General features: G+C 52.2%; 3 protein-coding genes and 1 pseudogene across 3 annotated transcripts; 1 reads left to right on the plus strand and 3 right to left on the minus strand.

Annotated features, from left to right (window-relative positions):
* Positions 1 to 29,811: 29,811 nt before the first annotated feature.
* Positions 29,812 to 31,812, plus strand: LOC135404988 (zinc finger protein 239-like; annotated as a pseudogene).
* A 10,080-nt stretch (positions 31,813 to 41,892) lies between these two features.
* On the minus strand, positions 41,893 to 46,297 carry LOC135405263 (maestro heat-like repeat family member 5). The gene is made up of 14 exons (XM_064639927.1): positions 46,168 to 46,297; positions 45,884 to 46,021; positions 45,394 to 45,542; positions 44,969 to 45,116; positions 44,560 to 44,747; positions 44,334 to 44,471; positions 44,093 to 44,207; positions 43,784 to 43,921; positions 43,351 to 43,527; positions 43,081 to 43,236; positions 42,822 to 42,923; positions 42,593 to 42,695; positions 42,297 to 42,341; positions 41,893 to 41,985 (listed from the first exon to the last, which is right to left on the minus strand). The coding sequence occupies exons 1-14, from the start codon at positions 46,270 to 46,272 to the stop codon at positions 41,894 to 41,896; spliced, it is 1,794 nt and encodes a 597-aa protein (XP_064495997.1). The 5' UTR covers positions 46,273 to 46,297; the 3' UTR covers position 41,893.
* Positions 46,272 to 49,812, minus strand: LOC135404989 (uncharacterized). Its single transcript, XM_064639711.1, has 10 exons — positions 49,710 to 49,812; positions 49,436 to 49,500; positions 48,674 to 49,321; positions 48,376 to 48,512; positions 47,951 to 48,098; positions 47,523 to 47,710; positions 47,297 to 47,434; positions 46,909 to 47,023; positions 46,535 to 46,737; positions 46,272 to 46,344 (listed from the first exon to the last, which is right to left on the minus strand). Exons 1-10 carry the CDS (start codon positions 49,810 to 49,812, stop codon positions 46,272 to 46,274), a joined length of 1,818 nt encoding a protein of 605 aa, XP_064495781.1.
* Positions 49,813 to 52,716: 2,904 nt separating this feature from the next.
* On the minus strand, positions 52,717 to 57,399 carry LOC135405558 (solute carrier family 35 member F4-like). The gene is given in 4 exon segments (XM_064640266.1): positions 52,717 to 53,121; positions 54,689 to 54,782; positions 56,389 to 56,577; positions 57,289 to 57,399. Coding segments are annotated over 4 exon segments (636 nt in total). The 3' UTR covers positions 52,717 to 52,879.
* Positions 57,400 to 68,895: the final 11,496 nt, after the last annotated feature.

Here is a 68,895-nt window from a genome sequence, read left to right on the forward strand (position 1 = left end):
GGGCAGCAAGAACTTTCTGTGGTGGCACCTTTTGTCTGGCAGGAATCTTCAGTTGGATTGAATTTTTCAGGAGGTGGGACCGGCCATTGCAGCGCAGGGCAGAAAAAAGGGAACAGCAGCTCTTTTTTGCTAAGGAAAAAAAGTCTGGAAGCTTTGGCTTTGATGTGCAGTTGTTGGGGCAGCCTGAGCACTTCTTGGGTAGGAAGAGTTTTCTGTGTTAGCACCTTTTGTCCAGCAGGAATCTTCAGTTGGATTCAATTTTTCAGGAGGTGGGACCGGTCATTGCAACGCAGGGCTGAAAAAAGGGAACAGCAGCTCTTTCCACCAGGGAAAAAAGTCTGGATCCTTTGGCTTTGAAGTGCAGTTGTTGGGGCAGCCTGGGCACTTCTTGGGCAGCAAAGAGCTTTCTGTGGTAAGACATTTGTCTGTCAGGAATCTTCATCTGGAGTCTATTTTTGATGTTACTTTGACCTATTCATGAGTGGGCTAAAAAAAAAAAAAATTAGCAGCCCTTTCCCTCAGGAAAAATAGTCTGGAAGGTTTGACTTTGAGGTTCAGTTGTTGGGGCAGCCTGGGCACTTCTTGGGAGGAAGAGCTTTCTGTGGTGGCACCTGTTGTTTGGAAGGAATCTTCATTTGGACTGAAGTTTTCAGGAGTTGGGACCGGCCATTACAGCGCAGGGCAGAAAAAAGGGAACAGCATCTCCTTCCACCAGGAAAAAATAGATGGAAGCTTTGGCTTAAGGTGTAGTTCGTGCAGGCTGGGAACTTCTTGGGCAGGAAGAGCTTCCTGTGGTGGCACCTTTTGTCTGGCAGGAATCTTCATTTGGAGTAAATTTTTCCAGGAGGTGGGACCGGCCATTGCAACGCAGGGCTGAAAAAAGGGAACAGCAGCTCTTTCCACCAGGGAAAAAAGTCTGGATCCTTTGGCTTTGAAGTGCAGTTGTTGGGGCAGCCTGGGCACTTCTTGGGCAGCAAAGAGCTTTCTGTGGTAAGACATTTGTCTGTCAGGAATCTTCATCTGGAGTCTATTTTGGATGTTACTTTGACGTATTCATGAGTGGGCTAAAAAAAAAAAAAATTAGCAGCCCTTTCCCTCAGGAAAAATAGTCTGGAAGGTTTGACTTCGAGGTGCAGTTTTTGCGCAGCCTGGGCACTTCTTGGGCAGGAAGACCTTTCTGTGGTGGCACATTTTCTCTGGCAAGGATCTTCATTTAGATTCAGTTTTTCAGGAGGTGGGACCGGCCATTGGAGCACAGGGCAAAAAAAAAGGGAACAGCAGCTCCTTCAATCAGGAAAAAAACTCTGGAAGCTTTGGCTTTGAGGTGCAGTTGGGGCAGCCTGGGCACTTCTTGGGCAGCAAGAGCTTCCTGTGGTGGCAACGTTTGTCTGGCAGGAATCTTCAGTTGGATTCAATTTTCCAGAAGGTGGGACAGGCCGTTGCAGTACAGGGCTGAAAAAAGGGAACAGCACTTTTTTCCACCAGGAAAAAAAGGCTGGATCCTTTGGCTTCAGGTGCAGTTGTTGAGGCAGCCTGGGCACTTCTTTGGCAGCAAGAGTTTTCTGTGGTGGCACCTTTTGTCTGGCAGGAGTCTTCAGTTGGATTCAATTTTTCAGGAGTTTGGACTGGCCATTGCAGCGCAGGACAGAAAAAAAGGAACAGCAGCTCTTTCCACCAGGAAAAAAGTCTGGAAGCTTTGGCTTTGAGGTGCAGTTGTTGGGGCAGCCTGGGCACTTCTTGGGCAGCAAGAGCTTCCTGTGCTGGCACCTTTTGTCTGGCAGGAATCTTTATCTGGAGTCTATTTTGGGTGTTACTTTGACCTATTCAGGAGTGGGCCAAAAAAAGGGAATTAGCAGCTCTTTCCATCAGGAAAAAAAAGTCTGGAAGGTTTGACTTTGAGGTTCATTTGGTGGGGCAGCCTGGGCACTTCTTGGGCAGCAAGACTTTCTGTGGTGGCACCTTTTGTCTGGCAGGAATCTTCATTTGGATTGAAGTTTTCAGGAGGTGGGACCGGCCATTGCAGCGCAGGGCAGAAAAAAGGGAACAGCAGCTCTTTCCACCAGGAAAAAAAGTCTGGAAGCTTTGGCTTCAGGTGTAGTTGGTGGGGCAGCCTAGGCACATCTTGGGCAGCAAGAATTTTCTGTGGTGGCACCTTTTGTCTGGCAGGAATCTTTATTTGGATTCAATTTTCCAGAAGGTGGGACCGGCCATTGCAGCACAGGGCTGAAAAAAGGGAACAGCAGCTCTTTCCACCAGGAAAAAAAGGCTGGAAGCTTTGGCTTTGAGGTGCAGTTGTTGGGGTAGCCTGGGCACTTCTTGGGCAGCAAGAACTTTCTGTGGTGGCACCTTTTGTCTGGCAGGAATCTTCAGTTGGATTGAATTTTTCAGGAGGTGGGACCGGCCATTGCAGCGCAGGGCAGAAAAAAGGGAACAGCAGCTCTTTTTTGCTAAGGAAAAAAAGTCTGGAAGCTTTGGCTTTGATGTGCAGTTGTTGGGGCAGCCTGAGCACTTCTTGGGTAGGAAGAGTTTTCTGTGTTAGCACCTTTTGTCCAGCAGGAATCTTCAGTTGGATTCAATTTTTCAGGAGGTGGGACCGGTCATTGCAACGCAGGGCTGAAAAAAGGGAACAGCAGCTCTTTCCACCAGGGAAAAAAGTCTGGATCCTTTGGCTTTGAAGTGCAGTTGTTGGGGCAGCCTGGGCACTTCTTGGGCAGCAAAGAGCTTTCTGTGGTAAGACATTTGTCTGTCAGGAATCTTCATCTGGAGTCTATTTTTGATGTTACTTTGACCTATTCATGAGTGGGCTAAAAAAAAAAAAAATTAGCAGCCCTTTCCCTCAGGAAAAATAGTCTGGAAGGTTTGACTTTGAGGTTCAGTTGTTGGGGCAGCCTGGGCACTTCTTGGGAGGAAGAGCTTTCTGTGGTGGCACCTGTTGTTTGGAAGGAATCTTCATTTGGACTGAAGTTTTCAGGAGTTGGGACCGGCCATTACAGCGCAGGGCAGAAAAAAGGGAACAGCATCTCCTTCCACCAGGAAAAAATAGATGGAAGCTTTGGCTTAAGGTGTAGTTCGTGCAGGCTGGGAACTTCTTGGGCAGGAAGAGCTTCCTGTGGTGGCACCTTTTGTCTGGCAGGAATCTTCATTTGGAGTAAATTTTTCCAGGAGGTGGGACCGGCCATTGCAGAGCAGGGCTGAAAAAAGGGAACAGCAGCTCTTTCCACCAGGAAAAAAAGTCTGGATCCTTTGGCTTTGAGGTGCAGTTCTTGGGGCAGCCTGGGCACTTCTTGGGCAGTAAAGAGCTTCCTGTGGTGGCAACTTTTGTCTGGTAGGAATCTTTATCTGGAGTCTATTTTGGATGTTACTTTGACCTATTCATGAGTGGGCTAAAAAAAAGGGAATTAGCAGCCCTTTCCCTCAGGAAAAATAGTCTGGAAGGTTTGACTTTGAGGTTCAGTTGCTGGGGCAGCCTGGGCACCTCTTGGGCAGGAAGAGTTTTCTGTGGTGGCAACTTTTGTCTGGTAGGAATCTTTATTTGGATTCAATCTTCCAGAAGGTGGGACAGGCCATTGCAGCGCAGGGCTGAAAAAAGGGAACAGCAGCTCTTTCCACCAGGAAAAAATGTCTGGAAGCTTTGGCTTTGAGGTGCAGTTGTTGGGGCAGCCTGGGCACTTCTTGGGCAGGAAGACCTTTCTGTGGTGGTACATTTTCTCTGGCAAGGATCTTCATTTAGATTCAGTTTTTCAGGAGGTGGGACCGGCCATTGGAGCACAGGGCAAAAAAAAAGGGAACAGCAGCTCCTTCAATCAGGAAAAAAACTCTGGAAGCTTTGGCTTTGAGGTGCAGTTGTTGGGGCAGCCTGGGCACTTCTTGGGCAGCAAGAGCTTCCTGTGGTGGCAACGTTTGTCTGGCAGGAATCTTCAGTTGGATTCAATTTTCCAGAAGGTGGGACAGGCCGTTGCAGTACAGGGCTGAAAAAAGGGAACAGCACTTTTTTCCACCAGGAAAAAAAGGCTGGATCCTTTGGCTTCAGGTGCAGTTGTTGAGGCAGCCTGGGCACTTCTTTGGCAGCAAGAGTTTTCTGTGGTGGCACCTTTTGTCTGGCAGGAGTCTTCAGTTGGATTCAATTTTTCAGGAGTTTGGACTGGCCATTGCAGCACAGGGTAGAAAAAAGGGAACAGCAGCTCTTTCCACCAGGAAAAAAAGTCTGGAAGCTTTGGCTTCAGGTGCAGTTTTTGGGGCAGCCTGGGAACTTCTTGGGTAACAAAGATCTTTCTGTGGTGGCACATTTTGTCTGACAGGAATCTTCATTTGGAATGAAGTTTTCAGGAGGTGGGACCGGCCATTGCAGCGCAGGACAGAAAAAAAGGAACAGCAGCTCTTTCCACCAGGAAAAAAGTCTGGAAGCTTTGGCTTTGAGGTGCAGTTGTTGGGGCAGCCTGGGCACTTCTTGGGCAGCAAGAGCTTCCTGTGCTGGCACCTTTTGTCTGGCAGGAATCTTTATCTGGAGTCTATTTTGGGTGTTACTTTGACCTAATCAGGAGTGGGCCAAAAAAAAGGGAATTAGCAGCTCTTTCCATCAGGAAAAAAAAGTCTGGAAGGTTTGACTTTGAGGTTCATTTGGTGGGGCAGCCTGGGCACTTCTTGGGCAGCAAGACTTTCTGTGGTGGCACCTTTTGTCTGGCAGGAATCTTCATTTGGATTGAAGTTTTCAGGAGGTGGGACCGGCCATTGCAGCGCAGGGCAGAAAAAAAGGAACAGCAGCTCTTTCCACCAGGAAAAAAAGGCTGGAAGCTTTGGCTTCAGGTGTAGTTGTTGGGGCAGCCTGGGCACTTCTTGGGCAGGAAGACCTTTCTGTGGTGGCACCTTTTGTCTGGCAGGAATCTTCATTTGGATTGAAGTTTTCAGGAGGTGGGACAGGCCATTACAGCGCAGGGCAGAAAAAAGGGAACAGCAGCTCTTTTCCTAAGGAAAAAATGTCTGGAAGCTTTGGCTTCAGGTGTAGTTGGTGGGGCAGCCTAGGCACATCTTGGGCAGCAAGAATTTTCTGTGGTGGCACATTTTGTCTGGCAGGAATCTTTATTTGGATTCAATTTTCCAGAAAGTGGGACAGGCCATTGCAGCACAGGGCTGAAAAAAGGGAACAGCAGCTCTTTCCACCAGGAAAAAAAGGCTGGAAGCTTTGGCTTTGAGGTGCAGTTGTTGGGGTAGCCTGGGCACTTCTTGGGCAGCAAGAACTTTCTGTGGTGGCACCTATTGTCTGGCAGGAATCTTCAGTTGGATTGAATTTTTCAGGAGGTGGGACCGGCCATTGCAGCGCAGGGCAGAAAAAAGGGAACAGCAGCTCTTTTTTGCTAAGGAAAAAAAGTCTGGAAGCTTTGGCTTTGATGTGCAGTTGTTGGGGCAGCCTGAGCACTTCTTGGGTAGGAAGAGTTTTCTGTGTTAGCACCTTTTGTCCGGCAGGAATCTTCAGTTGGATTCAATTTTTCAGGAGGTGGGACCGGTCATTGCAACGCAGGGCTGAAAAAAGGGAACAGCAGCTCTTTCCACCAGGGAAAAAAGTCTGGATCCTTTGGCTTTGAAGTGCAGTTGTTGGGGCAGCCTGGGCACTTCTTGGGCAGCAAAGAGCTTTCTGTGGTAAGACATTTGTCTGTCAGGAATCTTCATCTGGAGTCTATTTTGGATGTTACTTTGACCTATTCATGAGTGGGCTAAAAAAAAGGGAATTAGCAGCCCTTTCCCTCAGGAAAAATAGTCTGGAAGGTTTGACTTTGAGGTTCAGTTGCTGGGGCAGCCTGGGCACCTCTTGGGCAGGAAGAGTTTTCTGTGGTGGCAACTTTTGTCTGGTAGGAATCTTTATTTGGATTCAATCTTCCAGAAGGTGGGACAGGCCATTGCTGCGCAGGGCATCCAAAAGGGAACAGCAGCTCTTTCCACCAGGAAAAAATGTCTGGAAGCTTTGGCTTTGAGGTGCAGTTGTTGGGGCAGCCTGGGCACTTCTTGGGCAGGAAGACCTTTCTGTGGTGGCACATTTTCTCTGGCAAGGATCTTCATTTAGATTCAGTTTTTCAGGAGGTGGGACCGGCCATTGGAGCACAGGGCAAAAAAAAAGGGAACAGCAGCTCCTTCAATCAGGAAAAAAACTCTGGAAGCTTTGGCTTTGAGGTGCAGTTGTTGGGGCAGCCTGGGCACTTCTTGGGCAGCAAGACTTTCTGTGGTGGCACCTTTTGTCTGGCAGGAATCTTCAGTTGGATTCAATTTTTGAGGAGGTGGGACCGGCCATTGCAGCGCAGGGCAGAAAAAAGGGAACAGCAGCTCTTTTCCTAAGGAAAAAATGTCAGGAAGCTTTGGCTTCAGGTGTAGTTGGTGGGGCAGCCTGGGCACTTCTTGGGCAGCAAAGAGCTTTCTGTGGTAAGACATTTGTCTGTCAGGAATCTTTATCTGGAGTCTATTTTGGATGTTACTTTGACCTATTCAGGAGTGGGCTAAAAAAAAAAAAAATTAGCAGCCCTTTCCCTCAGGAAAAATAGTCTGGAAGGTTTGACTTTGAGGTTCAGTTGTTGGGGCAGTCTGGGCACTTCTTGGGAGGAAGAGCTTTCTGTGGTGGCAACTTTTGTCTGGCAGGAATCTTCATTTGGACTGAAGTTTTCAGGAGTTGGGACCGGCCATTGCAGCGCAGGGCATCCAAAAGGGAACAGCAGCTCTTTCCACCAGGTAAAGAAGTCTGGAAGCTTTGGCTTCAGGTGTAGATGTTGGGGCAGCCTGGGCACTTCTTGGGCAGGAATTGTTTTCTTTGGTGGCACCTTTTGTCTGGCAGGAATCTTCATTTGGAGTAAATTTTTCCAGGAGGTGGGACCGGCCATTGCAGCGCAGGGCAGAAAAAAGGGAACAGCAGCTCTTTCCACCAGGAAAAAATGACTGGAAGCTTTGGCTTCAGGTGTAGTTGGTGCAGCCTGGGAACTTCTTGGGCAGGAAGAGTTTTCTGTGGTGGCACCTTTTGTCTGGCAGGAATCTTCATTTGGATTGAATTTTTCAGGAGGTGGGACAGGCCATTGCAGCGCAGGCCTGAAAAAAGGGAACAGCAGCTCTTTCCACCAGGAAATAAAGTCTGGATTCTTTGGCTTCAGGTGCAGTTGTTGGGGCAGCCTGGGCACTTTTGGGGCAGCAAAGAGACTTCTGTGGTGGCACGTTTTGTCTGGCACGAATCTTCACTTATATCCAATTTTCCAGGAGGTGGGACCAGCCATTACAGAGCAGGGCTGAAAAAAGGGAACAGCAGCTCTTTCTGCCAGAAAAAAAAGTCTGGAACTTTTGGCTTTGAGGTGCAGTTGTTGGGGCAGCCTGGGCACTTCTGGGGCAGCAAGAGTTTTTTCTGGTGGCACCTTTTGTCTAGGAGGGATCTTCATTTGAATTCAAAATTCCAGGAGGTGGGACCGGCCATTGCAGCGCAGGGCAGAAAAAAGGGAACAGCAGCTCTTTCCACCAGGAAAAAATGTCTGGAAGCTTTGGCTTTGAGGTGCAGTTGTTGGGGCAGTCTGGGCACTTCTTGGACATCAAAGAGTTTTCTGTGGTGGCACCTTTTGTCTGGCAGGAATCTTCAGCTGGATTCAATTTTCCAGGAGGTGGGACCGGCCATTGCAGAGTAGGGCATAAAAATGGGAACAGCAGCTCTTTCCACCAGGAAAAAAAGTCTGGAACCTTTGGCTTCACGTGTAGTTGGTGAGGCAGCCTGGGCAATTCTTGGGCAGCAAGAAATTTCTGTGGTGGCACCTTTTGTCTGGCACCAATCTTCATTTAGAGTAAATTTTCCAGGAGGTGGGACAGGCCATTGCAGTGCAGGGCAGAAAAAAGGGAACAGCAGCTCTTTCCACCAGGAAAAAAAGTCTGGAGGCTTTGGCTTTGAGGTGCAGTTGTTCGGGTAGTCTGGACACTTTTTGGGCAGGAAGAACTTTCTGTGGTGGCACCTTTTGTCTGGCAGGAATCTTCATTTACATTCTATTTTCCAGGAGGTGGGACCGGCCATTGCAGCACAGGGCAGAAAAAAGGGAACAGCAGCTCTTTCCACCAGGAAAAAAAGTCTGGAGGCTTTGGCTTTGAGGTGCAGTTGTTCGGGTAGTCTGGGCACTTCTTGGGCAGCAGGAGTTTTCTGTTGTGGCACCTTTTGTCTAGGAGAAATCTTCATTTGGATTCAAATTTCCAGGAGGTGGGACAGGCCATTGCAGCGCAGGGCTGAAAAAAGGGAACAGCAGCTCTTTCCCTAAGGAAAAAAAGTCTGGAACCTTTGGCTTCAGGTGTAGTTGTTGGGGCAGCCTGGGCACTTCTGGGGCAGCAAGAGTTTTTTCTGGTGGCACCTCTAATCTAGGAGAAATCTTCATTTGGATTCAAAATTCTAGGAGGTGGGACCGGCCATTGCAGCGCAGGGCAGAAAAAAGGGAACAGCAGCTCTTTCCACCAGGAAAAAAAGTCTGGAGGCTTTGGTGTTGAGGTGCAGTGTTTCGGGTAGTCTGGGCACTTTTTGGGCAGGAAGAACTTTCTGTGGTGGCACCTTTTGTCTGGCAGGAATCTTTATTTACATTCTATTTTCCAGGAGGTGGGACAGGCCATTGCAGTGCAGGGCAGAAAAAAGGGAACAGCAGCTCTTTCCACCAGGAAAAAAAGTCTGGATTCTTTGGCTTCAGGTGTAGTTGTTGGGGCAGCCTGGGCACTTCTTGGGCAGCAAAGAGCCTTCTGTGGTGGCACGTTTTGTCTGGCAGCAATCTTCATTTATATCCAATTTTCCAGGAGGTGGGACCGGCCATTACAGAGCAGGGCTGAAAAAAGGGAACAGAAGCTCTTTCTGCCAGAAAAAAAAGTCTGGAACTTTTGGCATTGAGGTGCAGTAGTTGGGGCAGCCTGGGCACTTCTGGGGCAGGAAGAGTTCTTTCTGGTGGCACCTTTTGTCTGGCAGGAATCTTCAGTTGGATTCAAAATTCCAGGAGGTGGGACCGGCCATTGCAGAGCAGGGCAGAAAAAAGGGAACAGCAGCTCTTTCCACCAGGAATAAAAGTCTAGAAGCTTTGGCTTCAGGTGTAGTTGTTGGGGCAGCCTGGGCACTTCTTGGGCAGCAAGAACTTTCTGTGGTGGCACCTTTTATCTGCAGGAATCTTTATTTACATTCTATTTTCCAGGAGGTGGGACCGGCCATTGCAGTGCAGGCTTGAAAAAAGGGAACAGCAGCTCTTTCCACCAGGAAAAAAAGTCTGGAAGCTTTGGCTTTGAGGTGCAGTTGTTGGGGTAGTCTGGGCACTTCTTGGTCAGGAAGAACTTTCCGTGGTGGCACCTTTTTTCTGGCAGGAATCTCCATTTACATTCTATTTTCCAGGTGATGCGACAGGCCATTGCATAGTAAGGCATAAAAATGGGAACAGCAGCTCTTTCCACCAGGAAAAAAATTCTGGAACCTTTGGCTTCATGTGTAGTTGGTGAAGCAGCCTTGGCACTTCTTGGGCAGCAAGAAATTTCTGTGGTGGCACCTTTTGTCTGGCAGGAATCTTCAGTTGGATTCAATTTTCCAGGAGGTGGGACCGGTCATTGCAGCGCAGGGCAGAAAAAAGGGAACAGCAGCTCTTTCCACCAGGAAAAAAAGTCTGGAGGCTTTGGCTTTGAGGTGCAGTTGTTCGGGTAGTCTGGACACTTTTTGGGCAGGAAGAACTTTCTGTGGTGGCAACTTTTGTCTGGCAGGAATCTTTATTTACATTCTATTTCCCAGGAGGTGGGACAGGCCATTGAAGCGCAGGGCAGAAAAAAGGGAAGAGCAGCTCTTTCCCTAATGAAAAAAAAGTCTGGAACCTTTGGCTTCAGGTGCAGTTGGTGCAGCCTGGGCACTTCTTGGGCAGGAAGAACTTTCTGTGGTGGCAACCTTTGTCTGGGAGCAATCTTCATTTAGAGTAAATTTTCCAGGAGGTGGGACAGGCCATTGCAGAGCAGGGCTGAAAAAAGGGAACAGCAGCTCTTTCCACCAGGAAAAAAAGTCTGGAGGCTTTGGCTTCAGGTGCAGTTGTTGGGGCAGCCTGGGCACTTCTGGGGCAGCAAGAGTTTTCTGTGGTGGCACCTTTTGTCTAGGAGGAATCTTCATTTGGATTCAAAATTCCAGGAGGTGGGACCGGCCATTGCAGCGCAGGGCAGAAAAAAGGGAACAGCAGCTCTTTCCACCAGGAAAATAAGTCTGGATTCTTTGGCTTCAGGTGCAGTTGTTGGGGCAGCCTGGGCACTTCTTTGACATCAAAGAGTTTTCTGTGGTGGCACCTTTTGTCTGGCAGGAATCTTCAGTTGGATTCAATTTTCCAGGAGGTGGGACCGGCCATTGCAGCGCAGGGCAGAAAAAAGGGAACAGCAGCTCTTTCCACCAGGAAAAAAAAGTCTGGAACTTTTGGCTTTGAGGTGCAGTTGTTGGGGCAGCCTGGGCACTTCTGGGGCAGCAAAGAGTTTTCAGTGGTGGCACTTTTTGTCTGGCAGGAATCTTCATGTAGAGAAAATATTCCAGGAGGTGGGACAGGCCATTGCAGCGCAGGCTTGAAAAAAGGGAACAGCAGCTCTTTCCACCAGGAAAAAAAGTCTGGAGGCTTTGGCTTTGAGGTGCAGTTGTTGGTGTAGTCTGGGCACTTCTTGGTCAGGAAGAACTTTCTGTGGTGGCACCTTTTTTCTGGCAGGAATCTCCATTTACATTCTATTTTCCAGGAGATGCGACAGGCCACTGCAGAGTAGGGCATAAAAATGGGAACAGCAGCTCTTTCCACCAGGAAAAAAAGTCTGGAACCTTTGGCTTCACGTGTAGTTGGTGAAGCAGCCTGGGCACTTCTTGGGCAGCAAGAATTTTCTGTGGTGGCACCTTTTGTCTGGCACCAATCTTCATTTAGAGTAAATTTTCCAGGAGGTGGGACCGGCCATTGCAGCGCAGGGCAGAAAAAAGGGAACAGCAGCTCTTTCCACCAGGAAAAAAAGTCTGGAGGCTTTGGCTTTGAGGTGCAGTTGTTCGGGTAGTCTGGACACTTTTTGGGCAGGAAGAACTTTCTGTGGTGGCACCTTTTGTCTGCAGGAATCTTTATTTACATTCTATTTTTCAGGAGGTGGGACCGGCCATTGCAGTTCAGGCCTGAAAAAAGGGAACAGCAGCTCTTTCCACCAGGAAAAAAAGTCTGGAGGCTTTGGCTTCAGGTGCAGTTGTTAGGGCAGACTGGGCACTTCTGGGCATCAAAGAGCCTTCTGTGGTGGCACGTTATGTCTGGCACGAATCTTCATTTATATCCAGTTTTCCAGGAGGTGGGACCGGCCATTGCAGTGCAGGCCTGAAAAAAGGGAACAGCAGTTTTTTCCACCAGGAAAATAAGTCTGGATTCTTTGGTTTCAGGTGCAGTTGTTGGAGCAGCCTGGGCACTTCTTGGGTAGGAAGAGTTTTCCGTGATGGCATGTTTTGTCTGGCAGGAATCTTCAGTTGGATTCAATTTTCCAGGAGGTGGGACTGGCCATGGCAGCGCAGGGCAGAAAAAAAGGGAACAGCAGCTCCTTCCACCAGGAAAAAAAGTCTGGAAGCTCTGGCTTTGAGGTGCAGTTGTTGGGGCAGCCTGGGCACTTCTGGGGCAACAAAGAGCTTTCTGTGGTGGCACCTTCTGTCTGGCATTAATATTGATTTAGAGTAAATTTTCCAGGTGATGGGACCGGCCATTGCAGCGCAGGGCTGAAAAAAGGGAACAGCAGCTCTTTCCACCAGGAAAATAAGTCTGGAAGCTTTGGGTTTGAGGTGCAGTTGTTGGGAAAGACTGGTCACTTCTTCAGCAGCAAGACTTTCTGGGGTGGCACCTTTTGTCTGGCAGGAACCTTCATTTGGATTCAATTTCTCAAAACAGGGGACCTGCCATTGCAGCACAGGACTGAAAAAGGGAACAGTAGCTCTTTCTACCAGAAAAGAAAGTCTGGATCCTTTGGCTTCAGGTGTAGTCATTGGGGCCGCCTGGGCACTTCTTGTGCAGCAAGAGCTTTCTGTGGTGGCACCTTTTGTCTCAGAGGTGGTTGTTCCTTGTTAGCAAGTCCCTTATGGCGTCAATCACAGAACACTGGGACTGCTCACAGGGCATGATGAAGGAATACAGCAGCAGTGTGGAAAGAGGAGGTAGAAAAATACATTTCTGTATCTAATATACTTCCTCAATTAGAGAAATCACTAATCTTGTCACATGATTTGTACTGTACCCTTCTAAGGATGTACTTTTGCCTAGACCCTTTGCTCCAGATGTGCCAGCTACACCAAAGGAAACCAGAGAGAATCCCAGCGAAGCCAAAAATCAGCTCTTATGGCACTTGGCACTCTATGGGGTTTAGCACTGGAGCTCAATCTCTCTGGGATGGCTGGTCCAGAACAGTTCATTTAATGAATGGTGCTGTTGCTGAACTTCCCTGGGCACGTCGCAATTGGCTACTGAGGCTGAAAGGTTTCCTGTAAGGATTTTTATCTTTTGAAACTACAGGCTGAATTTGAGGGATAAACTCCAGTATTCTGGAAGTGGAAAGTTGATCAAACAGAAAAGACTGTTTCTTCTACAACTGATTTGAAATAGTCCACTTGTAAAAATCACAAAGCTTGAAGCCTACTCAGCAGAGCTGATTCCTCATCTGCACTGATCATCAGCAACTGGCCTCTCTCCTATTTCAGGGTCTCATCTGTGTACACTGGATTAAGGCCTCCTAACTTCCTAAGAAAAGTAGTGTTCTAAGCTCACAGTTCTGGCAAGGTTTCCTTAGCAGATGGGTTGAAAAGCAGAACTTTGTTGCCATGACCAACGAATGCAGAGCCCAAGGTTGTTTGTGGTGCTAGCTTTGCTCCACTCTCTAATAACTTCTGTCCAGATCAGTGCTGGCAACAAGAATTCCAGGTTAACGCTTGTTTCATTTTTCAGGCTTTGCATTTCAAGAATGGGGACTTGTTATTGGAAACTCTGCCATGGCTGTCAGTAACAGCCTCAGAAAACAGTTTTTCTTATTTCTGAGGGAAAAGTTTCCAACCCAGCTTTGGAGTATGCAAATAGTTGAATGACTTGTTGTACAATTGGAAATAAAAATCAATACATTTGCTCTGATTAATGTCTTAACTTATATTTGGCTAAAGAGTTCTTTTCTTGATACCTTCTTTAAAAAATAGGACCCATAAGCAGAAAGGTGATCTCCTAAAGTGTTGTAACCTTTTAAGTCCACTTGTTGCCACACAACAATAGCATGCCAATATCACATCCAAAGATACAGGATCTTACAGAGATACACACAAATATATACCTATACATATCTATGTATGTATATCTATCTACCTATACATATCTATACATATCTATACAAACACACACAAGAAAGTTTGGGGTTCCTGATGAGAGTTCAACACGGGTAATGAACAGAGGACTGGTTTGATGTGCCATACAACTGTGGGGACCATGAACGTATGTTCTGAGCTTTGATTTACTGTCCTGGTTTGTAACTGCCTGCCTTCCCTTTGGGGGGAACACAGGCCTCTATTTTGCACGGTCTGTTTTGTTTTACTTGGCAGTGTAGACTAGGGGCAGAGGAGTTTTTGGAGCCAAACAGCTCGATGCAGATTCAGTTCCTTTCGTGGTGCCTAAAACTCAGGAGCTGGACTCCACGGTGACGGTGGGACCCTCCCGACTCAGCACGTTCCATGATTCCATCAAGTCCAACTGTCAGCCCAGCACTGCCCCAGCAACCCCCAAACCACTAAAGCGTGTCAGCCATGGCCAGATGCAGGCGCCTCTGAAACACCTGCCGGGGTGCTGGCTCCGCCCGGGCAACCCATTGCAGTGCCCGAGCCCCCCCGAAAAACACAGGGAGAAACCTTTCTCCAGGAGCTGACCTGAAGCTCCCCTGCCTCAGCCTCGGGCCACGTCCCCCGCTCCTCCCAGCGCAGGCTCCTTTCCAGCAGCCCCCTCGGCAGAAGGCGGCTCAGGGCTCCCCTCTGCCCCCCCGGCCGGCTCCGCTCCGGCCCCGCTCCCGCCACGGCCCCGCTCGGCTCTGCACGGGGAAGGAACGCGCCCAGCCCCGGACAGACACCCCCGGGGGCCGCGCACCGGGGGACTGTCCCCGGGGCTCACTCATCGGGGGTCCCTCCTCGGAGGTGACTTACCAGGGCTCCCTCCCCGGGGGTCACTTGCGAGGGGTTGTTCACCGCGGGTCATTCACCGGGGGTCCCTCCCTGGGGTTCCCTCCCGGGGGGTCACTTGCCAGGGGTTGTTCACCGCGGGTCGCTCACCGGGGGTCCCTCCGCAGGGGTCACTTACCGGGGCTTGTTCACCGCGGGTCGCTCACCAGGTGTAACTTACTGGGGGTCGCTCACCGGGGGTCGCTCACCAGCGGCCACTCGCCGGGGGGCCGCGCACGGGGGGTCCCTCCCCCGGGGCCGCGCACCGGGGACCACTCGCCGGGGGTCTTGGGGCCGCTGCCCGGGGGTCGCTGCCCGGGGGTCTCTCCCCCGGGGGTCGCTGCCCGGGGGTCGCTCAGCGGCAGCGCTCCCGCTCCCGGCCCCGCCCGCTCCCACCCAAACCCCACCAACCGCCCCTCTCGGCCCCGCCCCCGCCCCGCCCAATCCCCGCCTCGCCCCGCCCACTCCGCCGCCTCCCATTGGCTGCGCACGTTCGGCCCTGGAGCGAGGAGCGCGCGGGGAGCGTTGCCTGGAAACCGCCGAGGGAATCCCGGGAATCCTCGGGGCGCCGGCGCTGCCCCCCCACTCCTGGAGCGAGCGGCCGTGCCCGCCCGGGAGCGGGCACTCAGTGCCTGGCTGCGGCCGCCACAACGGGCAGGGAAGCAGGCGCGCGGAAGGCGGGCTTCGGGCCCCGGGCAGCGAGGAGCCCTGAAAAGAACAAAAGTGTTGAAAGAGAGGGAACTCATCGCACCATCACAGAACGTGCTGAGGTGGAAGGGACCCACGAGGAGCGTCGAGTCCAAGCCTCTGCCCGGCACAGCACCGACCCCAAGAGTCACACCGTGTGCCTGAACTCTGCCAGCCTTGGTGCTGTGACCACTGCCCTGGGGAGCCTGGTCCAGTGCCCAACCACCCTCGGAGGGAAGAACCTTTCCCAAATATCCACCCTCACCCCACGTGAAAAAAACCTATTTGCAACCAAAAAAAAAAAAGTTTCTCTTTTCTTCCTTCCCCTTGTCCTTATTTAGTGTTTACACAACAGTACTGCAGTGCCCTACTGGCTCAAAACTGAAATACTTGAAGTCCTTGCCGTATAGGCTGGATTTTGTCGCTTAGGCAGAGGCCAATCTGCCTGCAGTCCACCAGGACTGCCAGAGCTTGGGGAAGGGATGGAGGCTATCGCAGGACGGAACAGAGATGCGGAGATATTCCCTGATATTCTACTCTAGAGGCGGCTCAAGAGACAGCCCTGGAGTTGGAAGCACTTGCCTTCGTCACTGGACGATCTTGTCCAGCACCACCGGTCAGATGTGTGGGGTTTATGTCCCACAGCAAATTAAAAACACCACAGCCATTATGTAAATGTGTATTTGTTTGAGTATTCACCCTGATGGTGTTCAGGCAGTTAGGCTGAGGTACTTTGTGGATTTTTGGAACAGAAATAACATCTTTTAAGGGTGTCTGTGACCGGCTGAGGTGCAGGATGTGGCCTCTCTATTTTTAGCATCTGCTGGTACGCCCATCTGTAGTGAGAAAACATCCTGTGAGTGTTAATTTAGGTGATGCAACCTTTTAAGTCTGGAGAACTACTTCCTTCTTCAAAGCTTGCTAATTCTCACGAAAGAAATAAAGAGAATTTCATGACAGTGACCTATTTTTCCCTTTGAATATCCCAACTATTGGTGAGCATTTACATTAAAATATTTGAAGTTTAATAAGTTTTGCAAAATGTCCTGGATGTTGAGGGATGTAGTGATGAACTCAGAATTAGAAAGTGGACATTGTCTTCTTTTTCTTTGAAGCTCACAGGCCTATGAAAAAAAAAGCTTTCTAGAGAAACTTAAATTCTTTTATCTAATTTGTACACATTTCTACAATTAGGACAGCTGCAGGTTCACCCCTGGCAAAATCTCTCTGCTGGTAACCCAGCCACATGCTGATTAATCCTTATTTCATGTTCAAGTGACCATGATATTTTGGTCAGCTGGCGACAGAGCGGTCCAGGTGGTAAAGGAACAAGGACTGAACAGTATGAGCAGTGTTTGCCTTTTTCTCTCCTCCATCCCCCTTTTCTATATATTATACTTTGCCACTTTCTCTGCTCAGCACACAGGAATTTGCTGGATGCATCCATGAATGCAGAACCCACTGGAATCAGGACATTTGTTCCAAATGATCCAGCTAGTGCCAGGGAAGCAGAAGTTATGACTGTGTAACAACCACACTGTGAGGAGGAACAAGACTGAAAACCACTTTCCGTAAAGGGAAGGATTTGAACTGGTGTTGGAGATGTGCAAGGCTCTGTTCTTCTCCCTCCTTAAGTTGTTGACAGGACACAGTCCCCTCTCTTACCTGCCATTGAAAGGTCCTTCTAGTTACACTTATGGCAGTGTAACTTTGTACCAACATCAGCCGTGCACTGTAAGGCTGCTGAGGTTTCCAAAATCCACCTTTTTTATTTCTGCTAGTTCTGCTTCGTATCCTTCAAGCCAGTACACAAGAACAAAGCTTCAGCAAAGCCTACCTAACATTTTCTTTTGTTTCTGACATCATTAGCCAACGTAAACCAAACCATTAACAGGCATCTCAAAATATTTCTGGAAGTTTTCACGTGCTCGGTGAGGATTCCAAAGTTTTCTTTGAGGGAGACTCAGGGAGACTCTAGAAGAAGATTTTTGGTCCAGGAAAAAAAAATAAATAACGCAGCTGAAGCCCAGGCACCGTTGTATGAAGCAGACTGATTAACCTTAGTGCTGCTGCGTTCCTACTGGAATACCCACTGGAATGACACTGGAATGCCGCCGGATTTCCTACTGGCCGCCCGGAAGCGGCTCCTCCCGTGACTCCCAGCGCGGCAGGACCGCCTCCCGCTTCCAGCCGGCACATCCTGCCTGGCCTCGCCTCCCCTGCCCGCCCCGATCCATCCCGGCCCGCCCCGATCCCACGCGATCCTCCCTCCTGCCCGGGTGAGTGCGGGGCCGCGGGACGGGAAGGGGCTGGATGGAGGCGGCGGGAGCCGGGAGGGGGGAGCGGGGACACCGCGTGTCCTCGGAGCCGCTGTGCCCGGCGGTATTCCCGCTGTGCCCGGCGGTATTCCCGCTGTGCCCGGCGCTATTCCCGCTGTGCCCGGCGCTATTCCCGCTGTGCCCGGCGGTATTCCCGCTGTGCCCGGCGCTATTCCCGCTGTGCCCGGCGGTATTCCCGCTGTGCCCGGCGCTATTCCCGCTGTGCCCGGCGTTATTCCCACTGTGCCCGGCACTATTCCCGCTGTGCCCGGCGGTATTCCCGCTGTGCCCGGCGGTATTCCCGCCGCTTCCCAGGGAGCTGCCGTGGTGTGGGAGGGAACAGCCCTGGCGGGGAGCAGCTGCTCCCGTGTGGGGTTCTGCGCTGGGGTTTGTCCTCCAGCCCGGCACGGAAGGAATTGGGGGTGCTGGTGGATGGAAAGTTGGGGCTGAGCTGGCGCTGAGCTCCCAGCCCAGAAATCCGGGCGTATCCTGCATCCCATTCAGCGGGCCGTGGGTGAGGGAGGGGGTTCTGCCCCTCTGCCGCGCTCTGGTGATTCTCCACCTGGAGCGCTGCATCCAGCTCTGGAGCTCCCAGCGTGAGAAGGGCACAGACCTGTTGGATCAAGTCCAGGGAAGGCCAGGAAGATGATGAGAGGGATGGAGCAGCTGCGGAGACAGGCTGGGAGAGTTGGGATGGCTCAATCTGGAGAAGTCTCTGTGGAGACCTCCTTGCAGCCTGTCAGGACTTAAGTGGTGCAAGAAAGATGGAGAGGGACTTTTTATGAGGGCCTGTAGCTGCAGGACAAGGGGCAATGGGTTTAAGCTGAACGGTTTAGGTTTAGACTAAATGTAAGGGAGAATTTTTTTCTGCTGGAGGGTGGTGAGGCATTGGCTCAGGTTGCCCCGAGAAGCTGTGGATGCCCCATCCCTGGCAGTGCTCAAGGCCTGGTTGGATCCTGTTGGATGGGGTTTTGAGCAACTAGATCTTGTGGAAGGTATCCCTGCCCATGGCAGGGGGCTTGGAACAGCTGTAATAACCAGCAGAACGCTACAGAACAGCACGTGTTGTAAATGAAGCTGCGTTCTATGAATAGTAAATATCTGAATGTAACTTCTTTAAATCAGTGTGAATGAGCTGAGAGGTTGGTACAATGGATTTAGGTCTGGAATTCAAAACTATTAATCCAGGCTTGGTTGCATTTGTGTTGCTGTCATTTGGGGATGTCAGCTTTAGATCTTGGTGCCTTCAGCAGCATCTTCAGATCTTGCTGTCAGTCAGGGACTGATTTTCAGTCTTTAATTTTTTACGCATTCCCTTGCCTCATGCTGCAGTTGGGAATGTTCATTCTCTCAGGAAGGAGGTGATGTGAATTCCCTCCTGCAGGGCTGAGGTGACCCTCAGTTACTGTTGAGGGACAGGCTGTGCAGGAGCTGCTGATGAAACACTGCCCAGGAGTTAGTGGGCCAGCAAGGGTGTCCTGCTGCACAGAAGAGCTTAGTGCTGCATGTAAATACCAGAACTGGAGTTTAAGTTTCAAAATACGGGATCTGTGTAAATAAAAGTATCTCAACAAATTGATAGCATTTCCTATCAAATGGGTGTAGGGAGTAGAGCTGTCATTTTTACTTAGAAATTATGGCATCAGCATGTTCAAACTTCTCAGGTGTTGGCTTTCCAGACTTGCACAGTTACCTACCTACAGTTACTTGATTTCCCCCTTAACTTTCCTGAGAATTTGGCAGCCAAACCATTTGTAGATCAACTTCTTTATTTTTGCATAATGGTACACAATCATACTATCTGCCTGGGAAAAACAAAGTAAATGACTTCCAGCTTTAAAATGAGATGTCTGTGCTTGTATGAAAGAATTCTTTTTGTTCTACATAGACAAAGTTTGACAGCTCGACAGGACTGAAAGCAGAATCTTGGCCTTTTAGTTCTTAAACTGGTAAATTTTACAAGTTTTAAACTTGTAAATGTAGTAATTACAGAGCATCAACAGGAAGGCCTAACAATGTTCCCTGTCTTCTGTAAACTGTTAATGCTTTGGAGCAAATAGTGAGGCTCTGAAACCAGAGCTGTTCCCGGGATACTCTGATATCCCACTGGGTAGGGTAAGAGTTGTTGCTCTGGGCCCGTGAGCTCTTGAGGTTGTGTTGCTGGTTGATTGTTTTGGTCCTCTCTCCTCTTGAACAGGAACCATGCCCAAGAAAGGAGGGAAGCATGCTGAAATGGGAAAAGAAACAGTGTAAACGAGCAAAGCTGGAAGCAGCTTGTTCTCCCTCAGTCCTGAGTTTTGAGAACCCAGACAGCCTCTTCGGGAGCTTGATCTCCCCCATCAAAGAAGAGGTGTTTTCCAAGGAGTACTGGGAGCAAAAGCCACTGCTCGTCCAGAGCAATGATCCCCTGGTGGCTGCTTACTGCCTGTCCCTGTTCCAGCTGTCAGACTTGAAGGAGCTGTGCAGCCAGGGCCTGTACTATGGGCGAGATGTGAATATCTGCAGTGTGTGAATGGAAAGAAGAAGGTTTTAAATAAAGAAGGCAAAGTGAATTACATGCAGCTGAAGAAGGATTTTGACCAGAAAAAGGCAAGAATACAGTTTCATCAGCCTCAGAGATTTAAGGTGGGATTGTTTCACTGGATATAATTGATGCTGGCTTAATAATGTGGTGTGTTTTGCTTGAGTTGCACTAGACATGGCTTCATCTCTGTCCCCAGGGGAAGTGGTTGACATTGATGACCTGCTGAAATCTTTACATGAGCTGTATTAAAACACAGTTTATACTTTTGCACTGTCCATCATGTTTCACTGCTCTGCAGTAAGAACAAAATCCGATTCATGCTATAATATGTATAATAATATATTCTTTTTAAAATTTTGCTCTGTCACATAAAAGTTTGGAAAAAAAACCAAATGCACAAAATTGATGATTAGGCATCTGTGCTTAAATTATCCCTTCTGCCCCACTGTTTCCTTGTGCAAACTTTGTGGCTTTTGAGCCACTTCCCTTTAATGGAGGGTAAGGTGTGAAACCATGTGAAATATTTCCAGTGTTCTTGCCAGTGAATTGCACCATGGAAAGGTACCAGCCCATTTTAGCTGAGTGTTCTCAGTCCTTGAGTTTGAGAACGAGGCAGTGGTGCTGCACAGTTGTGTAAAGGACTTGGATTCTTGGAGGTGCTTTGATTCAGGTAGCCTTGAAGGTGTCAACACAATTGAATTGTGAGGTGGACCCAAATAAGATCCCAAATACAAGCTGAGTCCCAGGTATAGTGTTCCTGGCTGCTGTCAGCTTTAATGGCCAAGCTGCACTTGTGTGGATCTGGTACTTGGCACGTTCTGCTGTTTCCCTTTGGTGCCTTGTCTGTCACATGTGGGGTGTGGATGAGTCAAGTTTGGTTTTGAATATTCCCAAATGATTGGAGTAACTGGTGAAAGGTCTCTAACCTTTGTATGTTCTCTCTGGTGAGAGAATGCAGGTCCTGCATGTGCTTCTTGTCTTATGGTGTTTTGCTGTTTGTGGGATTATTTTCCTCTGTTCAGCCTTGTCTGTCTGGTTGTGCAGCCTAAAGATGGCACAGGGAAGAGAACAAACCCAGGTTGGGGCACCAGACTTTTTGGCTTAGCAATGACTCTCATGGCAGATCCCCTTTGCATCTCCCGTGCTCTCCTTCAGGAGAAACACTGGTACAGAGCACCTTCCTTCCCAGCCTCTGTGTCCCTGATGTGATCATTCTTCCCAAGCCATGGGGAGGGTGTGGGCTGGGCTTGGCTGAGCTCTTCAGCAAGAAACAGCATCTTTTTTTTTACAGGAGGAGCTGTGGAAGATTCAGGAGAAGCTGGAGTGCTACTTTGGGTCTCTGGTGGGGTCCAATGTTTACATCACTCCCCAGGGATCCCAGGGCCTTCCTCCTCACTATGATGATGTTGAGGTAGGACAGCACAACCTTGCCTGTGAAATTGTGCATGGGCTTTTGCTGATGGCAGTGTTTGCTGTTGTGTGTGTGCTTCTAACCCTCCCCCCCACTAAACATTATAGGAAAATGTTTTTTTTTTTTTATTTGTGTTTCCTTGTAGTCATTTTTCTTACATATTTTTGCTGAAAATTTACTAATAGTAATATCTAATCATAATATCATGTAAACTGGGTTTTCCAGACCTGGTATTTCCCTTAGATAAAAAGAGAAGTTTGTTTTCCCAGCTGCAGAAGCTTTCTAGCACCTGTTTTTTCATTTTCACTTCATTCAGGCCCCAAGAATTTACAAGTCCTTTTTCCTTTACTAAGTACTTGCTCTTTCTTCAGCTGGACTGTAACAGCAGACTGGTTGTGCTTGTTGGTCCTGCTGTTTTTAAGAAGTTACTGATATGATGAATTCCTGTGGTCCAAATGCATTTTAAATCAGCTTCTAAAAGAAACATGCAAATATACACTGCGTTATAAAGAAAAAATTGGACTATCCCACTTAAACCAAATCAAAAAATCCAATCCTTATAGGTATATTTTGCTTTTTAATATTTTCATTTCCATTCAATACACCTGGAGTTTCATTTTCCTTATGCTTGTTATTCAGCAGCCTCACATCCAGCATTTCTAACTCCTGCCATCTACCCCCATTGGGCACCCTGTAGAGGTTTCTGATGCTCTGTTGGGGATAAGCCTCTTTCACCTGAAATTTTGGATATTTGTGTGGCAGATGTTCCTTTTGGGTTAGTTCTCTAGCACTTACTTGAGTGACTGGAGAGAAACAGGGATTTCCAAATGCCTGCCTTAGGATAAAACAGATCCCACTTCACAACTCCTCTGTCTGTTGTCTCTAAATAGAGACAGAAAAAATTAGTTCAAATTTAAATTTCTCTGAATTGTAGCTATCTAAAAATTAATGTGAAAGGAATTACTTCCCTATGGATTTGGATTTATGGTCTTTTGCAGGTGTTTCTCCTTCAGCTGGAAGGCGAGAAACACTGGCGGCTCTATAAACCAAGGGTGCCTTTAGCTCGGGAATATGATGTGGAATCAGAAGATAGGATTGGGAATCCCACACATGAGTTCATATTAAAGGTATGAGAATTTCATTGCCTTAGGTGGTCTGGGCTGTGATTGCCAGAAAAGTTAAAAGTGGTCCATTTCTTGAAGACAGTGATTGTGGCTGTGAAACTGAGGGGAGGGTTTGCACACTGCGAGCACGAGAAATTTGGGTGATAGTTGTCTGTATCCTTTTTTAAAGGTATCCTTTGCTTCTAGTATTTAAATAATGGGCCAAAACCCCCAGTTATTTCTGTAAATTGACTAGTACTCTCCAGGTTGGGCACCCTGACTCCTAGGTCATGTTTGTGGAGTTGTGTGCAGAAAAAACACTGGGTTTGTGTATGGTTCTAAAACATTTTTATGCTTTTACATGCTGCCTGTAATGCCTCAGGCTAATCCTTCTGTGCACTGAGACTTACTGCTGCACTGAACATTGTCACTGTTCTGGTAATGAGATTTAAATATTTATCCTTGGCTGATAAAGAGAAGCATGAACCAAACCCCATATAAACTTGCTGTATTAATTGCTCTTCCTTTTTCCAAACCTGAAATTCAAGTGTTTGGTTGGTGGTTGATTTTTGGAATAAAAGGAACATTTCATGAAGATTACTGAGTGTCAGCAGGGAATCTGGTGCTTGTCCTGTTCTGTTTGACCTGCTTTTGAAGTGTTACTTGTCCAGCTGGTGGTGCTGCTCCATGTTGGAATCCTCAGGAGTTTCTCTGCCTTTTGGCCTGTTAGGGAGCCTCTCTCTGCTCTTCTCAGTGTCCAGAGCTGCATTTGGGTGTAGGTGTTTTAGGAATAGTGTGACATGTTGGATGGTGTAGGTGTTTTAGGAATAGTGTGACCCATTGGGTGGGATGCTGACATCATGAGCTGTGTTGTTTGACAGAGGGGAATATTCAGTCGTCATCGTGTACTGGGTAATGCAAAGTCTAGTAAATTACAGTTCCCTTTTTCATTTCTGGAATATTTGGGACCAGACTTCAGTGCCTTTCATTTTTATGGAATAATGATGGGCTTAAAAGTTATCCAAGTTTTTAATTTATTTTTCTTCTGTTTGCTGTTGTTCACTTCCTGTGACCCATTTCTTCTGGGTGGCTGGTGTCAAAGTTTGGTTGTCTCTTTGTGGCTGCCTCTGAGAGGGATGCTGTTGTTTGACTCTATTTTCTCCCTAAACATCTTTCTAGAATATTTCCTTTCTCCATCTTTCAAATGAAGAGAATTCAGAATACTCTTGGTTGGTGTAGTCCCCACTCTGGTAAGGAAGGCAGTTTTCTTTGACTGTGCTGTCCAACTCTATAGGTGTTTACAGGACAAGCCATAAATAAACTTTTATTTCCTTCTTGGAGGCAATTTTATGATTACCATTTTTATAGAACATTTGGCTTTTCTCGTGGAATACTAGCCTTTTCTTTTGATGTGATCTGACCAAATCCCCATTTCACTGCTCCTCTGCCAGCCCACTGTGTTGCCAGCAGGTCCATCTCAGCTGCTTCTTTGTCCTCTTCCTGCAGCTCAGTGGGAGTCTGTGTGTTCTGTGATGTTAAAAAGCTTGTTTCACGTTTTCAGTAAATATTGACAGCAGGTTGGAAAGTTTAAGGTTCTGAATTTCTGGGTTGGTGTTCTTTATGTTATTAAAGTGTACATTGCAGGACTGCTCCATTTTGTGATTCTAAAGGGTATATATTGTCAGACTGTCTGCTCAGAGAGTATTTTCTCTGACTGCAATAAGGTTTGACCTGGTGCCCTAAATATATCAATTTTCTTGCAGCCAGGTGACTTACTGTACTTCCCAAGAGGGACCATCCACCAAGCTGACACTCCTCTTGGGTCCTCCCATTCCACACACGTGACCATCAGTACCTACCAAAACAAGTAATTATTCTTTATCTTTTGTTTTGTGTGGCTTTCCTCTGCCAAGTGATGTGTGTGAGTAGTACAGACCTGAGATGTGGTGAAGTTTTGGGGCTTGGGGGAAGGAGGGGAGCAAGAAGACTGTTGTTGTTTGAAGCAGCCTGTTTGAGAGGTTTTCATGCAGCAAGCTTGATTGCTTTTTAATTGCTTATTTTATTATTTACCAGCTGTAGGCTTTAATGTAGAAAATGCTACAACTGCAAACTCACTTCTATATTTAAAAAAATCTCTCATCAGTAGCTGAAGTCACTGTTCATTTCATAGCTCAGATAAAGAGTCATGAGTTACTCCTTTCATCATGTTTTCTCCTGTATTTGATAGTCACCTGCACTAATCTTCTGACAGATTTGCTGCCAATTCTTCCTTGCAAACATTTTCTGCTTATCTGTGTTATTTTTTATCTCCTACCCCATGTATGCAAGTCAGAATTCTTATGACACACTCCCAGTCCTTGTGCCCACACTGTTACCACACAGGGAAATGTTCTTGCCAACCTGATCAGCCTCCCAGATGCTGGGTTTGGAGCCATTGGTCTGAGTTAGGAATTAGGAAGGGCAGAACAAGTTTGGGCATATTCTAGATAACTGTGAGATGAATCTCTAACCACCAGCTGTGCCATTCTGGAAGCCAGGATGGGTTGGTAACTCTTCATCTGGCCACTCCTCCAACATGGAGAGAGGGTTAAGAGGAAGCTGCTCAAAGGTGTCAGTCTTCTTAAAAGTTGGGTTCAGATTATTTCAATTTACACATGTGTTCTTTTATTCAGAAGGTAAAAAAAAACTAACCCCCAAAAACAGGAGAGGGAAAGGAAAAGCTGCTCTTCTTCCAAGGTTAAAAAGTGGAGTCATGCCCCGTTAAGGCTGTTGGTAATGAAGTGCTGACATCCTGCCTCTGCACCTCCTGTCAGCAAGTGCAGGGAAAACAAGCAGGAGTCCTGGTGCAGGCTGGTGTTCTGACTTGTAGATGGAAGTATGATCTGGAAACATTTCCTTGGCAAATTGAAGAGAAATCCTTGAAAGCAGCTGTGGAGGAAGTGCTGGTGGAGGTGGCACTTCCAGGTATTTTCAGGTTTGTCTGGGCCAGATCCCAGCAGGAGAGAAGTGTGCACATGCGGGATAAGCAGGGCAGTTTGGAAAAGCAGTCCCTTCACAGCCCGGCTCCCCCCAGCCCCCTTTGGGGGTGACCCCCCGCCCCTCGCGCTCCCTTTGGGGTCCCCCCCGCTCTTTCCCCCCCGCCGCTTTCCCGCCGTGCCCGCCCCGCTCACCCGACAGGGCGGGGCCGGCAGGGACGGGGCGGGGACGGGCCGAGCGCTGATTGGCTGCGGCGGGGGCTCGAGAGGCGGGGCGTGCGCAGAGCGCCATGTTGTCTGCGGGGCAGCGGTAGCGGCGGCGGTGAGGCTGCGTTCGGAGAGCGCGATTCTGGGGATCCGCTCGGGGCTGCGGGGAGCGCGGCTGTGGGTGGAAAGGCTGGAGGGCTCGGGAGGGTTTAGCCGAGGGGTTCGGGGGTTCCCGAGGGTCAGAGCGCGGGGCCTGGAACCCGCGTGGGGAGGGTGGGGCTGTCCCAGCGCCCTGGCTGCACTGCGCAGGCGCGCCGGCGTTACCCGCCGGCATTACCCGCGACCCGCCATTACCCTTCCCGCCACAGCGCCCCCTGCCGGCCCGGCGGACCGACCCCAGGGAAAGGGGATCCCAATGCCCCCCCCGAACCCCAGAGACCCCCAACACGCAGCACACAGAGACCCCAAAGGGACTGGGGCCCGGGGGTCCCCTAAAGCCCAGCAGTGGGGTTCAGGGGATCTCCCAGCCCCCAGGGGAAGGAGTCCTGGGGGTGCCCCCCAGAGTCCAGGGGGGAGATGTACCGCATCCGGGTAAGGGAATCCCAGTGCCCCTCAGTACGGCCCAGTAACTCCCTCAGTGACCAGCCAGTGTGTCCCAGTGACCTCCCACTGCCCCCCAGTATGGCCCAGTGATGTTCCAGTGAGCACCAGTAACGCCTAGTATGGCCCAGTAACCTGCCAGTGTCTCTCCCTGTGTCCTGATAATCCCCCAGTAACTCCCAAGTCCCTCCCAGTGCCCTCCCAGGATCCCTCAGTAACCCTCTAGTCCCTCCCAGTGCCCTCTGGTTCCCCCCAGTGTGTCCCAGTATCCTCCAGTAATCACCCAGTGCCCCCCAAAGCCCCCCAACTGTCCCCAACGTGTCTGCAGATGCCCTTGGCCTTTCTGTGAGCGTGTGGGGGGGCATTTTTGAGGTCAAAGGGTCCAGGGGGGGCTCCTGGGGTGAGATGGAGGGTTGGGGACATCAGGGATGGGGCTTGGGGCCAGTGGAATTGGGGGTGTCAAGGGGGGAATAATGGCAGTGGGGAGGCCCTGGGGACACTGGAGACACCAGGCTTGTCTTGGAGTGTCAGGGGGGAATTAGGAACACCAAGAGGGTCTTGAGGACACCGGGGAGGTCTCAGGACTCAGCTGCTCTTGGTGCAGCCCCTCATCTCCTCCCCAGACCTCTTTAACCTCCCCATATGTCCCTTAACCTTCATTTTTCCTTTAGTCCCCTCCCCCCACAGATCCCTTTGATGCCCCAATGCCCCCAAAAGCTGTTTTAACTCCCCCAAATACACCCAAAGACCCCTAAACGCCACCAAATCCCCATCCAAACCCCCAGATCCCTTCAAATCTCCCCCAGCCCCCCCCTGAAATCCATTCCAAACTCCCCAAAGAGGGATCACCTGGCACCCTGGGACAGGAACACAGTGGGCTGTACTGGGGGCACTGGGCTGTACTGGGAGTGCACTGAGGGGGCTCAGGTGTCCCAGGACAACGTGGTCCAGCTTCAGGAGAGCTCTGGGGAGCAGTGAGGAGGTACTGGTCTGTCCTGGTCTGTACTGGTCTGTACTGGTCTGTACCCCCAATCTCCAAAGCCCCTCCCCAGCTCCCCCAGGACCCTCCTGGACCCCAAAGCCCCCCAGGCCCTCCCAGGCCCCTGATTTGGTCCTGCTGCCCCTTGAGCATCTGCAGCTGCTGCAGAACCAGGCATTTCATCAGCAAATGTGCAGGTGACACCAAGCTGGGGGTGTGTTGATGTGCTGGAAGGCAGGAGGGCTCTGCAGAGGGACCTGGCCCAGCTGGATCCATGGGCTGATTGCAAGGGGATGAGGTTCCAGCAGGCCAAGGGCCGGGTCCTGCCCTTTGGCCACAAAAAGCCCCGTCAGCCCCCCGGGCTGGGGCCAGAGTGTCTGGAGAGCAGGCAGGCAGAAAGGGAGCTGGGAGTGTGGATGGACAGGAAGCTGAAGAGGAGGCAGAGTGTGGCCAGGTGGCCAAGAGGGCCAATGGCTAGTGTCCTGTGTGAGGAAGAGTGTGTCAGCAGGAGCAGGGAAGTGATTGTTGGGCTGGAGTGAGCGCTGGTGAGGCCACCCCTGGAGTGCTGTGTCCAGCTCTGGGCCCCTGAGCTGAGGAAGGCCCTGGAGGGGCTGGAGCAGGTGCAGAGAAGAGCAGCGAGGCTGGGGAAGGGAGTGGAGCACAAGTGGTGTGAGGAGAGGCTGAGGGAGCTGGGGGTGTTGAGGCTGGAGAAGAGGAGGCTCAGGGGAGACCTCCTGACTGTCTGCAAGTCCCTGCCAGGAGGTTGGAGCCAGGTGGGGGTGGGGCTGTTGTGCCAGGAAGCAGCAGTAGGACAAGAGGGCTGGGTCTTGAGCTGTGCCAGGGGAGGTTTAGGTTGGATATTAGGAAGCAATTTTTTCCCAAGAGTGTAATCAGGCCTTGGAATGGTCTGGGCAGGGAGGGGTTGGAGTCAGTGTCCCTGGAGGTGTTGAAGGTGAGAGTGGATGTGGCATCAGTGCCATGGTCTGGGAAGCATGGCGGGGTTGGATCCAGAGTTGGACTTGATGATCTCGGAGGTCTTTTCCAACATGGCTGATTCTGTGATTCTGTGATTGCCATTCCTATGGCAGCACATGCTTGAGGCTCTATCCCCAGGGGGATAGAGATGTCTGTCCATATCTATCTCCAAGGTTAGTCTGTAAATGTGTGGTGTTAGCAAAGCAGACTGAGTTCTGGGCTGGTTGTAGAAGGAGAAAAAAGCCCAGAGGCCAGTGCAAGCAGGCAGCCCTGAGCTTGCCCATGATGTCCCCTCCCTGCAGGTTCCTGTCCTCGAGCCCAGGCCCTGAGGTGAGGCTGAGAAGTGGCGCGGAGGTGAGCCCAGAGCTGTCCCTGAGGTGAGGCTGAGAATAAGTGCAAGGCAGAGGTGCTGCTGAGGAAGGAGAGCCCTGTGGTGGGGAAAAGAAGAAGCTGTGTGTGCCCATCCCCGAGCAGGTGCTGTGTCCATCCCCTGTGTGCCAGGTGAGCTGGGGCTTTGCTGCAGAGCTGCGGGCGCTGATTTGAGCGTCTCCAAGTGCTGAGATGGTGGGCACCCAGGAACACCAACTGTGCCTGGCCACGGAGCCTGCAAGGAGGAGCAGAGACAGCGGTGGCAGTGTGGGGGGCCAGGTTGTCCCTGTGCCTTGCCCTGCAGGCCCTGTCTGTCCCTGCTGGGCCCCTGTCCATCCCCATCAGGTCCCTGCCCGTCCCCCCCGGGCTGAGCTCCCCCCAGGAAGTGCCGTGGAGCTGAAGCTGCTGCCATCCCCCCCCTGCAGCCGCTGCCCCAGCCAAGGGAGCAGCAAAGGCAGGGCCAGGAGCAGAGGCAGCAGCAGGGGAGCCCTGGGGGGGCCGGGAAGCTCTTGTGTGGGTCAGGAAAGAGGCGCTGGGCACGAGGCCGGGGCTGTGCTGAGCAGGCCCAGCCCTCACATCCCCCCAGCCAACGCCGGCTGCCCGGGGGGCTTGGGTGGGACCCTCAGCCCGTGTGCCCCACACTGAGCTGGCAGAGAGAGAGCCAAGGGACAGGGTATTCTATCCTCCATTTTGTTTCAGTCTCTACCTTCTGCCCTTCCTGCCGCTGTCGGGTGAGCGGAGCGGCCACGATGGGAAAGGGGCGAGAGAAGCGAAAAAAGCAGGTGGGACCCCCAAAGGGAGCATGAGTCACCCAAAGGGTGATGAGTCACCCCCAAAGGGAGCTGGGTGGAGCCAGGGTTTGGGGGACCAATGAGAAAAGGCTGGGAGAGGGGGGCTAATGGGTGGGGGGAGAGCAGGAGCGGGGTTTCCATGGGGGAGCATTGGTGTCCCTATGCCTTGAGCCCTGGAAAGTGGGGGAGGCTGGAGAGAGGGGGGAGCTGCAAGAGCTCCAAGAGCCTGGAGAAAGGGGGGAGCTCGGGCCCCCTGTGCCGAGCCAGCGTTCGGGGCCGTGCTGTTGGTGCCAAATTGCCCCTGGTCAGGCTGAACCCAGAGCCCGCCCACGTGTCAGGGGGCCTGATCCGCTCCCTGCTCTCGTTGCCCTGAGGAAGTTTCTGGTGTCCCCCCACCTGTGGGGCTGTTTGGTTGCCTTGGGCACAGCCGGCCCTTGTGCAAGCCCTTGGTGGCTCTTGGGGGTGGGCAGGAGGTGTTTTTTGGGGGTGCTGGGCTGGGTTGGTGGCAGAGCCCCGGCAGTGGGTGGGGGGATGCGGGTTCCCCCCCCATGGTGGGGGTTGGTGTTGCTGGGTCAGGCCCCGCCGGCTCCATTGTCAGCCCGGTGCCAGCGGGGGGGACACAGCGGGTTTGGGGCCCCCCGGGAGTGCCGGGGGTGGGTGTGGAGCCCGGGAGCTGCCGAGTGTGGAGGGCGGAGCGGGGAGATGCCGGAGCTGGGGGACCCCCGGCAGCCTGGAGGGGGGAACACGGAGAGGAAGGAGCCCCGGGACCCCTGGGAGCCTGAAACGAGGGGCGCGGAGAAGGGGAAGCCTGGACAGTGGGGACACCTGGGATCCTCAGGACAATGAATTGGAGACCTAGAGAGGAGGAATGTCTGGGAACGCGACACCGCGAAGGTGAGAGTCAGAGGAGAAGGGACCCTTGGGACCCCCAACACTCCCAGCATCCCTGAGTGGGACCCCCAGCATCTCAGACAGGGGAGACCCTCTGAACCCCAGAGGGAGAGACCATCGAGGGGGAACTCCTGTGAGAGTTTTTTGCTGAATCTTGATATTTTAGAGTAATTTTTAGCTGAATCTCAATTTTTTGCCGTTTGGGTGGGGTTATCTCGCGCTTTGTGAGGATTTTTTTGCTTGAATCTCGGTTGTTTGGGTCTTTCTGGGCTGAATCTTGGTGGTTTGGAGGTTTTTATGGACACAGGATGCCCAGTGAGTTCTAGAGATGGACTTGGGCAGGAGGAACCCCCAAGCCAACACACTCAGCCCTTGTTTTCCCCCCCATCAGGATTTGTCCTTCCCAAAGCTTGGGCGGATGGAGGAGGAGGCTGCGAGGAAGAGGAAGATGCCTTGGGCCCCCCAGGCAGGTGAGGAGGAAGTCAGTGTCCCTTTGGGCGGGTGTTGTGCTGGCTCTGTCAGCCGAGCATGGCCCCGGCTGCAGGACAACCCCGCTGGCGCCGCCGTCCTGCCGGGGCCGGAGTTGGGGGGATGTCCTTGGCCTTCCCTGTGGGCCGGAGGCAAATCCCCTGCCTGTCCTTCTTGCTTCCTGCCCCAGGCCCCGAGCTGAGGATGGAGAGCCCGGAGGACAAATCCCCCCGTGAGACCCTGGTGGGAGAGGCCGTTTTGAAGGGCTCCCCGGCGCAGGAAGGCAGCGGGGAGGAAAAGGGCCGGAGATCCCCCCGCAGGAGGGGCTCCAAAGCCATCCCAGGGTGCTCTGAGGAGGAAACAGCCAACCTGTGCCGGGAAGACGACCGGAGCTTGAGGGGGAGCTCTGAGTTGGTGGTCCCTGAGCAGCCTCCCAGCAGGGAGAAGCCCTTCAGGTGCTTGGAATGTGGGAAGAGCTTCAGTCAGAGCTTCAGCCTGCTCCAACACCAGCACATCCACACTGGGGAACGGCCCTACACATGTGGTAAATGTGGGAAGAGCTTCAGGTGTAGCTCCAACCTCTTCACCCACCAGCAGATCCACACTGGGGAACGGCCCTACTCATGTGGGGAATGTGGGAAGAGCTTCCGCCGGAGCTCCCACCTCCGCACCCACCAGCGCAGTCACACTGGGGAACGGCCTTTTTCTTGTAGGGAATGTGGGAAGAGCTTCAACCAAAAGTCCCACCTCCATTCCCACCAGCACATCCACACCAGGGCATGTCCCTATACCTGTGGGGAATGTGGGGATAGCTTCAGGAAGAGCTCCCACCTCCTGACCCACCAGCGTATGCACACTGGGGAACGGCCCTACACGTGTGGGGAATGTGGGAAGAGTTTCAGCCGCAGCTCCACCCTCCACTCCCACAAGCACATCCACACTGGGGAACTACCCTACACGTGTGGGGAATGTGGGAAGAGCTTCAACTACAGCTCCAGCCTCCGGACCCACCATCTTATCCACACCAGAGAACGGCCCTACAAGTGCTCGGAATGTGGGAAGAGGTTTCAGACCAGCGGGAATCTCCTCGTGCATGAGCGGACGCACAGGGATGAGAGGCCCTTCCGCTGCACCGACTGCGGGAAGGGCTTCAAGCGGAACTCCCATCTCATCACCCACTAGCGCATCCACACTGGGGAGAGGCCCTACAAGTGTGGGGAGTGTGGGAAGAGCTTCACCCAGAGCTGTCACTTGACCTCGCACCAACGGACCCACCAGTAAGAGAAGCCCTACCAGTGCCCCGACTACGGGAAGAGTTTCGGCCGCTGCTTCCACCCCGAATGAAGCCCCTGATGGTGAGGCAACCCCTGGAGTCCAGTGACTGTCAGTTCATCCCTTTTGACCACTTGACTAGTCAGCTTGACTAGAATTGCTTCAACAATTGCTTTAGGGTAGAGCACTGTCCTGTCTTATCCTGTACTCCTGGTAGTTTTAGTGTGTATATTGTGCAGTAAATAATTCTGATAAGATCTTTTGTCTGATCATTTGTAACCCTAAATAATTCAATTCTATCAATAGATCTGATTTGCCATCATTAAAACCTGGGGGACCTAAATGGTTCAGTCACACCTCTGTAATTCCGCTAAACTGAAAGTGTTGGCATAACCCAAGGCTGAGATTGGATCCAGCAGCCCCCAACACCCCACAGGAAGTTGGGAGCTCAGGGGGCCATCGCCCTTTCCTAGCCCCTCTGTGCTCAAAGACCCTCATAGGACCATCTGACCCACCAGACCACCCCCCCTTTTCCATGCTTCTCCCTCTTCCTTTCACTTTTCCAAAGTCCCCTCAATCCCCACCCCCACCCCCGGATTATTCTGGGGGTCCCAACCCCCATTTTTCCCTCGTCTCACATCTTCCACTTCATCCCCTCAATCCCCAGCTTCCTCCAACTCAGTTTGGGGTCCCACCACCCCAAAAAAAGGGGTTAGGTGGGATCCTGGGTGGGCTCTGAGTATGTTTGTGGGGTTCTCCAGGGCCTGCGTGCAGGTTTAGGGGGGTCCCAGCACCTTTTGGGGTGAGCTTGGTGCCTTTTAAGGGGCAGGTGCCCCACCAAGACCCTCCCAGAGTGGGTTGACACAGGGGGAACACAGGGGGGTTCCCATTCCCGATCCATCCTGGGGCCGCTTCTGCCCCCCCCAAACTCAGCTCCACCCCTTGGGATTTCCCCAAGCCCCTCCCCCACTGCCCCCCAGTAACCGGGACTGGAGAGAACTGGGAAGCTTTACTGGGATCACTGGGAGCAGCCGGGCACAGGCAGAGTGGCAGCAGGGGAGGGGGGGACACACGACCCCCCCAAAATCCTCACAGGGACAGGAGGGGTCCAGGCTGGGCCCAAGGCCCCGGGGAGGGGCTGCGGCCGCCGGCGGCTCAGGAGCTCTGTGGGGAGAGAAAAGGGGGTGACACCGGGGTGGGGGGACAGGGGGGACACCGGGATACACCGAGACCCCGACTGGATCCAGTGGGACCAGAACTGGGGCAACGGGGATCATACTGGGAGCACCTGGCAGCATGTTGGAGGCAACTGGGATATAGTGGGAGTGACTGGAACCACAGTAGGGGTGACTGGGAGCAACTGGAACCACACTGGGGGCAACTGGGATCCTACTGGGAGCAGCTGGGCCCCTACTGGGGTCATACTGGGAGTGACTGCAATAATCCTGGGAGTGTGTGAGAGGGACTGCAGCCATACTGGGGATGACTGGGATCAAACTGGATTTGTACTGGAAGTGTCTGGAAGTCACTGGTATCATACTGGTGGCAACTGTGATTGTACTGGGATCATACTGGATCTGACTAGGATCATACTGGGAGCAACTGGTTCTATGCTAGGGGCAACTGGGAGCTACTAGGATCCCACTGGGAGGAACTAGGAGCAACTGGGACCATGCTGGGCACAACTGGGATCATATTGGGAGCAACTGGGCCCACATTGAAGGTGGCTGAGGTCATACTGGGAGTGACTGGGAGCATTCTGAGGGCAGTTGGGACCATGTTGGCGCAACTGGGATATACTGGGAGCAAGTGGGATCACACTGGAAGTGATTGGGATCATACTGGGAGCAATTAGGACCCCACTGGGGGTGACTGGGAGTGGCTGCGAGCAACTGGGATCATGCTGGAAGCTACTGGGAGCAACTGGGAGTGAATGGGACCACACTGGGGGCAACTGTGATATACTAGGAGAGACCAGGAGTGACTGGGATTATATTGGGACTGCCTGGGAGTGTACTGGGACACACTGGGAGCATGCTGAGGTCAGCTGGGATATACTGGGAGAGACTGGGAGTGACAGGGATCCTACTGGGATGGACTGGAACTATAGTAGGGTGACTGGGAGCAAGTGGGACCCTGCTGGGGGCAAATGGCTTTATCCTGGGAGTGACAGGTAATGTCTGGGTTCATCCTGGGTGTGACTGCCACCATATAGGGGGTCGCTGGGATCATACTGGAGTCATACTGGGAGGGACTGGGAGCAACTGGGACCATGCAGGGGGTAACTTGAATCCTACTGGGAGAGAGTGGGATCATACTGGGACTGACTAGGAGCATGCTGGAGACAAGTGGGTTATACTGGGAGTGGCTGGGAGTGACTGGGATTATTCTGGGAGTGACTGGAACCATAGTAGGGGTGAATGGGAGCAACTGGAACCACACGGAGGGCAACTGGGATCCTACTGGGAGCAGCTGGGCCCCTGCTTTAGTCATACTGGGGTCGTACTGGGACTGACTGCAATAATACTGGGAGTGTGTGAGAGGGACTGCAGCCATACTGGGGATGAGTGGGATCAAACTGGCTTTGTACTGGAAGTGTCTGGAAGTTACTGGGATCATACTGGGGATGACTGGACTCATACTGGGATCATACTGGGAGCAACTGGGACCATGCAGGGGGCAAATGGCATCCTCCAGGGAGTGACTGGGAGTGACTGGGGCCATACTGGACTCAGAGTGGGAGTCCCTGAGAGTGAAAGGAACCATCCTGGGGGTGACTGGGAGCAACTGGGACCACCTTGGGGGCAACTGGGATCCTATTGGGAGTGACTGGCAGTGACTGGGATCATAGTGGGAGTGACCAGCACCATACTGGAATCATAGTGGGAGTGACTGTAAGGGAGCAGGATCAAATTGGGAGTGACTGGAACTACGCAGGGGGGAACTGGGAGCCAGTGGGGCCATGCTGGAAGCCAACTGGGAACATCCCTGGAGCAACTGGGATCATGCTGGAAGCAACTGGGAGTAAGTGGGAGTGACAGGGTGCATGCTGGAGGCAACTGGCATAAACTGGGAGTGACCAGGATCATCCTGATGGAAACTGGAACCATCCTGGGGCAAGTGGAAGTAACTGGGTGTGACTACGAGCATGCTGAGGGCAACTGGGATATACTGGGAGTGTCTGCAACCATCCTGGGGGTGACTGGGACCACGCTGGGAGCGACTTGGACCATGCTGGGGGCAACTGGGAGGAACTGGGAGTGAATGGATCTACAGTGGGACAACTGGGATTGACTGGGACCATACTGGGGGAAGACTGGGATCATACTTGGATTGACTGGATCTATGCTGGAGGCAACTGGGACAAACTGGGACTATGCAGGAGGCAACTGCAATCGTACTGGGATCATAATGGGATCAGACCAGGATCATAATGGGAGCAACTGGGTCTGTGCTAGGGGCAACTAGGAGCAACTGGGATCACACTGGGAGGAACTGGGAGCTACTGGGACCCTCCTGGGGACAACTGGGATCATACTGGGAGCAACTGGGCTCACAGTGAAGGTGGCTGGAGTCATACTGGGAGTGACTGGGAGCATTCTGAGGGCAGCTGGGACCATGTTGGCACAACTCATCACTGGTTGCCAAAGTCATCACATACCTAAAATAAACCTGAAACTCTGCTTTTCAGTTAACCTGCTGTCTTGGAGTCAAATTATCAGGCAATGCAATTACAAACTACTAGAAGAGGATCAAAACTGCATTCAGTAGGTGTGTTTTGGAAAAAAAATCCTAAAATTTCCTGGTGTTGCCAATCAAAACAGCTGTTTAAATTACACTTTTATGAATCCCAAAAATCCAATGGGATTGAACAAGCTCTTGGTAGAAGACAACCTGCTGGCATATCTAAATTGTCTTTGGATTTGCTGCAACATTACAAAACAGACATTTACTTGGAACGGGCAAAATCAGCATGAAAAATCTAATAGACTAATATGGGAGTTGGTTGTTGTGAGGAAAACAAAGTTTCCTGGTCTTCAGCTGATATTGCCAAAATGACAAATTTAAGTATCAACAACAGTATCTCAGATGTGTTTTGGAGCTCAAGCCATCCATCAAAGTGTTTACTGGCAACAATGGGAACACTAATCCTGGTTTTCAATCAGAGAGTTTATTCATTGTTCTAACCAAACATACTTGGAGTTATATTTGGGTTTAATAGTGCTAAAAAGCCATACAGATTCTCTGCCAGTAAAATAAGGGACTGGGAAAAACACTGTGACCACTTCTCTCCCCACACCACCCAGTGGCAAACACAAGAGACCCATGTGTAGGCTTGTGTAGGTTGCACTGACAAATATTAATTAGGTATTTTACTTAGAGAGTCTCTTCACTGGGTAGCAAAATAAATCTTCTGGGAGGAAAATTCTGTGATTTTCCACAGAAATTTTTGTTGTCGGGTTCCAGTGACAATGCCTAATTAACATCCATTTATATCCCAACCATTACTGACCTTTCGCTGGACTTTGTTAACTACTGAGACAAATACTCAAGACCTCTGTGTTCATTTTTCACCGTTTAAAATTAGTTTACAACAGAAGGAGCTGCAAAAACATCCTACAGTTTTCTTCAAAAACTTTAAAGTCAAAGAAAGACTACGGAATTACAAGACAAATCTTAAAACTTTTTCTTCATCTTCTTTTCAGGCAGGCCAAGATTACAACAGTTGTAAAGTGTTCTGCCGTGTGTTCCCTCATCATTTCTTACTTGGTCATCTTGACCTTGTTTATCTGTCTGTCTGCACACACCTTTGGCAGCAACCCTACAGCAACCCTACAGCCCAAAAGAGACAGAACACTCTTCATCAGCAGAATCCATCCCAAGAGGGAATTGCCTCCCACCCTCCCACCTTCTGTATTGGACACAGAGACTGGTTTTCTTGCTCCTGCCCCTGCCTTGCCACAACTTGGCATGGCAGGAGTTAGCTGGTGAAATCAGAGAAGGGAAGTCCTCAGATGGCAATACTGAAACTGCCCAGGAGGATGTCAGCAGAGCCTGCCTTACATGACATTGTGTGTAACCGCTCATGGGATGAGCTTCTACACACAGGAAACAACCACAGGCACAGGTGTACACACGTACAAAGGTACAGGGCAGTGCCCAGGGAGGCTCTTGCACAGCTTCACACTGAAATACATGTGTGCATGTTGTAATGGTTTGAACTAGGTTTTCCCTCAGAGGCTGAGAAGTGGTAACCCCCAGGGGTGGTAACACTTGAGATTTGTCCAATCTGCGCTCCTGAAAAATGTAAACACACCACAAGCTGACTGGAAGAAGAAGGGTTGTAGTTTAGTTGTTTGCAGGAGAGGTGGCCATGTTGTAGAGCCACGAGGAAGGGGCTCGGAGCCCCTTGGAGGGCTCTGGCCCCCCCAGCCCCCGGTTGGGGGGACTGCAGAGACTTGGAACAGTCTTAGACTGGGCTAAGTGTCTGTAGTTATGCCGGGAGATGTTTCTGCATTGTGGGCAGCGACCGGCGAAGCAGCAGCCAACACTGACCAGAGAAACGGTGGCAGAGAGCCAGGACAGATAAGAACCGAACCGAAGAAGCAACAAAGACATGCAGCACCAGAGAAAGGACTCCTGGAAGGAGAGCCGAGGAAAAGAGAGTCAGCAGCAGAGTTACAGAGTTTTGGGGGTAAGAACTGACCCAGACCCCCCCAAACTCCTTTGAGACCTCCGAGAAAGGAGGAAGATGATAGACTCTTACTTGAAAGAGCCTTGGAGTGCTACAGCACTTGCAGAGAGGAGCTAAGAAGCTCAAAGCGTCCTGAAGCTTGACCGGGACGGAGAAGAAATGCGGGGGGAGTTGACCTTGGCCCCCCCGCTGCTGCTGACAAGCCTGGCAGCCTGAGACGGAGCACAGGAGCTCTGGTAGAACTCTTGAGGCAAAGGCTTGCAACTGAATGCTGCCCAAGATGTTCTGACTCAGGGGTGAACCCCTGAGGAAGGGACTTTCATGAAGATGCCCCTGCATTTCGTGATATACCTGTGGTGACGCGAGTCTGGTCCCTGCTGGCAGTCCACAGGTGAGGCCTTCGCTTGGACCGAAGGAGAGCCGAGGGGCTTGGAGACCCCCTTGTGTGTATTGAAAAGGGATCCAGCTACAACAATCCAGTTGCAACTCTGCATGGAAGACAGATGAGGAGAACCTGCTGCCTTAGAAGATACTGCTGTTCAGAGACTGGGAAGGGATCTGTCCTTCTTTCCCTCCTGGACTTCTATTTGGAGGGGAGAAGAGATCTGATCCATTGTAAATACTTATGTCATGGTAGAGATAGTTGTGATCATGTGTATAATGTACTATAATATGTATTTGTACAGTCTTTGTAATATATTCCCTTTTCCCCACTTTGAGTCTGGTGTGTTTTGTCTGGAAAAATCCATCCCACATTAGGTTGAGATGGGGAAGGGGGCTAGGACTAGGGAATTAGGATTTTGGAAAATCTCAAACCATGACACCTGTCCCATCTGAGCTCCAAAAAATCTTCCACACTTCTTTTCTCCAGCTAATAGGGACAGATCAAAGAACTTAAAAGCCTTGGAAGGAGGCCTGTCAGAAGTCTGCTAAAAGACTCTACAAGTTTGTCTGGCAGAAGGGTTGCTTCCCTGTGAGGAACGATAACATTGCTGAAGCTGTTCCACCTGCTCTCTCCAAAGGAGGCAATGGGAAGCCCCCTGCTCTGTCTGAGGCTGGAAGGAGCCTTGGCTTGGTGCTCCTGCAAAACTTGGAGCTCTCAAAGAAGAAAAGAGCATGGGCAAGGGGGCAAGGAGGAAAGGGGGTGGCAAACCGGGGGCACTCCGCTCCGGTCTGGGTAGAATAGGAAAGATGAAGGGTTGAGGTGAGAAGAGTGGTCTGGAAAAGGACAAGAAAGGAAAAAAGGAAAGAAACAAGAAAAGGCTGCAAGCTCTCATCCAGCCTCGGCACCATCCAGCTGCAGTGGACATTCAGAAGACCACATCTCAGGCATTGAAACCTCACTGGGACGATGTCAGCTAAACAGTGCCACACGGAAAGCAGGACTTCCTTGTTCCCTACCCAGTTCAGCCCATCTTGCTGTGAACTTCGCAAAGCAATTCCAACTCTTTTCATTTCAACTTTATTAGGTGCCATCAGAGCCCCAAAGAAACGCGCCCCAAAACAAAGCCTGCACGCCGAGTGCCAAAAACCTTAATCAGCTGCGATTAATGCCCAACCGGCAGAGCTGTTCCAAGAAAGTTTTCAGAGGCCGAGCCAGCCCATCCCGATGCGCTCCTCCCTGCGGGCGGCTGGGGCAGCGCTGCCCTGGGTCACTGCTCTGGCCGTGCAGGCGCCGAGATGCCGCAGGTCGGAGCAGGGGCAGGCTCAGCCCTCGCCGGGAGATGCGGAGCGGCGGGTTTGGAGCCCGGCGGGCGGGGCGGAGGTTTGTCCCGGCCTTGTCAGCGGCTCTGTGTCCCCGCCGCGCTTCTCGGGGCTGGGCAGCGGCTCCTCCCGGCGGCAGCTCCCGGCTCCTGCCGGCCCGGCCTGGGCTAAAGCGGGGCGGGACGGCAGCGAACCGAGCCGGGCGCCCGCCCATCCCCAGCCCGGGCCCGCCCCCGCGGCTCCTCCCCGCCCCGCACCACCCCACGCCCAGGTGTGCCCGAGCCCAGCCCAGCCCAGCCCATCCGAGCCCAGCCCAGCCCGGCCCAGCCCAGGCAATCCAGCTCTCCGTCTTCCACGACACCCCCGTCAGCTACGATGACTTGGTGGCCAACTGCACCTTGCCCTTGCAGCACCTCCTGTGCTCCGCCGGCCCCCGCGACAGCTTCGAAACTGCTTGTTCTGGAGGAGAAGCTGAGCCGGGCTCCTCTTGCAATGAATGAAGGCTCCCGAAGAGGACTGGTAGGGCTGGGGCTTTTCCTCGCATGCCTGTGTTGCAGCTGCGTGCTGTGTGTGTGTCTGCATGGACACAGGGCTGTTCCTTCCCGCAGCTCTTTGTGCCCCTCTGCTTTAGGTTGCCTTAGGCTGCTGTTGCAGCTGATGCGTTTGGGGAGCCGAAGAGCAAAAGGTCTCGGGTGCCGTAGCTGGAAGGTGCAGGCGCTGGAGCAGGGGCTGTGAAGTCTCTCTGCTTTGGAGACTACCAGAAGACTTGGAAGAGTTAACTTGTAAAGTACACCTACAAACTCAGACAAAGGTGTCCATTCCTCCTCTTGCTTAGCACACAGAGAGGTACGTGGAGACTGGGATAGCTGGGGTTGTGTTTCTGCTCAGCTCTCCACATGCTTGCACAAGAAGAGTTTGATGTGTGCATGTGAATTTCTCTGCCTTCTGAACAGAATGGCAGCACTAGTCTTGGGTCTGTTCCGTACACTCTTGTGCTGGGTGAACACAGTTTCACTCCGAGCTAGTTCTGGGTTATTGCCAAGACAATGTCACCTGCATGCAGCCCAGAGAAGCTCCTTTATGCCTTAATCCTGATGGTAAGGGAGAGAAAGAGTAGAGGCTCTAAAGTTGTGCCTTTGTTTCCAAGACAGTAAAGGAGGAGCAAATGATTCCATTGATCCAAACAGCAGTTTGCTTGTAAGAGTTAGGGGAAAAAAAAAAAGGAACCAAAAAAACCCTACATTTCTTCTGAGTAGAGAAGGTGCAGAGGAGACGAGAATTTTCGAGGCCAAGATAGTTATAAACATTTGGAGGCCAAGAAGCTCAGTGTGTGCAGTCAGGTAATGAGCACAATAAAATCAGGTGGGGAGGAAGGAGAGCTGAGTGTGTAGAGAACAGATCAACATCTTGATCCTATGGCAAGGAGATGGCTGGTGCTTTCTGCTGTCAGCCAGGGTCTGTGGCTGAGGTGTGATGCTTGTGCTTTGGGGTGCTTGCAGGGGTTGATGAATAGGTGTAGAGCAGATTGGTGGTATTTTTGTTGTTGTTTGGGAGTACTCAGGTACCCTGTGGGTAGGCCTGAGGTTGATGTCCTGAAGGTGTTGTCTCTGAGACAGTCAGTGCTGCGACTGAGTGTGGGACAGAAGGGCCCCAGCCCAGCTGCAATGGCAGAGCTGAGGTGTTGCCTGAGGCAGAGCAGAGTTGCCGGGGGTTTGCTGAGTGGGTGCGTGCCCAGCTTGCCAGGCTCCCTGTGGCACTGGAGAGCAGCTGCTGGTGGGACCTGTGCTAAAGCAGTTTTAAATGTGTCCCAGAGCCCTAGGGACAAGGGCAGCCTGAAGTACCCTTGTCCCTGTGTGTGTGTGCCCACAGCACAAGGGGCAAAAGCAAGGCAGGAGCGGGCCCGTGAGCTGCAGGGCTGAGGTTTGTGGCGATTGGGTTCCACAAAGATGCAGGTCAGGGGGAGAAAGTGAATGTTTATTAATGTAAGGTGAAGGGGAGGGATGAAGCTTCTTAAGGTAATGGGAAAGGGAGGGATGAGGTGTGGGCAGGAGAAGGGAAGGGGAGGGGAGGGAAGAGAAGGTTTGGGAAAGGAAGGGGAGGGAAGGGAAGGTTTGGGAAGGGAAGGGGAGGGGAGAGGAGGGGAGGGAAGGGGAGGGAAGATTTGGGGAGGGGAGGGAAGGTTTGGGAAGGTTTGGGGAGGGAAGGAAAGGGGATGGAGGGGAAGGGAGGGGAGGGGAGCTGATATTAATCTAAGGGGAAGGGGAGGGATGAATCTTCTTAAGCTAAGGGGAAAGGGACGGATGAAGTGTGGGCAGGAGAAGGGAAGGGGAGGGGAGAGAAGGTTTGGGAAGGGAAGGCTTGGGGAGGAAAGGGAAGGTTTGGGAAGGGGAGGGGAGAGGAGGGGAGCTGATGTTTATTAATCTAAGGGGAAGGGATGAACCTTCTTAAGCTAAGGGGAAAGGGAGGATTAAGTGTGGGCAGGAGAAGGTTTGGGAAGGTTTGGGAAGGTTTGGGAAGGGAAGGTTTGGGAAGGGAAGGTTTGGGAAGGGAAGGTTTGGGAAGGGAAGGTTTGGGAAGGGAAGGTTTGGGAAGGGAAGGGGCTGTTCATAGAGGTGGGCAGGCCAGGAGCTGCCTGGCCTTGCCAGCTGGCTCAGTTGGGCCCAGCATCAGCTGAATCTCCAGCTCCGATGAGAAGTGGTCTCGTCCCTTGGTCTTCCAGTGCTGTTGGAGGGACGGAGGTTGTCTGGCTGGAGATTACTTTGTTACTGCCCGTCTGAAAGCGGACAAGAATTCAGTCCGCATGGTGCAGTAGGACGGGCAGTCGTCCTGGCTCATGGCTTCAAAGGCTGGAAGAGAGAGGAACGGAGCCACGGTCAGAGCCTGGATGTGTGGGAACCTGAGGAGCCCTTCCTGCCAGGGCCATCCCAGCCAGCTCTTGCCATGGCCAGCAGGGAGCAGGGGTCAACAGGATGAGCGGGAAGGTGCTGGCCCCCAATCCTCTCCCTGCCCCTGAAATGTGCCCCTGCTCTGCCCACAGCGCCCCTTGTCCGTGCAGGGAGCAGAGCCCCACGCAGGCAGGGCAGGGATTGCAGCTCCCTGCCCAGGGTCTGTGCTCCCCCCTGCCAGCCCCCAGTGAGAGCCCACTGTCCTCACTCACCCCTCATGAGGAGCTGCAGGTCTTGCATGTGCCAGGCAGCAATCCCTGGGAACAGAGAGTGTGTCAGGGCCCCAGCGGCACAGCTCCCCCCCCACGGCCTCCTGGCCTGGCAGGGCTGAGCCGGGGCCTTCCGGCATCAGGACACCCAAGGGTGCGGCTGGCAGAGGGCAGTAGCAGCCGCCAGGGCACTCGGGGCTCCCCAGCACATCCCTGGGCCACATCCTGCTGCCGCTGGAGCAGCCGGGGCTGGGGCTGAGCTGCAGTGGGGAGGGAGGGACCGCGGGCTTGGGGCTCACCCATGAACCTGACGGCTGCCTCTTGCAGGGGCTGCTGTGGGTTCTGCAGGTAGGGCAGGGCCTGGTGCAGGTGCTCGGCCCTTCGGCTCACATCCTTGTCCATCTGCAGAGGGCAGGGGGGTGTCTGTGGCTGCAGCAGTGGCAGGGGCACAGCGCCAGCCCCGCACACTTGGCATCGGGGCCTGGGGGCTTGTCCAGCCTGAGGCTGGGCCTTCAGGGTCATCCTTACCAGGCAATCACAGAACTTGAAGTGCTGCTCTTTCCTCAACAGCTTCTCCAGGTCCCTTCTCTTGAGGAACCTGGTAGCGCAAAGCAGCACTTCCCGAGAGGCCTGCAGAGCAGCAGAGAGCGGGACATGGTACCACAGCCCAGGGCACAGCCCCTGTGTCCCTGCTCAAAGGCCAGCGGGAGGCTGGAGCCCTTGAGACCCCAAGGCAGGAGACAGCCCAGCCCTGTGCACAGGGACACCAGAGCCCAGGAGTGCTCACCTCTGCCACGCACTGGTTCTCGTCATGCCCGTGGATGAACAGTGGGACCAGGCTCTGGTGCACCTGTGTCTCCAAGAGCTGTGTTCCCTCTTCCACCAGCAGCTCCATCACCTCTCGGAAGAGGCGAATGGAGAGCAGCTGCACGTGGGTGTTGTCCTGGGACAAAAGAGGAGAAAAAGACCTCAGCACTGGATGCTCCAGGCCAACCAGGTACAGGCACAGACCTGAGCATCCACTAAGTGCCTGGAGGTGGAGGGCACAAAGCCTTACGTTGTCAAAGAGTGGCCGGAGTGCCTCAGCCAGCTTGGGGGCAGTGGAGACGAATGCCCGAATGTCTTCATCCTGGAGCATACCCTCAAACACAGAGAGGGTCATCACGACCAGCTCTCCATCTGCATCAGGCAGCAGCTCCAGGAGGTGTTGAGACAGGCTGCAGATGCTTTGGGCCTGTGTGGAACACAGTGCTGTGCTGTTAAACCCTGAACAGCTGCCCCACCAACAGCTCTCTGGCGGTGCAACCGCACTGCTGCTGCCGCGGGGCCCAGAGGCCAAAGGCCTGTCCCACAGGGCCAGGGCAGCAGAACAGGGAGGCAGGAGAGCTGGGAGCAGCTGCCACAGCTCCCAAAGCCCAGCCAAACCTAAGCGCCTCCCTTCCCCAGCCCCAGGCTGCCTGTGTGGCTTCAGCCGGGTGTCCCCTTCTCACCATTGAGGGATCCACAGCAAGCACCAGGAGGCCTCTGAGCGCCAGGTGCTGCCTCTCTGGGCACTGGCTCCGCAGGTTCCTTGAGAGGATGGGCAGGACACTGTCATGACATTTACTCCTGTCCAGAAAGTCCAGGACCTGGAAGACAGAGAGCAGTGACGGGGTGCCCGGGTGGCAGGAGCCTGGAGCTGCCCAGGGCTGGGCCCAGGCAGCAGCACAGGGTGCAGGCACCGTCCCGGGCGGCTGCGGCCCTGAGAGGGCAGAGAGGGGGAGGCAGCTGGGCCAGGCAGCGATCGCCATCAGGCTCACCTCCACAAGGAAGGCCAGGGCAGGCAGCTCCCAACGGGGGTCCTGAGTGCTGAGCAGCCCCAGCAGGTGGATTGCCATCCGGGAATAGAAAGGGAGCAAGACGTGGCGCATCTCCCTGTCAGGGGGAAAGAAGGAACCATGGAGCCTGAGCAGGGTGGGCAAAGCTCTCCCACCAGGCTGTGTGGGGTGCCCCGTGCCCAGGGCAGAGATGATGGGGGCAGCAGGGACAAGGGTGTCTCACCTGGCCAGCAGCCCCACTGCATAGTGCTGGGTGTCAGCACAGAGGAGCGTGTCCCAGCCACACTTGCGCTCCACTGACACCACCTCATTGTCCCACTGCAGCCGGCAGAGCAGGGCCTTGATGGTCTGGACCAAAAACCTGTGTGCAGAGCAAAGGCCAGGTCATGCTGGGAGCCCTGGCCCCAGCCCTGAGAGCATGGCAGGGAGAGAGGACTGGGATGGAGCACCTGTTGGGCTGGGTGGGGAGGCGGTGTTGGTCCAGGCATCCCCTCCAGAAGGTGTTCACCTCTTCTGGCACCTGCTCTGTGCTCATGGACACTTGGAACAGCAGAGCCACGAGCAGGCGGGGGATGTAATTCATGACTGCATCCTGGCACTTGGGCTCCTGGATGATCAGCCACAGTGCCAGGGTTGCCTGCAATCAAAGCACACAGAGACAGCGCTCAGTGCAAGATGTCCATGTGTCAGGGCTCAAGTGTGGGAGGGAGAGGTCAGGGGAGAGGCAGGGGGAGCAGCCAGCCTGGTGCCCCTGAACCTGCCCCTCAGCCACATTTGCAGCCCAAGGCCTGAGGCAGGGAGATGCAGGGGTGGGGGAGGTGACATGGGGAGGAGCAGAGGCCGCTTCTAGAAACTCACAGCCAGGGCAAACACGTCTCTGTTGTCGCCATCGGAGGTGGACATTCCGTGCACTGGCCAGTCCTCCATCACTCGGAGCAGTGTTGGCAGCACCTTCTCCACTGCTGTTCCCGAGGAGCCGATGCTGCTCCACATCATTGCAGCAGCTCTGTGGAGCCAGAGCTCTGGGTCAGGGGGGTCTCAGCCCCAGCACTGTGGCCTGGGCATCTGTGGGGGCCCAGGTGACAGAGCCACAGTGCCTTGAGGGGCAGGGAGGGCATGTGGCAGTAGGATTGGGGGCTGACAGGCCAGCGATGGGAAATGGAGGGGCCCGAGGTTTCTGGAAGTCTCCATCTGTCTGGCAGACCACATCGGACAGGCTCTAGAGGGTGATGGGCTGTAAGGGTTGGTGATCCCTGAGCCAGCAAGGCAGCTGGGCCCTGTACCTGTCACACTCTGGGGCACAGCGCAGGAGAGTCATCACTACATCCCGTGGGTGTGCCTCAGCGAGCCTGCAGATGTTCTTGTGCATCGTGACACCTGGAGCCATGTGGGAGGTGAGGCACTGGTGCATGGATCTCACGATGGTCGGCACCTGGAGAGGCAGTGGGGGACAGTTGAAGAGGTGCCAGAGGGAGCAGGTTGCCCAGTTTCACCAAGAAATGCTTCCCTTCCCACCACACAGTGTGGCCTCAAAGGCTTAGGGGCCAGCGGACCTGGCATGAGAGGCCACGAGACCCCTGGGGCACTTGAGCCCTGGCCACAGGCTGCTTACTTACAGACACCTTTCCCCTCCATAAAAATCTGGAATGGCAGCTGTATTGAATTTCTGTGGCCAGGTCTTGGTTCCCGACCATGAGACTGGAGGCCACAAAACCCCAGGGCAGGAGGCAGCTCAACCCCTGCCACGGGGACCCCAGAGCCCACAGTGCTCACCTCTGCCACGCACTGGTGCTCATCATACTGCAGGAAGAACCACAGCACCAGGCTCTGGTGCATCTGCATCTCCAAGGGCTGTGTTCCCCCTTCCACCAGTACCTCCATCACCGTTTGGAAGAAGTGAAAGGAGGACAGCTGCACATGGGTGCAAAAGAAGAGAAAAAGACCTCAGCACTGGATGCTCCGGGCCAACCAGGCACAGGCACAAGCCTGAACATCCACAGGGCACAAAGTTTCCTGGCAGCAGCCAGTGCCTGTGGACAGGGGACACAAAGCCTTACGTTGTCTAAGAGTGGCCGGAGCGCCTCAGCCAGCTTGGGGGCAGTGGAGATGAGTGCCCGAATGTCTTTGTCCCGGAGCACAGTCACAAACACAGAGAGGGTCATCACGACCAGATCTCCGTCTGCATCAGGCAGCAGCTCCAGCAGGTGTTGAGACAGGCTACAGATGCTTTGGGCCTGTGTGGAACACAGTGCTGTGCTGTCAAGCCCTGAACAGGTGCCCCACCAACAGCTCTCTGGCGATGCAACCCCACCCTGCTGCTCCGGGGCCCAGAGGCCAAAGACCTGTCCCACAGGGCCAGGGCAGCAGAACAGGGAGGCAGGAGAGCTGGGAAGAGCATCCACAGCTGCCAGAGCCCTGCCAAGCCCAAGGGACTGCCTTCCCCAGCCCCAGGTTGCCCGTGTGGCTTCAGCCGGGTGTCCCCTTCTCACCATTGACAGATCCATCCAGAGCACCATGCGGCCTCGGAGAGCCAGGCGACGTCTCTCTGGGCACTCGCTCTGCAGGTGCCTTGACAGGATCTGCTCAACACTGCTCTGACATCTCCTTCCGTCCAGATAGTCCAGGAGCTGGAAGGCAGAGAGCAGTGACAGGGTACCCGGACAGCAGGAGCCCGGAGCTGCCCAGGGCTGGGCCCAGGCAGCAGCACAGGGTGCAGGCACCATCCCGGGCGGCTGCAGCTGTGAGAGGGCAGAGAGGGGGAGGCAGGCGGGCCAGGCAGCGCTGGCCATCGGGCTCACCTCCACAAGGAACTCCAGGGCAGGCAGCTCCCAACGGGGGTCCTCAGAGCTGAGCAGCCCCAGCAGGTGGATTGCCAGTGGGGAATGGGAGGGGGTCAGTTGGCGGCGCATCTCCCTGTCAGGGGGAAAAGCATGAACCCTGAGCAGGGTGGGTAAAGCTCTCCCAGCAGTGACTCACAGAGTCTTGGTCTTTTCCCAGCAGCCCAGGACGGGACGTGGGCACTATGGCAGGTGGCTCCTCCTGTGCACCCACCTCGCGCAGCCTTTTCCAAGCTGCTCGGCCATCCCTTGGGGCCAAGGCCCTCTGCCCTACACCCATAGGGGCTGTGTGGAGTGCCCTGTGCCCAGGGTAGAGATGATGGGAGCAGCAGAGACAAGATTGTCTCACCTGACATGCAGACCCACTGCATAGTGATGGGTGTCAGAATTTAGGAGTGGGTCCCAGGCAAGCCTGCGCTTCCTTGCCATCCAAATATCCTCCCACGGCAGGTGGCAGAGCAGGGCCTTGATGGTCTCTATCAAAAACCTGTGTGCAGAGCAAAGGCCAGGTCATGCTGGGAGCGCTGGCCCCAGCCCCGAGGGCATGGCAGGGAGAGAGGACTGGGATGGAGCACCTGTTGGGCTGGGTGGGAAGGCGGTGTTGCTCCAGGCATCCCCTCCAGAAGGTGTTCACCTCTTCTGGCACCTGCTCTGTGCTCATGGACACTTGGAACATCAGAGCCACGAGCAGGCGGGGGACGTAATTCATGACTGCATCCTGGCATGTGGTCTCCTGGATGATCAGCCACAGTGCCAGGGTTGCCTGCAATCAAAGCACACAGAGACAGCACTCAGTGCGAGAGGTCCATGTGGCAGGGCCCGAGTGTGGGAGGGAGAGGCTGGGGAGAGGCAGGGGGAGCAGCCGGCCTGGTGCCCCTGAACCTGCCCCTCAGCCACATTTGCAGCCCAAGGCCTGAGGCAGGGAGATGCAGGGGTGGGGGAGGATGGAGAGTCACTGGAGAGGCGACGTGGGGAGGAGCAAAGGCCACTTCTAGAAACTCACAGCCAGGGCAAACACGTCTCTGTTGTCGCCATCCGAGGTGGACATTCCGTGCACTGGCCAGTCCTCCATCACTCGGAGCAGTGTTGGCAGCACCTTCTCCACTGCTGTTCCCGAGGAGCCGATGCTTCTCCACATCATTGCAGCAGCTCTGTGGAGCCAGAGCTCTGCATCAGGGGGGTCTCAGCCCCGGCACTGTGGCCTGGGCATCTGTGGGGGCCCAGGTGACAGAGCCACAGTGCGTTGAGGGGCAGGGAGGGCATGTGGCAGTAGGATTGGGGGCTGACAGGCCAGGGATGGGAAATGGAGGGGCCCAAGGGTCCTGGAAGTCTCCATCTGTCTGGCAGACCACATAGGACAGGCTCTGCAGGGTGAGGGGTTGTAAGGGTTGGTGATCCCTGAGCCAGCAAGGCAGCTGGGCCCTGTACCTGTCACACTCTGGGGCACAGCGCAGGAGAGTCATCACCACATCGCATGGGTGTGCCTCAGCGAGCCTGCAGATGTCAGTGTGCGGAGACACGTGGGAGGTGAGGTCATGGTGGATGTACCAAACGATGACCGGCACCTGGAGAGGCAGTGGGGGACAGTTGAGGAGCTACCAGAGGGAGCAGGTGCTTCCCTTCCCACCACACTCTGCTGGCCTCAAAGGCTTAGGGGGCCAGCAGACCCAACTTGAGAGGCCACAAGACCCCTGGGGGACTTAAACCCTGGCCACAGGCTGCTTACTGGCTTCCAACTGGAGACACCTTTCCCCTCCAAAAAGTGCACACTGGGAGCATCAGTCACACTCTCAACTGGCGTGGTGGCAGCGTTTCCGATGCCCTCACTCGTGGCGTCACCCTCTGCCATGAGGTCACTTGTTGTGGTTTCAGTGTTGGTTGTGTCATCGGTCACGGCAGTCTCAGGGTTTGCTGCGTCATCCATCGGTGTGATGTCAGCCTGTGCCACGAGATCAGTGTTGGAGCCGGTTGTGTCACCAGCCAAAGCGGTGTCAGGCTTTGCTGTGCCGTCCATCGGTGCCGCGTCAGAGTGTGATGTGCCATCAATGGCCATCGGCGCCATGTCAGCCTTGGTCATGACATCAGTGGCTGCGGTGTCAGAGCCGGTTGTGTCTTCAGCCAAAGCGATGTCGGGCTTTGCTGTGCAATGACTGGGTTCTGTGTCATCCTTCGCAATGGGGTCGGCCAGTGCGGTGTCAGGGTTGGCCGTGTCCTCGCTCACAGCGGTGTCAGAGGTTTCCGTGAGATCAATCGGCGCAGTGCTGCCATCAGGCTTCTCCTTGAGCTCAGCTGGCCTGGTGTCAGGCTCTGACACGAGCTCAGGTGGTGTGGTTCTGGGTGTTCTACGCCGAATGCGCATGATTTTCAGCAACCTCTGCAGGAGAAGAAAGGGTAGGGAAGAGAGGGAAGTCCATGGGAGCGCTCCACCAGCAGTGCCAGGCGGAGCAGGGACAGCAGGCCCAGCCCAGGGGGGGATGGCTGCAGGTACCTGAACTGCTCTGCGGAAGCGGCCACGGGGGCGGTCCTGCTCCTCCGTCCAGTCCTGGCCTGGATCTGTCAAACAGCGAGCGCAGGTGGAGCTGAGGGGCTGCAGGAGAGGCCAGGGAACACAGCCCAGCCCTGCACTCCACAGGCAGGGCCGGCCCTGGGGTGCCCAGTGGCCCCTCTTTCCCCCTCCTTTTTCCCTGGACGTGTCCAGAGGGGACAGGAAGGGGCCAAGCTCGCTGCAGCCACCAGCCCTGTGGCCCAGCTCCAGCACTCACCCTGCTGCAGAGGTTCCTCAGCTTGCTGTGCTGGGGCCACCCCAGGGCCACTCCTGTTCTTCCTCCTCAGCAGCCTGAACAGGCTGAAGCGTCTCCCTGCCATCCCACAGTCTTGTCTCAAGGGAACTTGCACGAGAGACGCCTCAGAAAAGACCTTGTTGGGCAAATTTCACAAAATGGCCTCGAGGGCACCTTCCACAGGGACTGCAGGTGACCTAGTCCCGTGGTCTGGCCTCGAGGGCACCTTCCACAGGGACTGCAGATGACCTAGTCCCGTGGTCTGGCCTCGAGGGCACCTTCCACAGGGACTGCAGATGACCAAGTCCCGTGGTCTGGCCTCGTAGGCACCTTCCACAAGCACTGGTGATGCCCAGAAAAGCTCCGGGTCACCAAGGCCTGTGGCCTGGCCTCGAGGGCCACTCCCACAGGGAGTGGGGATGCCTCGGAAAAAGCTCCGGGTTACCAACTCCTGTGGTGTGGCCTTGAGGGAACTTGCAAGAAAAAGAACTCTCGGAATCGCTTCGGGTCAGCAATGAATGAGTTGGCTGCGAGGAGACTCCTCACAGCACCGCTCAGTCCCGTCCTGACCAGACGCGTGCTCCGAGCACTGTGGCGCGGCCGCGTTGCCGCCAAACACCTATATCAGGATGTGTCACAAAGGGCCCTTGGACACCCTGCCCTGTCCCACCCCATTGGCGACGGCCACCATGTCACAAAGGGCCCTGTGACACACGGACACGGGCCCTGTAGCCTCCCCCAACCTGGCCAACCTGCCCCAGGTTGGAAGGAATCCATTCCCTAAAGCATCTGAGACAGCTGGACGTGAACTTTAGGAATGGCTCCAAAAAGGAGCAAACACTCCCCTCCTGTGCCTGCTCGTGGCAGCAGAAAGAGCCCTCTCGGCTGCCAACACAGCAGCAGTGGGAAGGGCACGGGGCCTCCACAGAAGCTGGCATGGCCTCCTTGGGAGAAGTCTTGGCTGGTGGCCATCCTAAACACGGGGGCTGTGACACAATGTGTGGGCAAGGGCACGAACGCTGCTTTGACCCCTTTAGTCGCAGCTGTACTGAAATCAGCAGCAACTCATTTGCCTTCAAATGGTCCATTGAGTGTCAATTTCAAAAACTAAACAGAAGCAAAAAACCCTGGCATTGTTTGGTTTGCAAAGGGTTTTTTATTAAGGGATAAGAATAGAATAATTCCGGTAAGGGATAAAAGCCCTCAAGGAACAAAAGTTCCCTCAGTCTTCCAAAAGCACCCCAAACAAGGGAGGATATTGCAAAAACACTAATCCTTCCTCTGCTGCAGAGAGCTAACTGGCCAGGAAAGCTTTGAAGGGCTCAAAAATACAAAGCCAAATCTGTATTGGATGATTTGGAGTTGAGAGAGTGAGTGCTCCAGCCTTTCTAAGGCCTTCCAACTCATCCTAGGGACACTCAGGTGGGTGCTTTCAAGTTCAGTGACGTTCCTTGAAGGATCCAGTCCTGTGCCTGAAGATGCTTCTATGAGTCTGCTTGCCAAAAAATCTTTATCAATGCATACTGATTGAAAGTTTTGTTTTTCCCGTGTGTTCAGTTTGGCAGGAGCTAAAATTTCAGTAAAACACATCCCCTAATCTAGTAATGTAAATGAATATATCAACTCCAAAACCAACTTGAGGTGGCATCCAAGCTGCCATATGTTGTGTGCTCTCAGCCCATCGGTGTTTTACCATCAGTATCTCCTGTTCCACAGACTTCACTTTTTTAGGATACTTTTCTATGTCTAGCTCCTTTCAAAAGCAGCAGACAGGGAGCTGTAAAAGTGTACCCAAACCTTACACTTCTGGGTTTAATGCACAGGAAGCAGTTGGTTTGGGTTGGTTTCTACAGCCCTAATTCTTCAGCCATGTGATAAAGGAGCCCAGCTGTGGGTTTTTTAAATATACACAAGTATTTTATCAGCTCTGCTCGTTGCAAGGAACAGTTTGGACACGGACGTTAAAGGATAAAATAAAAACCTCAAAGGGAAGAATAAAATCTAAAAGTGCCTTTGTTATTATTTACATGACTATTTTTTCCTGGCAGAAACATTATCTATGTAAAAAAAAAAATACCCACAAGCAAAAAAACTCCTTCTAGCTGCTAAGCAAACTTACAAACTGTGGGCAGTAGAGCCAGCAGAGCTCAGCAACCTGTGATACTTTCCAGTTGTTTCTATTCTCCCTTTAAAAATAAAAAAGAAAAGGGAAAAAAATGCTTGTCTGCATATCAAGTGCTCTCAAATAAAGACAGTCTTCCATGGTCAGTCCTAGGAATGCTGTAAGCCAGCCTAAATTACACAGCAATAGGCTTAGGGAAGGCACTGGAAGGTTGTTTGATTTGTTTTGGCTTTTGAAAGACTTTTCCACAGTGGAGGTTAAGAAAAATATTGGTTTGTCCCAAAGCCCTAGAAAATAGGAACTGAAAATAGGAATTTCCCAGGGACGGTGGCAATCTGGGGTGTTCCATGTCTCCTGAGAAGCTTGTTGTGCAGCTGGGAGTGCAGCTTTTCTGGGGGAAAAAGAGATGAATAAAATAATTTTTGGCTTTACCAAAGGCATCCAAATCCCAGCACCAATTCTAGAAAGGTGGTGTTAGAAAGAGGCACAGCTCAGCGTGGTTTGGGATGGAGGCTTCATGTTTTGCTGATATTTTCTGATAATAATTCCAAATATAAATGAGAAAATCAGGGTCTTTCACAAATGAATTCTCAAAAATGCCAGGAGAGGTTTGAAATGGTTTTCCAAACCTAGTACCTTGCTGAAAGGTCACCTTATTGAAGGCAAGTCAGGATGTTCAATTCTGAGATTTGGCTGGAAATATCCAAGATTTGTATCCTTGAGAATGCCTCTCAAGGCAAAAGCAAAAGGAGATAAATGATGTAAACTTGATCCACATTTTAAACCCACCACTTCACTGAGACGCCAGCAGAAATGTCTTTTTTATTACAAAACATTTTATTGTAGTTATTTACACCCATTCCTCGATAAGTGTATAAATGTAAACATTTATTATAGATGTATTTCTCTTATCTTACAGTCCATCCCTTGTTCAGGTTAAATGTCATTTTTTTTTAAGCATACAGGTGGTGAGGGGATTTCAGCTGTATTCACAGAATATACATCTGCATGCAGGGGAGGTCCACCAGCCCTAAGCCAGTGGTACAGACACTGTCCCGTTAGCTCTGCTCCTGCTCCTCGTGTGTACGCTGGACTCTGGGATCTCGTCGGCGTGATCCTCACTCTTCTTCTCCTTCAGGCTGTTGATGAACCTCAGGGTTATCTCATCCCATTCCTCGGGGAGCAGCATGAGCAGGAACCCGATGCAGATGATGATGGTGGCTCCCAACCTCACCACGCTGAAGATCATTTTGTGCTTCACCAGATCCACGGCTGCAGGGAAGGAAACAACAACAACAACAACAACATCAAACCAGCAGTGGGATGTGTCACCAAAACCAGGACAAATCAAACTCTGTTGCTATTTTTTTAGTATTGGAAAGGAGGCATTACTTTATTACCTTGTTATTTCTATGCATTTATATACTTTAATAATAATCTATTACCATTATTATCAGGGTGCTTGTGGGGTCACTTCACCAGACACACACACCCACTTTCAATACTTTTCACTATTTTATGCATTTTTAGCAAACAAAGGAATTAATGCTCATTGGCTGTAAATTTCATAATCCTCTTCATCAATTAGTATTCTATCTTCTATTGATTATTGATTGCTTGCTTCACATGCTAATTAATCCGCATTTTCAGTCTTTTTGTTATCTTTTTCCCAGACAGAGAGTTTCAGCACCATTGCTGAATTGTCTTTGTTAGTTTTTTCCTTGTCTCTGATTTCCAACATATGGATGATGGCATCAGAGCAGCCTGGCATGTCTCTGTGACCCGTGTGCTGCACTCTGGCTGTGACAGTGGCCATGTAGCTCTCAGATCTTCAGAGCGAGCAGCACCCTTAGTTCAGAGAACAGCTTTGACCTGATAGCACAGTACTGGAAGTGCCATATCTCTTCCATCCCTCACCACCTCATGCAGGCTCTGAGGAAGCCTTGTGGGATCCAAGCCTCAAGGTTTCCATGTGAAAGGGTCTATGAGGAGCAGCTGAGGGAGCTGGGGGGGCTCAGCCTGGAGAAAAGGAGGCTCAGGGTGACCTTCTCACTCTCTACAACTCCCTGAGAGGAGGTTGTAGACAGGTGGGTGTTTGCCTCTCAGGTAACAAGTGATAGAGCAAGTGGAAATGGCCTCAGGTTGGATATTAGGAAATATTTATTAGTTGGAAGAATGGTTAAGGACTGGACCAGGCTCCTCAGGGAAGTGGTGGAGTCACCATCCCTGAAAGTGTTCAAGAAGTGAGTAGACGTGGCACTTCACTGTATGGTTAACTGGCCATGGGCATATTTTGTTGAGGGTTTGACTTGGAGGTCCAACCTCCAATCTCCTTGGAGATATTGAAGGTCTTTTCCAACCTTAATGAATCTATGATTCCACGATTTCTTCTCTGAGAGGGAAGGCACTTTATGGTAACTCTTCCTCTTCAACAGTTTGCACCAGCAGAATGTTTCCTTGGGCTGCACAGACCAGGGACTGGGAGAGAGCAGCACGTGGGTCAGAGAGCTGGAGTCGGTGCCTCCCAGACCCACAACCAGCACCAAGAGGGCACCTGAGCCCTTGGGCAGCCTCCTTCAGGTACTGATTGTTCTGCAGCTCTGACCTGCATCCCCCTAAAAATAGATGTTTCTTTGAAAACATGCTCAAATCCCAGGAGCGGCGAGGCTGAGAGGATGGAAGAGCAGAGGCAGAGGCTGTTCAACAAGACAGGACTCTGGATTAAATTCCCACGTATACCCCCTGCCCTGGTGACAACAGATTTTGAGTATTTGGACAATAAACTGCTTGTGCTGTCTGTGTGCCCGTGGGGTTATTTTTCCACCACCAGCCGTGGTACCTGCATTTCCAGGGACGCTGAGCACTGTGCCGATGGAGAACAGGATGGGGTACGTGAGCACGACACCAACGTTAACCAGGATATTGAAAGCCAGGGAAAAACAGAGCAAATCATACATGAACACTAGAGTGAGATATTTCTCTTCCACTTCACCCTACAAGTGTGATATCAGTATCCACACCACAATTATGTAGTTGTCACAAAGTGAGTGATTTTGGTTTTTTTATTTAGGAGTGTGAAATGAGGGGAAGTTCTGACTGGTGTAATGGGAAGGGCTGGATGGCCTTTCACAAACTGTAATACCAAGGTTATCACACTCATATTTCATGGCTTTTCCCAAGCTTTAATCAGATACAAACAACCTGTTTTTGCTGCCAGAAACCTTCATTTGTTCCCCTACCAGAAGGGTGGTGATCCCAGCTTGCCCTCTTGGCTGAGGCTGTGTTGTCCTTGTCTCAGTGGGACATTTCCCTGACAAAAGGCTGCAAACCCTCCACCTGGACCACACCCCAAAGGTGACAGCAGCAGGAACTCATACTCTAAAGGACACTAAACACAATTAGCTGATGAATTTAACTGCAAACTAAGCAGACTGGGACAAGACCACAGCCTTGGTGCCATGTTGAAGGCAAAATGAAATCTGACAGATATACAAATATTCAACACCTTAAATTTATGCATTAGTTTTGGGGGTTTTTTTTACATGACAGCATTACCAGCCAGCTACAATTTCCTTGGGAGATCAAAAGCAAGCTGCAGAAACTTCCAAAAATTTTCTTCTGGTCACTCAGTCCTGCTGCTGAGTCCCCTACATAAAAGGAGCAAAGGGTTGCTCCTCCTTGTCTGCTCCATCAGGTTGTTCCCTCATGGCTGGGGTTATACACTTTGGTAGATTGATGGGTGATAAATTAGCCCCGCTTTTTGTCCCTCAGGTGCTCACAGAGGAGCTGAAATTCTGGTTCAAGGCGCTCACAGAGCTCAGCTGTCAGCCCAACCACGTCTCAGGATGGGCTGTGTACCAGGCATTCTCTTTGCTTCCATTTGATAAACGTGTAGTGGAGACAGAAACCTCTTCAATTATGAAATAACAGAGACTTTACTAAAGGAAAGGATGTTGTTATATCTGGAAATTAAAACGCCCCCGGGCTGAATCCAACAGATACTGTGCCTGGCTGGAGAATGGCAATTCTGGCTCAGGAAGAGGGAGCGTTATGGAAGGGCTGTGTGAGCCTTGCCCAGCACCTGCAGCACCCACAGAAAGGTGCCCCAGCACTGGGGATCCATGTGTCAGTGCACAAACACCCCACAGAGTGTGCCAGGAAGACACTGAGAACACACAGCCAAGCTATTCCAGAGACAGGGGAATTGGTGTGGAACTAGAGTAGGGATGAAAAAGTAAACCATTAGTATGGCTGCTTCATGTTTACTCCCTGCTATTACTATCACTATTAATTATTATTTATAATTATCGCTTATATCTTAATTATTAATTATATATTAATAGTTAGTATTATTTCATTAAGAATAATGAAAAATATAAATAATTTCCAAGGAGTACCAATTTGCACTGGGACCAGACTTAATCTGTGAGAGAGCTCTGATGTTTAGGAGGACAGGGGGCTTTTGTGCCAGAGGCTAATTTTGTATTGGTGGGGAGAAAAGAGCTGGAAAAATGAGTATTTTTTTTATCACATACCTAACCAGAGGCCAGCTACTCCACACAGGTAACCCCAGGGCACAGCAGAGAAAGGGTACCAATACTCCACTTTTGTAAAATACAGTATGATTGGGGTGACAGAGATGAAGATGAAATTGAAGAAGCCCAGGGTGGACACAAAATGAGCTGCTTACCCCAAGTTTGCACTTCCAAGGAACATTTTGAACAAAACCTGCAAAGGAGAGGAGAGAAGAGGGGTTTAGAAGTCACGACAGTCATGGGAGCAAAGTTCTCCTGCACAAATTCATTACCAATGTGAGCAAACTCTGTAGCTGGGAGGCAAATTCTGATCCCACTACAACAAACTTCAAAATTTACACATATTTCACCCTCCTCAAGCCAAAAATAAACACAGCCACGCTCAGCCCAACCTGTTTCTGAGACATGACTCTGCCTTTTCCATCCCTCACCTTCCAGAGCAGCCACTGCTTCCAAGCATTCTCAAGTGTGCTGAGCTCACACCAGGGCTCCAAGCCCAGCAGGAGCCCAGCATGTGCAGTGCAGGCCTGGGGTGAGCCCTGCATTCCCACTCAGAGAAAACAGCACATCCCACATCCAGGCTCTCCATTCCGCACGTGGAAAGTCCCTTTGAAACAGTGTTTTTAAACAGCGTTGGCATGATTAAAAAATTATCTTAAACTCCTTATAGCATAGCAATGAAGATTTCATTAAAGACTCATAAAGCAAAGCCACCCTGAATATTTGGCAGGTGACAACTAATTACCCTCATCGTGGATTTCCTGACGTGGTGACATCACCTGGTCACAACATGAATGATGCAGGAAATAAAACATTTATTTTACAGCCACTCTCTTTGTACTTGTGCATTTTTAACAGCTGATAATGGTGAATATAAGAATCCAAACGAACAGTCGTGACCTACCTTATTCAAGGCAGATGTGGAGGCTGATCCCACAGCATATGCCACCCCAATGATTGAATCTCCCTGGAAACCATCTGCATTTGCCATCATCACAATTCCTGTGATTGCCATGATTGTTGCAACTATCTGCACAGACAAAGCAAAGCAGTGTAAAGCTCAGAGCTACTTCAGCCCGTGGGAAGAGATCCTCACTGTGTGGGGTTCTCATGAGTGTCACTGGCTACTTTCTCTGACTTGGAGCATTCTTGTTTTCCCTTAAATGGGAAACATTATGGGAGAAATGTAAAGCATAATGAAAGTGTGTGCACTGGTAGTGCTATGGATCTATAGCATTGCAAATTCTGCTGGGACCTACTGACAGGACCTGCACCATTACCTGTTTTATCAGCTAAACATTCCCTTTGGAAAGATTGCTCCAAGATCAAGAAATTCTAAGACATTGTGTTACATTATGCAACAAGGGAAGTATTTAGCAACACCCCAAATTTGATCTGAAATACAAACATTAGATGGCCAAACGTTCTGGACATTAGTCCAGGGGAATGACTCCTGTCTTGTGGAATGCCAGAGTACCACTGGGAGCTTTTCCAGGCTGTTCTGGCCAGCTTTCTTGGACAGACATGACCTAGTTTCTCCATGAAGCCTTTACCTTTGTGCTTAGGTTTCTGGCCTCATTTGGAAATCTCAGACAGGGCATCTAAGAAGCTTCAGAGAAAAAGAACAGGAATAATTAACTACACCATATCTGAAACCCTGGGTCCTGACTCCAAGGACCTTAAGAAAGTGATAGCGAGCCCAACATGTTTTATTCTTTGGAAAACTCCCCCTCTCTACCTAATTGCCCTCAGCATGTAAATAAGGAGTGGGAATTTCAAACACAATGAAGACCCAACTTCCATTGAGTGCAGAGGAAAAGGTGTTTCCTGAGTCAGTGTACAATTCCTGAGCCAACACCAAAGGGAGATGGGCACTTGCTTCTTGGAAAACATCACTGAACTCCAATTAAGAAATATTTGGTACTAGACAAACCTAAGCTTCACATGCTTCAGCCCACAGACTTTAAAGGCATCTTGATCCAATCATGTGCCCTTCTGCAGAGCAGCCTGACTTTCAGAGCTCACAGTTTGACCAAGAGTCCCAGAAAATGCATTGATATTCCTGCCAAGCACTTGTGAGCCAGACTGAGGCAGTGAACACAAAAATCCCACAAAACAATTTGAACAGAGCCAGTCAGTCCCATGATTCAAGGGACACACAGGACAGGGACAAACACCTGACCCAGGTAAAGGTGTCCATACATGGGGAGACAATGGGAAACTCCCAGAGTAGAGACTACAGGTAGAAATGTTAGGGCTCCTAAATCTCATAGGTACCCAGGCCAACATCTTCACAGAGGAACTCATCTCCTGGTTGCAGCTTTAATTACTTCCCTCTCACCATTATCCCTCTTTTACCAGTACCTGAGGCACACAGGTACCCCCCTGGCATTGCAGTGGCTGTGCCAAAGGCAGTCAAAAATCACACTGCATGTCTGTGTTCCACCTTACTTCCATTTAAAACATCCAAGCTCCAAGATACAGGTCCACAAAGCTGCCACCTAAGCCTGAAGATATCACTGATACCTCCAAATTCACCATGAAATGGCACTTGAAATCCAAGTCCCCCAGCTTAATGATGTGGGCTGGAGTCACTTGTGTAATCACAGTCTCTCAGTGGTTTGATGAGATCTGAAAGGGCTTTAGCAAGAAGGGACCAAGACAGCTTCCCTCCTCTCCTTCCCAGGATCCCAGAAGTCAGGCCATCCTGGGAGACTCCACAGAAGTCCCAACCTTGAAGCAATGCTGAATTACACTGAAGACCCCTCAGACATCCATGGCCTCTCCTCTCAGTTTCCAGAAGCCCCCCTTTCCCTGCTCCACTGCCTGGCTGGGTTCATCGCAGGCTGCACTAAACACCTTGCCTTGCACGTAATTCAGATGCAGCATTTCAGCTGTCACCTGGAATATTTCAGCTGGAATGTTTCATGCAGTTTGTCTCACAAGGCAAACCAGAAGAGTCCAGTGCAGTTAACCTCTCCTTCCAAGGGAAAGGATCAAGATGTCGGGGTTGACAGAGAACCTGTCAGCAGCCTGGCAATTAGTGATGAGGAATTTAAACAACTTTTAGGAAATATTTACTGTAATGCCAGATGGAACAAACGTAATGCAGCCCAGACCAAAGGTCACCAATCAAAATGTGTGTAGTGTCACCAATAGCATGTCACAGCATGCACAGTGTCTTCAGTGTCACCAATAACGCTGGGTGCAGTGTCTTCTGTACTACCAATTAAAGTGTCTACAGTTTTTTATGCTTGAGACTTTTGACCAATTGTGTTGTGGCACGATAGTGTACAAAGAGTATAAAAGAAACACTTGAGAGCAATAAACAGCTTCCTATTCACCTTACACCTGCACTACGTCTGATATCTGTGTCGTTTTGGCCGTTCCAACTTTATCAGCGACAGAATGTGACTGTGAAATCCATCTAATAAACCTCATAAGAGTGGAAGACTTAAAAGTAAATTATTCCCAGAGTTTGTCTCCTTAAGATGTTTTGAGTGTCAATGAACCCTTTGGCATTGAATTCCTGAACTGAGGATCTGAAGACTGAACAAGCCTCTAGAGAAGCAAAATTTATCAGGAAACCTCCAAGTTGCTGAAGATATCAGCAAGCCCCACAGAGGCCATCAATGAAAAGAGACCGTGGAGGGAATGAACTGGGGCAGGAGGAATCCCAGCCCATGGGGGTTGTGGAGGGAGCTGAGTGTCCGTCTGGCCCCAGCTCTGCAGAGCCACAAGGAGACACCTCTGTTGACTCAGCTGAGTCCCTTCCCTCAGTGCAGGTGAAGGAGATCCCTCCTGAGCTCTGTCTGGGTTTCCTGTCTAATGATGGGACATGAAAAGGGGACTCTTGGACTTAACTCTGTGTTTGGAGAAATGACAGTGCTGAAAGAAGTGTCTGTGCCCAGGTGAGAGAAGGAACATCATTATTTCCTTCAGCTGTGTGCCAGCAGGTTCCCCTGGAGCCCCAGGGACAGCTGGAGGGAGCCCAGAGGGGCAGAGCAAGGGCTGCCTGGGGCTGTTGCTGTGCTGCTGAGCTGGGCCAGGCTCCTGGCACACAGGGAGCTCCTGGCACACAGGGAGCTCCTGGCAAGCAAGAAGAGCTTCAAAGAGACAGTTCTGCTGGTGAGCAGCTCCTCTGCACAGCCCAGCAGGGCTGAGGGCACTGCCTGCAGCACCCAGGGCACAGGAGAGAAGGCAGAGAGATGAGAGGCAGCCTGGGCTGGGAGGTGACTGAGCTCTCACCACGGGAGAAACCTTCCCAGGATTTGAAGGAAGAATTCTCTGGCTGTAGAAAAGTTCAACTTGCCTTCCTGGAGGCATCTCCTAAAGCTGGCACATCCCACAGCTTCCAGGATCTTTCAGCAGGACTCTCCCAGTTGCTGCAGTGCAGGGGAAGTGGCCATATGGCAGAGCAGGGCAGGAGCTGCAGGCAGCAAGGGCAGAGAGGAGAAGGGAGCAGGAGGTTCAAGGCATCCTGGGGTGGGAGGACAGGGCAGAGCTGCTCAGGGGAAGAACCTTGCCAGTCCTTTGCCATGGTCAGGCTCTGGCTGCAGAGCAGTGCAGGTGAGTTCCTGCAAGTGCCTCTGCCAGCTGCCAAATGCCCCCAGTGGCAGGAGCTGTCAGGATGGCTCTGCTGGATTTGCAGGGGTGCAGCAGGAGAAGCTGCTGCAGAGCAGGACTTGCTGCTGCCCCATCAGAGGCCCAGGGCCAGAAGGTTCCCTGTGGCAGGGCTGGCTGTGGGGTGGGAAGGTGGGGGTGCAGCCAGGGGTGCCCAGGGCTGTGGTGTAGAGCAGGGTCCTGCCCCCAGGGCTCTGTGTGCTGGGGCAGGGACTCTGCTGCCTGCCAGGGTCAGCTCTCAGCCCGGCCAAGGAGCTGCCACGGCCCTGCAGGGAGAAGGGGTGGGTGGAAGGAGTGACCCCTCAGGGCAGGGCAGGGCTGGGCAGGGCCCTTCATCTGCAGGGTCAGGGCTCCTCACAGCTTCAGCTCCCCCTCTTCCATTTCCAGGGGCCCTTCTCAGGAAGCACATCCCCCCAGAACACCTCCCCCTTCCCAGCCACCACAGGCTGTCTGGGATCTGCTCTGCAGCCCCTGCCCAGGCAGAGCTGCCCCTGGGCACTGGGCTGGGGATGGCTCTGGCAGCACTGGCAGGGAGCTGAGCTGGGCACAGGCAGGGGCTGCTGGCAGGAACAGCTCCTCACCCAGAGACAGGCAAGCAGGGAGAGGCAGCTGCTGCCACAAGGGCTGGGCAGGGGGATGTGGGCCCCTCCCTGCTGTCCCTGTGGCACAGACCCCTTCCCTGAGCAGCTCCTGCCTGGGCTCCTTTCCCAGCCTAAGCAGAGCCTGTGCCCTCAGGCCCACGGGGGCTGGGCTGTGCATTGCCCTGCAGCAGCCAGAGCCCAGGCAAGGACAAGGCCCTGATTTCCAGCTGTCTCTCTGTGTCCCTCTTCCCTTGGCAGTAGCACTGTGGCATTTCCCTGCCATCCCCTGCTGCCTGGGCTCTCCTTGTTCTCACCAGTGGCTTTTCTGAGCCAGTGTGGGGGTTGGGGGGGAGCAGATTCCTGTCCAGACACAAACCCTTTGGGTGCTGCTGTGGGGATGTGTCTGTGGGAGCCAGGTGCCCTCCAGGCACCTTCAGGGTCTTCAGCTGTTTGCCTGGGTGTCCTGCAGGGCTGCAGGTGCCCTCCAGAAGGGCACAGCTCTGCCATAGTATCTCTGTGCTGCACAGGATCCCCATGGAGAAAACTCCTCAGTGTTAAATCCATGGAAATGCTCTGGGCAGCTGCAATCAGCATTTTGTGTCTCACTCTGGGAGGGGAGAGATGAAAAGGTGAGGAGTGTGTCAATCTGTTCTTTGGACATGGATTCCTGGGTATCTGTGCAGTTTCTTTGGAGGGGAACAGTTGAGTGTGATGCTCCTCCAGCTCCAAGCTGCCAGCACAGGGCAGCTGAGCACAGGACTGATGGGCAGAGCAGCTCTTCTCTCTGCACTAAGGGACTGTCCCTGTGCCCCTCAGAACCCACAAGACTTGACCTGCAGTGCAATAGAAATGTCAGGGATTTCAAACCTCCACAACCACTCGTAAGAGTGGCAGGTGCAAGTGGGTGAACAAATACAAAGAATTCCCTCAGCTCAGTCCTTTATTTGGGCAAATTGCAAAGAGCAAAGCTGAGAAGCTCTTGGATGTATCAGGAGTACCTTTAATTTGAGATCACCCTGCATTTCAAGTTCCCTCTCCCAGTAGAGCAAGAAGGAGTCTTTGGGAGCCCATCATAGTTACTGATTCCAGTGGTCCCCTCAGCCAGCAAAGGCCAGAGCTCAGGGGAGGGAGCTGCAGGGAGATCTGAGTGAAGAGAGAAAGCCTGAGAGTGGGGTGGCTGTGAGATGTGTAATGTTAGGCTGCAGAAGCCTGGTGTAACTCAGCAGTGACTTTTCCTCCTCAACAGATCAAAATACCCTGGGGAAGGAGCAAATGTCCAACAGCAGCTCCCCCACCCAGTTCCTCCTCCTGGCAGTCGCAGAAAAGAGGGAGCTGCAGCTCCTGCACTTCTGGCTCTTCCTGGCCATCTCCCTGGCTGCCCTCCTGGCCAACAGCCTCATCCTCAGCGCCGTAGCCTGCGACCACCACCTGCACACCCCCATGGGCTTCTTCCTGCTCAGCCTCTCCCTCACAGACCTGGGCTGCATCTGCACCACTGTCCCCAAAGCCATGGACAACTCCTTCCGTAACACCACAACCATTTCCTACATGGGATGTGCTGCACAGGCCTTTTTCTTTCTGTTTTTCATCTCAGCAGAGTATTATCTCCTCACCATCATGTGCTACGACCGCTACGTTGCCATCTGCAAACCCCTGCACTACGGGACCCTCCTGGGCAGCAGAGCTTGTGCCCACATGGCAGCAGCTGCCTGGGCCACTGGCTTTCTCAGTGCTCTGCTGCACACAGCCAATACATTTTCCCTGCCCCTGTGCCAGGGCAATGCCCTGGACCAGTTCTTCTGTGAAATCCCTGCCATCCTCAAGCTCTCCTGCTCACACTCAGGCTACCGCAAGGAAATTGACCTTCTTCTGGCTACTGCCAGCTCATCACTTGCTTGTTTTGTTTTCATTGTGTTCTCCTATGTGCAGATCTTCAGGGCTGTGCTGAGGATCCCCTCTCAGCAGGGACGGCACAAAGCCTTTTCCACCTGCCTCCCTCACCTGGCCGTGGTCTCCCTGTTCCTCAGCACTGGCATATTTTCTCACCTGAAACCCCCCTCCATCTCCTCCCCATCCCTGGATCTGGCACTATCAGTTCTGTACTCGGTGGTGCCTCCAGCACTGAACCCCCTCATCTACAGCCTAAGGAACCAGGAGCTCAAGGATGCCCTGAGAAAAATGATGACTGGATGCTTTTCAGGAGCAATAAGGTGCCTGTTTTCTGGTGTGTAGCATTCAGAATGAGACTCTTTAGTAGCCCAGCCTTCCGGCTCAGGTTTTTCATGGAGGTCATTGGGTTCTTTTTGCAATAATTTTCTGTGCAATGAAATATTATTATGCATCTGCCTTCTAATTTAGTGTCTACCCATTGAATTTGACCCAGACATGTATAAATGATGAACTGTGCTGTCTGAGTATTTAAACAAAATAAAGGACCCTGTAGTGCCTTCTTTGTCCAAGACCCTTCTTCTCAGATATTCCTAAAGGACAGCACACTGCAGGACAGGGTGTATTTGCAAACAGGAAGGGGACAAGAATCCCAGCCCAGCAGCACTGCCAGGGATCAGCAGTGCTTGGTCTTTGCAGAGCTGCTCTCTTGCCTCTTCCACACTGTCCTCCTGAGCCCCTTTCTTGCTGTAAGGCCTGAGTGCTCTCTGAGCACAGTCCTGGGGGCTGGAAGCCCTTGGAACACAGGCAGGGACAGGTCCTGGGAACTTGTGAAGCAGAGCTGGGCTCCCTTACAGCACCTCCAGGATGCTGTGGGATCTTCTGAGGCCACTGCATGGACTGGATCACTTCTTCTGTGACCTTGCTCCAGGGCTGGAACTCTCCTGCAGTGCCACCATGACACTCCTGCTCTCTGCTTTCCAGGTTCCGTTTTCAGATCCAGTCTTCCCCTCCTGTTCACAGGGACATCCTGGGAGTGCTTCAGAGCTGCCATCCTGGGGCAGCTCCTGCCCAGCGTGGGCAGGCACAAGGTCTCTCCAGCTGCTCCTCTCCCCTCCCCAGTGCCACTGTTTTCTGCAGCCTCCTCATCCTTGCCCAGCACAGCCCTCCTGGCACAGTTGGACACAGCCCTTGTTCTACCCCCTCCTCAAGCACCTGCCCAACCCCCTCAGCTCCAGCCTGAGGGCCAGAAACCTTCAGGGCAGGGAGGCACTGGGGGAAATGCTGAGGAAAACTTTCAGCTGCACTCAAATCCAACTGGAGGGGTTGGCCTGGAGGAAGAAATCCCTTCTTATTCTCCAGAACCACCAGGACAACCTGTGTTGTGTCCTGGGCACTCCTCTGGAAGTGTGGGCTATGGAAAAGGTTTTGGTGTCAGGGATATTGAGAAGGCTGGGCAGTGTCACTGGGAGACCTCTCCCAAACCCTTGCAAAGGCCAGAGCCAGCCCAGAGCTTCCTGGGGCCTTGGGAAAGGCAGACATGGAACCAGTCTGCAAACAGGGCAGCAAGGAGGGTTGGCAGAGTTCCAGACTGCTCAGGCTCAGCAGGGAAGGGGATATGGCAAGTCCTCCTGCAGCCATTCCCAGGCATGGGAAGGACAAGGCAGGGATTGCAGAACCCCTGTGGGAGGGAATAGAGGACGTTGTGTGCCCAGACTTTATCAAGGCCCTTGACATGGTCTCCTGTGGTCTCCTTAGAGCCAGACTGGTGAGAGCTGGACTGAAGAAGTGGTAGATGTGGTGGGTGGGAAGTTGGCTGAATGAAGAGTGTCCAATAAAATCCATGGTACAAAGTCCTCTTGGCAGCAACTTCCTGATGAAATCTCTCAGTGATCAGCCCTTGAACACCACTACAGAATATCTTTATTATCTCTCTGTACAATAGGACAAAATGTATTTTCAAGTCTTTTGTGTATGATGCCAAATTTCAGGAAGCCCTTGAGTAACCTGTTTGGTTTCAAGTCACATACTGGGGTGGGAACTCCAGTCAAATGAATTCACTCTCCTTTTATTCCCCACCAATACAGGGAGACAAAATACAAGGAGGTATAAGTGAAAAAATAAGTTTACTGACAAGAGAGTAGCAAAAACAGCAGTACCAACAGAACAGTTCAAAGCTTCAGCGGAGAGAGAAATTGCCTCCTGTCACCCCCCCTGCCCCAACTCCCTTTTTTAAACAGATAAAAACAGGGATCAACACGTGCCTCTCTTCTCCCTTTTCCCCCTGAATGAACAAAGAACAAAAATTAAACTGGAGGAGAGAGGGGGTAAAGCAAAATGTGGGAAACTCTCTGGTCTGAGATCAGTTGTGCTGCCCAAGAACACGCTGACTCCAGAGGTGTCCAAGCGGGGCAGAGCCGGCGACTCCGGTCCGTGCGGCGGCGGGGGGGAGGCAGCGGCTCTGCTTGATTCCATGGAGTTCTGGGGAGGCACAGTGGCCCCTTGGTTCCAGGAGGTTCTGAGATGTCTCTGGGTTCCTTTTGCTCCATGAGACCCTGCATGTCACAATGGTCCCTTGGTCCCATGAGATTCCACAGTGTTCCTGCATACCTTTGGTTCCATGAGGCCCTGCAGTGTCACGGTGCCACTTGATTCTGTGACCTTACAAAGAATCAGAATGGCCCCTTGATTTAAGGCCAACTGCACATGGGGCTGCCTTGAGGGGAGTGTGGGCACCCAGACAAGGGAGTTGTCACCCCCCTGGACTCAGCCCTGGGGTCACCTCATATGGACTGGTCTGTCTGTCTGTGAGGTTCCCCATTCTGGAGGAATGAGGAAGAACTGGAGAGGGTCTAGAGGAGATCTGACAGGATGGAGCTCTTGTCCATATTGGAAATAGAATGAAATCTCCACAAAGAGTAGCATTGAAGGTTCAGACTGAAAGTGAGGAAAAAGAAATATCACTCAATGGAGACCCTTGTGCTACAAGAGCTCACCCAGAGGGAGTCAGGAACAGCCCATGGCTTTGTGTTCCAGGCAACAGCCAGAGCTGGTGCAGAGACATCAGGGAGGGTCTAGAAATGCTGCTGGGAAGGGGTGGGAAAGCAGGAGGGGTGTGTGCAGCCTGCAAGGCCAGAGCAGCAGCAGGGCCAGGGCAGGACAGCCTGCAGGAGAGATGGCCAAGGGCTCTGGCAGGGCTGCAAGGCCCAAAGGCACCCAGGCCTTTGTCCCCTTGCCTCTGCCAGCTGCCTCTGCCACTCAGGCCACCACAAGCAACTTTTCTGGCAGGTTCTGCCCTTGGTTTCTGCCTCGCCCCTCCCTCAGCAGCCTGGCAGGGGTTGCCCAGTTTTGGGCCTTTGTTGTTGCTCCCCCTCCCATCCCAGTGCCCCCCAAACAGCCCTAAGCCAGCCGGGAGGGACAGGATCTGCTGGGCCAGGGCCTGGGGCTCAGGCCTTGGCCTTTGTGCTCCACAAAACCAAGGCAGGCTTTGCTCAGCATTGCAGGGGCCTGCCCAGAGCCTTTGTCTGCCTGCACTCCTGGCCTCCAAGGAGCTGCTCCAAGGAGTCCCTGGGGAGGCTTTGTCAGTGCCTGCCCTCAGTGGGGCCCAGCAATGCTTCAAGGCACTTGGAGTTTGGCTTCTGACTTCTTCAGCAGCTGCTTCAATCTTCTCTCAGTACCTCAGGATCATGGGCTGAGCTGCAAACACACCATGGGGCTCATTAGAATCCAGAAATCCCTCAGGATCTCTTTGTCTTCCTTTAATTGTCTTCAAGGCAATTTCAAAACAAGTCTTCAAAGTTTTTACTTTTTTTGTTTTAATTCAATGATGGATAATTTTGTAGTTCAGAGAAGAGGTGATAGAGGTGTTCTCCAAGTGATCTTGATGCTGAGTGTCTCCTCAGGAGATCCACACTGACCCTGGATGATCAACCTTGCTCCTCACCCCCCAGCCTCACCAGTTCTGACATGACTCATCTTGGACTGACAGCTGATGCAGCTCCAAACACACCGTGGGACTCATTAAAACACTGAAAACCAAATTATTTCTATTCCTTTAATTGTCTTCAAGTCTTTAAGACTTCTACAGCTAATTGGAGTTGTTTTGTAGTTTAGCTAAGCAAGAAGATTTTAAAGTGGAAGTCATGAAAAATATATATTTTTTTTGATGAAAGGGAATTATTTACACAGAGCCTCGGGATGCAAGAGGGTCAGGGCAGAAGGGATTTGGATGTGGGGATGAGGGAAGACTTCCTGAGGTGCAAGTTGATAGAGAACTTCTGTCTTCTTTAAGCTGACTTCCAGCCCAAAGAGCTCAGCAGCCTCTGCAAAGCAGGATGTTAAACGCTGCAGAGCTGTTTCTGTGTGGGCAACAAGGGCGGCGTCATCAGCATAAAGCAGCTCCCGGACAAGATGGTTTAAGGTCTTGGTGTGGGCCTTCAGTTGCCTTAGGTTGAAAAGGCTTCCATCAGTACGGTATCGAATGTAGATCCCGTCCTGATCATCGAGGTCTGCCGTGGCCCTTTGGAGCATCCTGCTGAAAAAGATTGTGAATATGGTTGGTGCAAGAACACAGTCTTGTTTCACACCACTGGTTATTAGAAAAGGCTCAGAAAGTTCATCACCACATCTGACTTGGCCGTGCTGATCCTCATGGAGTGAGATGATCATTTTAAGGAACTTGGGGGGACAACCTAAACGTTCCAAAATCTGCCACAGACCTTTTCTGCTCACAGTATCGAAAGCCTTGGTGAGGTCGACAAAGACATAGAGACCTTTGTTCTGTTCCCTACACTTCTCTTGCAGTTGTCTGAGAAAAAACACCATGTCTGTGGTGCTCCTGTTGGCTCTGAAACCACACTGACTTTCAGGTAGCATTCCTTCTGCTCTCGGGTATTAGTATGTTCAAGAGTATTCTTGCCAGGATTTTGCCAGCAATGGAGAGCAGAGTAATACCAGGGTAATATGAGCAGTCTGATTTAGTACCTTTCTTTTTATACAAAGTGATGATGACTGCGTCTCGAAGGTCTGATGGTAGTTCGCCTGGTTCCCAACAGCGCACCACAAACTCATGAAATTTAGCATGGAGTGCAAGGCCCCCACGTTTCCAGACTTTGGGTGGAATTCCATCAACCCCAGCTGCCTTGTCGATTTTCACCTGCTGTATGGCCTTAAGGGTTTCTCCTAAAGTGGGGGCAGTATCCAATTCATATTTCACTGGTTGTTGTGTGATGGACTGAATTGCTGAGTCTTGGACTACACAGTTGGTGCTGAAAAGAGTCTGAAAGTGTTCAGACCATCGATTCAGAATGGAGGTTTTATCTGTTAGAAGCGTTTGCCCATCAGCACTGAATAGAGTGCTTTGGGCTTGGTATGTAGGCCCATATGCTGAATAAAGGATTATCTTCTTGTGTATACATATA

This window comes from Pseudopipra pipra, chromosome W (assembly GCF_036250125.1).
Source record: "Pseudopipra pipra isolate bDixPip1 chromosome W, bDixPip1.hap1, whole genome shotgun sequence".
Classification (NCBI taxonomy): Eukaryota; Metazoa; Chordata; class Aves; order Passeriformes; family Pipridae; genus Pseudopipra; species Pseudopipra pipra.

Bases quoted from the DNA above. Each gene is read 5' to 3' on its own strand.
- LOC135405263 (XM_064639927.1), bottom strand. From the start codon at position 46,272: ATGACCCTCTCTGTGTTTGTGACTGTGCTCCGGGACAAAGACATTCGG. The intron at 45,543-45,883 runs GTGAGCACTGTG...CTGCCTCTCCAG, and splicing joins AGCACCAGTGCGTGGCAGAG to GTGCCGACCATCGTGAGATC. The intron at 43,237-43,350 runs GTAAGGCTTTGT...CTTTTGTCCCAG, and splicing joins TCCGGCCACTCTTTGACAAC to GACAACACCCACGTGCAGCT.
- LOC135404989 (XM_064639711.1), bottom strand. From the start codon at position 49,812: ATGGCAGGGAGACGCTTCAGCCTGTTCAGGCTGCTGAGGAGGAAGAAC. The intron at 49,501-49,709 runs GTGAGTGCTGGA...GCTGTTTGACAG, and splicing joins TGAGGAACCTCTGCAGCAGG to ATCCAGGCCAGGACTGGACG. The intron at 46,345-46,534 runs GCTTGGCAGGGC...TGTTCCACACAG, and splicing joins TGGGGAAGGCAGTCCCTTGG to GCCCAAAGCATCTGTAGCCT.